This window comes from Delphinapterus leucas, chromosome X (assembly GCF_059928025.1).
Source record: "Delphinapterus leucas isolate spDelLeu-1000000601 "Yukka" chromosome X, BTC_Dleu_Yukka2, whole genome shotgun sequence".
Lineage (NCBI taxonomy): Eukaryota > Metazoa > Chordata > Mammalia > Artiodactyla > Monodontidae > Delphinapterus > Delphinapterus leucas.
The window spans coordinates 16,872,189-16,935,971 of NC_143150.1; the positions used below are offsets into that span (position 1 = coordinate 16,872,189).

Consider the following 63,783-nt stretch of genomic DNA (forward strand, 5'->3'; position numbering starts at 1 on the left):
GAGGGATCCTTAACTCCTCACTTGCCCACCATTTGGGCAAGAGCATTCCCTACTGGATCCCAGGAAGTCTTCTCCTATTCTCTAGCCTGGCTTGTGTGGGCCCTTATCCTTTCTCTTCTGGAAATCCCTGTCTCTTTCAGCCTCCCCCTCTTATCTCCAAAGCTGTCAAACACTGTGCAGGATCTGAGGTTACAAACCAACAAGTTAGCCTGTTACTGTTTCATGGATGCTGGCAGAAGACACAAGGCTACAGAATCAGAGACAAGGCACATTATTATTCACTGCAAAAGTAGTAGCCAGAGTGTTTGTGTGATGCTTGTACCAGCCCCTTACACCAAAGTCCTGCGGCGTGATGTAAAGGGCCCATCATGGGTGCCCGCCCACACAGTAGGCTGTGTAACTGGAGGAGATGCTGAGTTTGGTGGACTCACTGCTTTCATAACAAGCAGAAGCGAGCCTGCTCTTCGTTGGGGTGAGACAGCACAAACCTCAGGGCGAGAGATGGCTAGGGTAAAGCGCCGTTAAGGCCTCACCCAGTAAAGAACGTGCTGGGACACACAGGGCCTGTGGTAAATTGCCTCTCACAACAGATACAGACCAGGAGAAAATATTACAAATCACATATCTGGCAAAGGACTCATCTAGAATATTTATAAAGAACTCTCAAAACAACAGTACAATAATGCAATTTAAACATGAGCAAAAGACTCAGATGCTTGACAAAAGGGAATATATACAGATGGAAAATAAGCATGTGAAAAGATGTTCAACATCTTTCCATGAGATGTTGAACAATCTCCATGCAAATTTAGAGCACTATTAGACACCACTATGGAGGAGACGGTCATCTTCTCATTGTAGCCTCACATGGCAGAGAGCAGAGAGCAGAGAGGGAAAGCCAGTTCTCTCCTATCTTTTCTTATCAGCCCATCAAGAGAGCTCCACTCACATGAATTAATTACCCCCCAAAGGCCCCACCTCTTAATAACATACACAGGGGATTAGGGTTTCAACATGCACATTTTGGGGGGACACACACAGAGAAAAGTCCATAGCAGTACCTATTAGAGTGGCTAAAATTAAAAATACTGACACTACCAAATGCTGGTGAGGGTGTAGAACAACCAGAACTCTCATATATTGCTGGTGGGAATGCAAAATGGTACAGCCACTCTGGAAAGCAGTTCGACAGTTTCTTATAGAGTTAACCATATACTTACCACATGACCCAGCAATCCCACTTCTAGGTATTTACCCAAGTGAATTGAAAACTTATGTTCCCACAAAAACTTGTACGTAACACATATAGCAGCTCAGTTCGTAATTGCCAGAAACAAGAAACAACCCAAATATCATTCAACCAGTAAATGGATAAGCAAACACTGGTATATTCATACACTGAAATACTAGTTAGCAATAAAAAGAAACGAACTATTGACATACTTAACAAGTTGGATGAACCTCAAAGGTGTGCTGAGTGAAAGAAACTAGTCCCAAAGGTTGCATACTATATGATTCCATTTATATGACCTTCTTGAAAAGACAGAACTAGAGTTATGGAGAGATCAGTGGTTGCCAGAGTATAGTGGTGGGGGGAGGGTATCACTATAAAGGGATTGCAGAAGGGAGTTTTTTGTTTTTTGGTTTTTTTTAATTAATTAATTAATTAATTTATGGCTGTGTTGGGTCTTCGTTCCTGTGCGAGGGCTTTCTCTAGGTGTGGCAAGCGGGGGCCCCTCTTCATCGCGGTGCGCGGGCCTCTCACTATCGCGGCCTCTCTTGTTGCAGAGCACAGGCTCCAGACGCGCAGGCTCAGTAATTGTGGCTCACGGGCCTAGTTGCTCCACGGCATGTGGGATCTTCCCAGACTAGGGAGCAAACCCACGTTCCCTGCATTGGCAGGCAGACTCCCAACCACTGTGCCACCAGGAAAGCCCCAGAAGGGAGTGTTTTGGGGAGTAATGGAACAACTGTGTAACAAGACTATTAAAATCCATAGAAATTTATGCCCTCCTCCCCTTCTAAAGCCCCTACCTTTCCTAGCTTCCCTTGGTGCTAAGGCGTAGACATACAACTTAGCTTCTGCCAATCTGATGCCATTGTGTTCGGCTTTGATTGCTAAGTTGTCCCTTGCCTCTCCACCAGAGTTGGTCCAAGAAGACCAGCCTAGAGTCTGTTCCACTACCTTTTCCACAGATTTTCTAACATACCTAATACACCTATAATAAATTGTTGCTAATTTAAACTGGTTGAGTGGATTCTGTTGTGTAAAAGCAAGAATGCTAACTAACGTATCTGTGTGTGACTGACGGTGCTATTCAATTCCAGACCAAGGTCTGCTTCTCGAACATACCATGTAACCGTGATAATCAGTTACTAACCATGGCAAGCGACCATTTTCAGAGAGGAACAATTGGATGTCCTTTTAACATGGCCAAAGGAGGAGCTGTGAGTCCTTACATGGCCAAGTATTCAATAATAATTCCTTGGCACTTGAAGTGGTAAAATACTGATTCTAAGTAGATTAGTCAATTGATTGCAAAAAAGGTCCCAACAATTCCTCCCATCACTAGATGTGCAGCCCTTTGCACTGGGACTTTGCCAGTCTTTCCATCAAGAGGCGGAGTCTGTTTCTCCACCCTCTTGAGTCTGGGCTGGCCTGTGACTTGCTTTGACCTACAGAATGTGGTGGAGGGGATACTGTGGGATTTCTGAGCCTAGTCAAGGAGGCTCTTGGAACCTCGAGGCCTCCGTATCTGGAGGCCTGGTAGCCTAAATCTCCTGGGGAGCTCTGAAATATATAGACTCCTGAGCCACACTGCAACCAGAGCTACTGAGCACGAAGTGAGGACAAGCATGTCCGCCCCTACCCTTACCCCAAAAGTTAACCTGGAAAATATTGACTTGCTATCTGGATCTGACGCAAAGGACCAGTGGCCCTTGGCCCTGTGCTCTCCAGGGCCTCACGTTGCTGGCTGCGGGGCAGCGACTCAGAGTCTGCCCAGGAGGGAAGAGCGAAGTCCCTGAGTGCCATATCGGCATGTATTAGCAGTCCACAAGCCGTCCTCTGGACGGCAGGGTGCAGAGGTGGGTCTGGGCTCTCTCCAACACACATCTCACAGGCTGCCCACTGCCATTTTCTGAATTCTTGCTCCCTGTCAAAGCTGTCTTGCAGGTTCATTCTCACCAGAACTCTGTTTTGTATGCGTGAGTAGACAGAGCTGAGCGGAAAGAAAGAGTACACACGGTGAGCGGCCCGGGCCCTGCCCTCCCATCCCACAAGAGGCAGCACCTCCCATCTTGGTACACAAGATTCCCTCTGCTCTATCCTGTGGGCTTGTGATCGGCATCACAACCCACTGAAGCCTCATGGTCTACTGACAAATGTTCTCTTCTTGACCATACTCTAGCCAGCCTCCTCTCAGGCTTCAACCTTGGTCTATAAAGACGTGAACAAACACTAACATAGTTTCTGATAGCTCAAAGTCTCCTCCCAAGGATGACCTTAGTCCCCTTTAAAGTGTCTGTCTGAGAAAAGTCAAGGCTGCCAAAAGAATCTACTGTTTCTTCCAGGCAGCAACTGAGCACAGTTAATAAACCCAGATGGGTTTCACACAGACCGACTATCCTCCCCCAGCTTCCCACGTTTTACAATTTTTTCTCTTCCCTGACTCTACTGAGCCTTCACTTACTCCCTTCCCTACGCCCTCATTTTCCTTTTAAAGCACCCAGTCACCTCCATACAAATCAAAGTTCATGCTGGACTATCTTCTCTGTTGCAATAGTATGTTACGGATTAAAATCTGTGCTAACCACTTTAGTGTCTGGCTTTGTTTATCTTTGACACTACCACCAACAACTATACGTACACAAATCTTCTAGATGGTACTGTGTCATTCAGATGGCATGTCCCAAAGGAAAAGGAGGAAAAATGACTGCACTTGCTGTATGAGTGGGGTGGGATTGTGGCCTCGTTTTCACTCCTCACCTCATACAACTATTTCCCTTGATGCCGCTTTGAAGCTGCTTCGCAGCAAATTAAAAAAATATATAGGTGTGAGAAAGCATGTCCTTCTCCACCAATGCTTCCAGACCCAATACCCGTCTAGGATGACAGAGCCTGTCCTAAACATGGTGAATGTCGAAGGCGCTGTCTAGAAGATGGAGTTAACACTACAGAGCTCACCTTGTCTCCTGGCTACTCAGGAAGTCAGAGAAAGAGCAGTGACAGGAAAGGTTGTGGGCGAGGGATTTTGGAGGCCAAAGGCTTTCTCATTTTACGTTTTCCAAAATGAGACTGCGCACTGTCATTATAATTATAGGTTTTCAGGCTTGAAGCCTCCTCCCTGTGACTCTGTGTAAGGATGGTGGGAAGGTCCAGGGCTTCTGCTCAGGGACTTGGGATGATTGTTTCTGCCCTTATCATAAGCAATGGCTTACCTTGCTATACGTGCGCGCGCGCGCGCGCGTGTGTGTGTGTGTGTGTGTGTGTGTGTGTGTGTGTGTGTGTGAGCATGAGGGGGAGAGCATGTGCCCATACTGGGCCTGCTGCATTGGTATCTGCTTTTGTGGTGAGACAGGGAAGAGACAGGCCTCCTCCTAGTGCAAGGCTTCCTCAGCTTTTCACAGTTGCCAGTCCAGAGAGAATGGCGGACGCGTAGAGTTTGCTCTTTACAAGATGTAGGACATCGTCATATGGCAGCAAGGGAAGGCAAGGGTTTTATCATGCAGATGGCCTCTTCTTCCTCTGGGGGATAGAGCGAGCCTATGGGACAGATTACCTTATTGGTGCTTGACCAGAAAATTACAGACAGGTTGATTAAGATTATATTTCTGGGAGAGGTTAAAACTATGATTCGATCAGGTATTAAATGTAGGTTTGGTATCATGAGTTTTTGCATGAGTGATGCCGTTTGGGGCCTGTGGTTTTCTTTTTATCATCAGCTATCCTTTACCCCCAACCCCCCACCCCACCCCAGTTCACAAAAGAAGAAACAGTAGCTGATGAGCATTTAGGGGGGGAAATGTTTAATTTCATCAGTAGCCAAAGAACACGCCCCTTACTAGCTATTACACACTGCCCTGTTTCTTTCCTCTCTGTAACACGTCATCCAACGCAGAACTGCTAGTTTATCAGTTTACTTTGTTTCTGGCATGCCCCATCTCCCTAGAACATGAGACTAGGGAGAGTGGAATGGTATCTGTCTTACTCCCTCCTGGGCTCCTAATGTACGGAATATGACAATGAATCAACGCTCAATAAATATTTCTTTTACATTGGATTTTTGAAGAGGTACAATATAAAACAACTCTGAAGTAATATGTTGCCTGTCAAGCTGGCAAAGACTTCAAAAGATAGGAACGGTGTTGCAGATGACAAGTCCAAAGCAGCATTCTCTCACACTTCCAGAGAGAGCGGAGTTGTCTTTCTGGAAAGCAACTTGGCAATACGTGTCCAAAACCTAAAAGGATTACATTGCCTTTGAGCCAGCAATTCCTCTTCTGGTCACTGAGCCCCTAAACTAAAGGGCTTATCAATGATATTGAAGGGGAGCAGAGCTTGCCCCCCCAAAATACGCCTCTTTGGCTTACTGAGCATCTGGGGCTGATTATTTCTGAGAAGGTGCACAGAGGAGAAGCTCTGAAAACCAAGTAGAAGTTATTTTTTTATAAGATCCATTTACACTTCTAAGGGAAATCTCCATTTGTAAGGGTGTCTCCAGCTCTGTACCAGGAAGGGGGTGTGGTGAGGGGGGCGGGGATGACCTTATCCCCAGGAACTCTTATCAATGGAGAAAGCAGATTTAAATCTGCATCACAACCTTACCCTTGTTTACTGTGCTTTTCCTGGTCACTTCCCATAACTACCCCCGACCCCCTAACATCTCCTTTTGTCTTTAGCTGGAGATGGTATTTAACGTGATAGCTTGGGCCGTTTGGGGGAGTTACTCAGTTTTCCTGGGTCTCTCCCCTGTATACAGGAGGTATCCATGCTGTTGAACGTGTTTTACTCCTGTGTATTTGTCTTTTATTACGGGGTTGGGCGGGGGAGGTCTCAGCCAAGAACCTAGATGGGTAGAGGGAAAATTATTGTTCCTCCCCTCCTGTATGCACAGAAATTAAACCACAATGAAGTACACTGTCCATGTGTTTTGCAATATTTAAACATTAGAAAATAATGCCATAGAAGAATAAATAACACCTTGGAAAGATCTTTACAAGATTTTGTTACAAAGTAGAAACAAGATAGTATGTAGAGAAATACTACATTTAAAATTTATTTACATTTAGGTAGAGGGAAAAAATAATGTAAACAAAATGCCATGATGTTCTGAGGGATTATCTGATGTACAGGATATCAGATGATTTTTATTTTCTACTATTGGTTTATCTGTATTTTCCAAATGTTCCCCACTTTTGTAATGACGCAATTAGAATTTACTAGAGCATCTTTGCCCCCTGCTGGTTTATTCAGTAATGGCCCTCAGTCTGAGGGAGGAATGTCGTCCACTCAGATAGAAGAGCAGATACTACTGCAGGCTTTAATCCAAAGGCAGAGCTTTCAATATTCCCAAGTCCTTTGCTAGGACAAATGGCTGTGTCCTAGGGGAGCAATCTTGCGGAACTCTGCTACCTTTGACCATATGAAGACAATATGCTCTCTGCTGCCGTAAGAGAGAAACAGCAACAGCAGGAAGAGGAACGTAGTTTCTGGGATCAGCAGGGCCCTCGAGGCAGGGCCTCTGCCATCAGAGGGCTGAAGACGGGGCAGGCGATTGGAGTTGGGGCGGCGGCCTTGGGGTTGGAGGAAAGAGGACCCACTGAAGTGGGAGTCCGGGGCCAAATGGATTTGGTGACTGTCTGCAGCGGATCAGTAAGAGGGTGGGCACGAAGAGCACACGGGGTGAGCGGGGGACGGTGGTGCAACCCCCAAGGGGAAGAAAAGGAGCAGAATACAGGGAAGGTAAGGAGCTCCGGTCCAGGCCAGCGGCCGCTGAATCCAGCCAGGCAACAAAGCCTCCTCCTAAACATGTCTTACCTCATCATGTTGTCAAGGGCCACCCAACCCCGCTCCAAGTTCTTAGGGGCCCATGGTTTCCTCTTTGAGGATCTCTGAGAGGCCCTAGAATTTTCCATAAATAGTGGTTTCCCAGTTGACCTCTCCTTATTCACTGAGTGTAGCAGAGAATGGGCAGCATTGGGCCTGGGCTGGGCCTGGGGTTGAGACCGGGACTGCCCTTGCCTTAGGATGCTTGGATAGTTAGGGCTGTCAAGGGATAAATATAAGTGCGGAAGGGGAGAACCCACTGACATAGGACCACTTTCCCATGACTCAGGGTTTAATGTGGTTGTCTTCTGTAGACCAGGATTGACAATAGGAGATGCTGTGGTGGAACTGGGTGCCCCGGTATCAATGGAGATGATAGGATTTTGCGATGGCAGAAGCCAGTGATGACATTTAACTGACCTAGGCAAGATTGAAGTAATTACGATAATAGGCTGTGTTATCGTCTGAATTGTGTCCCCCACCCTCAAATTCATATGTTGAAGCCTTAACCCTCAGTGTGATAGTATTTGGAGGTGGGGCCTTGGGGAGGTAATTAGGGTTAGATTAGGTCATCAGGGTAATGCCCTTATTAAAAGAGGAAGAGACAGGAGATTCCCCAGCTCCCTCAACCAGGACCAAGAAAAGGCCATGGGAGGATATAAGGAGGGGGACAGCCCTCACCAAGAACTTGGTCATGCCAGCACTCTGGTCTTGAGCCTCCAGAACCATGAGAAATAAATGTTTGTTGCTTAAGTCACCCAGTCTTTGAGTTTGTTACAGCATCCCGGACTGACTAAGACATATGCCAAAGACAGAAAGGTCACCAAAAGTGAGTATCCAGAAGCCAGACGTCCAGGTGAGGCAGTGTGTCAAAGTCAGTTAATCCCCAGGAGAGTAGAAGCAGACATAATTCTGGTCAATTTTGCTACCTAATAGTTGAAGCTCAACTTTTTAAAAATATTGGCATGAATTCCTGGGTGCTAGGTAGAGTACTAAAGGAATCTCAAGAAACCTGGGGAATCCCCATCTTTTGGAGGCTGGTACCAAAGAGGGACATATCCTTTTCTATCACCCATCTCTTGGTTCCCATCAATAGCAGAGTCCTGGACTGTACATACTTGAGTGTTGACCCCATTTGCGTTCCTTCTATTTTTACATGTTTTGGAATGAGGCCGTGTTCTAAGGTGACCCAACTAGCTAGAAATCAGCATCATTTAATAAAACCACCTTGTTAATTTAAAATGCAAGGAGCTGGAGAAAACAGAGCACTTCAGAGGATTTGGATTGGCCAATATTTTCATCAAAGAAAAAGAGATGATAAATAGCGGCTATACCATTTTTGCAAATTCATATCAACCTAACAAGGCTTCATTGCATTTCCTAACACCCACCTTTCAACACAGAAAATCCTCAGGCCTAGTGAATCCTGAGGAGGCAATCTTAGCATTGCTTTAGCAGCACCTGTGAAACTGGGCTGGATTAGAGGATGGAGTTGCTCCTGGTTTAAAATCTTCATAAATGAATGCTGAATGTTTGCTGTTATTCATTACATGAATGCTCTTAAGAAAGGAATTTTAGTTTTGACATGAAGGCAATTCCTGTAGGTACCTTAGTAGGTCACAATCCATACAGCAAGTACTTAGTGAGAAGCTAGGGTGGAGATTTCTTTCCCTGCTGGGGCTCCGGTAACCATCTGTTTGAGATGATTGTTTTCTATCATTAAAGAAGAAGTTTTGTCCTGTACATAAACTGAGTAGCATATGATTGTTTTCAGCTGACCAGCTTATACTGAGTTATGCCCTCATACTGAGGCAGAAGCTTACTGGGAAGCATCTATGTCAGATCTCAGGGCAAGGTCCAGTTTCCCACAGTGGGACCACACCCACTGAGGGGCCGAGTAGTGGGGCTGGAGTCTTCCCACGAGGAGCAGGGCCAGGCCCGGAGGGATGGAGACAGCTGTGGAGCCCTAGATGAGGAGGCAGCTTTGTGTTTGGGTGTGTGGTCAGAGTAGGTTGAAGGGTTCCAACGTGAAGTGACAAGAAGAATATCGATAGACGCTTAGAGCAAGAAATGAACCAGAACCTCTGAAGGGTCGTTCTGAGGAACCAAGGCCCTGGTAGCTAAAGTGTGGAGGATGGAGGGAAGGTCACCAAGTGGGAAGAATACAGGGACCTAGCACTTATATCGGACACCCTGGAGTCTCCACTGGAATCTCACTACTACATGATGATGTGTCTCCTCCCTACCTGACACACACATAGAAGGAAGCCAGATGTAGAGCAAGGAACATAGGTTTTAGAGTCAAGCAGACCTGGGTTCAAATCATGATTCTATCATTTATTTACCTGCTGTGTGACCTCGGACACATCACTTGCTTCTCTGATCTTCAATTCCCTCATTTATAAAATAGGAATAATAAGACTAGTTATCATATAGGGTGTTTTTTTTATATATAGGGTGTTTTTAAGATTAATGGGGACAGTGAGGTGTCTCCACTAGTTAGGGGTATATACCTAAAATGGTTTCATTTTATTTCTTTCATATTTCCCAGTAAATATCTCTCAACTGCACTGTGGTCCTGATGGAGACATAAGACCACACTCCGCTGAGGTGTGAAAGTCTTTTCCCCCATAAGATGGTAGATTTTGGCAAGACCATGGACCCCAATCTTATCTACCATTTTAGGACAATTCCTGGGCTTGCAGACAAATGCCATATATATCTTACTCCTCAAGAATCAGTAAATTGAGGCTTTGGCCCCTTTTCCACCTGGCAGTGCCCCAGGTCTCCATCTCTCCTGAAGCCCCTTCCTGTATGCCCGGGCAGCATCAGGCACAGTGCCAGCATGGGAGCTTTGCAGTTTTCAGAGGAAGGATAGACACCCGTCTCCATCTTAGTAAGATGGTGGGTGACTTCCAATGACCCTTGTTTTTATGAGTGGACCTCTTAGACCTTCCCCTGTCTTGGCTTGGGGAAGGGAAACATTGCACAGTCCCTAACTAGACCTCTTCTATCAACTGGGCCCTGGGGCCTAAAGCTGGTTTTCCCACAGCCAGGTCTGTGGGCTGGTGGCTGGCCCTATTCATTGCTGTCCCTCTGAATTTAGAATGTGGGGTATTGAGTGTCTTTTGCTTTAAGTTTTAGGCCCTTAGCTATGATTCCAAGAGAACAGGCAAACTACAGAGACAGAAATCAGATTAGTGGTTGCCAGGAGCTCAGGGTAGGGGTTAGGGGATTGACTGTGAAGGGATTTGCAGAAACTTTGGGGGGTGATGGAAAGGTTCCACATCTTATTCTGGTGGTGACTGTGTGATAAAACCCATTGAACGGTGCACCTCAAAAGGGTGAATTTTACTGAATTTAAATTATACCTTAATAAAAGGGGGGAAAAAACAGGGAACAGGAAAAAAATCTCTTTGGGTAACTAAGAGTGTCATATCACAAGGTAAAGGGCCTGGCACACAGATTTCAATACCCCATAGCCACTGTTCCTGGCAAGGGCCAGAGCTCTATGGGAGCCCCGTCACCACTGCTGCTCACCAAGCTACGAGTCCAGTCACCTCACTGCTACCTCTCCTGGGCTGTCCTGTCACCTGTGGCTGCTACTTGGCACCAGTAATACCCACACTGGTGATATTCTTATTTCTGTGGGCCTCAGGCCTGCTTCAGCATTTCTGCTCTGGTTCTCTGAAGGGGTAGAGCTGGGGTGGAGGTGGAGAATCCTTCCAGATGGGACCGAGTTCCTGACCACCGAGAAAACCTGCCCAGGACCTCCCAGGAGACTGGCTGGACTGGTCCTTTGGACTCTGCTCTCAGCACGGCCTTTCCTGATGGCCCTGCAGAGAGGGACCTCACCCTGAGCCAGACTCACTTATTCTCCTTCCCAGGAGCCCTGGTGTGAGCACAGAGGAGACAGTGAGAGAAAGCAAGAGAAAGAGGCTTGTCTCTTGCTGGCTCCCGACCCAAGAGAGAAGCTGATAAGGCCTTACTTATGGAGGATGCCTCCTTTTTTCCATCAGCAACTTTAAAATATTTTAATTTAAATATCTCATGCTCTTGAGGCTTGACACTTTGGAAAAGGAGGCCTTGCCCCAGGCAGTCGAATAGCAGTTATGGAGTAAACGAGTGACCATCTGGGGTGGGCAGGGGGTGTCTGTGAAATCAGATGTCAACTGGGGTCACCCTGTCATTTGAGATTCCCATAGAATTAGCTTAGAACCCTGTCCGGCATCCATAGGAGCCACTGCATGTGTCTGCGCATTCTGAGGAGAACCTGCTTTTTTCCTAATCACACACCTCTGGCTCCGAGTTCTTGCTTGGGCTGAATCAGCTTAGTAAACAGAGGTTCTCACCATCTCACCCTCACTGACGCTGTTCCCCACACCGGAGACTGGAGACCGGGAATGTTGAACTGAATAGCCCAGCCCTGGCTGCAATTTGCATCACCTGGGGAGCTTTTAAAACTCCCAACGCTGGGACTTCCCTGGTGGCGCAGTGGTTAAGAATTCGCCTGCCAATGCAGGGGACATGTGTTTGAGCCCTGGTCTGGGAAGATCCCACATGCCACGGAGCAACTAAGCCCATGTGCCACAACTACTGAGCCTGTGCTCTAGAGCCCGCCAGCCACAACTACTGAGCCCGTGAGCCGCAACTACTGAAGCTTGCATGCCTAGAGCCCGTGCTCCGCAACAAGAGAAGCCACCGCAATGAGAAGCCTGCGCACTGCAGCGAAGAGTAGCCCCCGCTAGCCGTAACTAGAGAAAGCCCGCATGCAGCAACGAAGACCCAATGCAGCCAAAACTAACTAACTAACTAAATTTGTTTTCAAAAAAACCAAAACAAAGCTCCCAATGCCAAGGCCATAACCCATGCTGATTGCATCAGAATCTCTGGGGGTGTGGAACCCAGGCATCAGTATTTTTAAAGCCTGTGTTGTGCAGCCAAAGTTGAGAAACAGTGCTTTCGAAGTTCAGACAGACCTGGCCCTGCCACTTATGGGCTCATGGACCTTGAATAAATTACCTAAGCTTTATGAGTCTCAAGTTTCTTCATCTCTAAAAGAGTTTGTATGAAGAGGCCATGAGTTAATCCTGATAAAGCCTGGTGCCTTGTAGAGACTAAGCACCTAATAAATGGAAGCTGTTAGTATATTTTTTATAAGACAGTCTACTGCTGTTATTAATGGTGGATAAGAGCAATTTAACACCCTTAAAACCGCTAGCTTGGGAAACCGGTGCTCTGAATGGAGGAATAAGAGAAGATAAATTCTAGCCACAAATATTCATTGTGATTCTAACTCATGCTAAGCTTCGAGGGGACCCAGTGATGGTTTGATCTACGCTTTCCAGGGACTCACAAATCTAGTTGTGGGGAGAATAGATGTGTAGACAAAGAAGGAGGAAGTGAACTTTAACTTACGTTAGACAATGAATAGATTCAAACTCGGTGCTGGAATGGCCAGGAGAGTTTTCACTGAGAAGGATGTGGCTTTGAAATATGGGTAGGATGAGGGAGAGTGTGTCAGGGAGAGGAAATGGCTGAGTAGAGATTCAGTGGCTGGAATAAAGATGGGTGGACTGGTCTGAGTGAAGCAGAGGGTTTGTTACGGAAAGCCCTGGGGGATAAATGTAGAAAAGCAGGTTTGGGAAGAACATGAATCCCAGGTGAAAGGATGTGGACTTGATCCTATAGGTTCTTAAGGAGTGTGTGTGTGTGTGTGTGTGTGTGTGGTGTGATGGAATCCTCTGAGCATTCAACGAAAAGCTACGTATATGGTGGGGGAGATCAAGGATGGTAATGAATCACATCCCTCCCTTATGGGATCTGAACCAACAGAGAAACATACAAGTGAATCAGAATCAAAGTAGGAGCTCTGTTAACAATAAAGCCATGTTGGAGAACATAGCATGGCCTTAAGGCAAAAATGGACTTCTTACTCCTTCCTCTAAAATTAGATGAATTTAGCCATCTAGTCACAAGCAGAAGAAGCCCTGACCTGGTTGCAGAAGCAGGAAGCAGAGAGAATATTTGCCACTTGTACAGAGAAATGTAGCAAGAGGTCAGGTCATTTATTTGCAGTACCTTGACATATTAATCTCTGACCAGAATTGGAACCAATGGAAATCAGGCCATCATAAAATGGCAAATTTATAATTTCAGAAATTTTTATTGACTCTCTCGGAGTACATGGACCCCAGAATAAAGATCCCTGATATAGGCAATGATAAGTCACAGGTTTTTTTGTTTTTGTTTTTGGTAAGGAAATGTAGTAGCAGATTTATTCATCATAGCCCCAAATTGGAAGCACCCAAAATGTCCTTCAACTTTTAAATGGTTGAACAAACTATGGTACATCCATACCATGGAATACTTCTCAGCAGTAAGAAGGAATGAAAAATTGATACACAGCAGCCTGAATGAATCTCCAGAGAATGATGCTGAGTGAGAAAAGCCAATCTCAGAAGGTAACATACTGTATGATTCCATTTATATAATATTTCTGAAATGACAAAATTATAGAGTTGGAGAATAGAACTGTGGTTGCCAAGGCTTAGGGATGTCAGAGCAGGGAGCGAAATGGCTTTGGCTATAAAAGGGTAGCACAAGGGATCTCTGTGATGGAACTGTTCTATATCTTGACTGTGGTGGTGGTCACATGAATCTATACATGTGACAGCATTGCGTATAACTGTATACACACACACACACACACACACACGAGTGCATGTAAAACTGGTGAAATCTTAATAAGGTTCGTGGATTGTATCAATGTTAATTTCCTGGTTGTGACAGTATTCTATAGTTAAGATGTGACCGTTGGAGGAACTGGTGAAGGGTGTGTGGGATCCTGTTTTATTTCTTACCGCATGTGAATCTACAATTAACTCGAAGTGAAAAGTTTTTTTAAAAAAATCAAGTTTCACAGAACATTGAGTGTAGTATGATTCTGTCTGTATTCATGCCCTCAAAAGGATACATTCATATATATGTACTTATATAGGCATAAAAAAATTTTGAGAAGGCCACACAGGACAGTTAATAGTCATAGTTTTGTGGGCCTGTGGTTAATAAGGAGACCTACTTTTCACTGTACATCCTTTTATATGCTAAATTATTTTAACAATGTGCATATTTTCTTTTTAATTTTAAAGGAAAATTAGTTGAAGCAAATAAATTGTTGTAGTCACTGGAATCAGATATGCCACGTTATCATTGGAGTACTGACATCTGATTCGTCTTCCTTTGCTGCACTCTGCACGGGAATGAACACTTGCATATACATAAAATGTTTCCGGAAAAAACTGTTCCCAGTGGCCACCATTAAGGAATGGCGTGGTAAGGAAAATAATGTGGCCTCAAAGTTGTCCATGTCCTGGGCTTCCCTGGTGGCGCAGTGGTTGAGAGTCCGCCTGCCGATGCAGGGGACACGGGTTCGTGCCCCGGTCTGGGAAGATCCCACATGCCGCGGAGCGGCTGGGCCCGTGAACCATGGCCGCTGAGCCTGCGCGTCTGGAGCCTGTGCTCCGCAACGGGAGAGGTCGCAACAGTGAGAGGCCCGCGTACCGCAAAAAAAAAAAAAGTTGTCCATGTCGTAATCCCCAGAACCTATGGATATGCTTTGGCACATGGCAAAGGAGAATTAAGGTTGTAGATGGAATTACGGTTGCTTATCAGCTGACTTTAAGATGGGGAGATTATCCTGGATTATTCAGTCATGCCCAATGTAATCACAGGAGTCCTTATAAGTGAAAGAGGGAGGCAGGAGAGTAAGCGGTCAAGGTCAGAAGGAGACTTGAAGATGCTATACTGCTAGCTTTCAAGATGGAGGAAAAGACATGAACCAAGGAATGCAAGTGGCCTGGAGCAGCAGAAAAGGCAAGTGAACAGATTCTCCCCTGGGGCCTCCAGAAGGAATGCAGCCCTGGTCTCCTTGATTTTAGCCCAGTGAGATCCATTTTGGACTTCTGACCTACAACTGTAAGATGATAAATCTGTGTTGTTTGAAGCCACTAAATTTGTGGTAATTTGTGAGACCAGCAATAAGAGACTAATATAAATGGCTATGAAGGTAAGAGAATACGCTGAAATATTTTCACTTTTCAATTGACACCCCTCTTTAAGAGAAAAAGAAACAAATTCATCAAGTTTAAGAGCTAAGTGGTGACCCTAGATAAATGGTTTTCATCAAAACTCTGGAGCCCAGAGGGAGAGAGAGGCTCTGAATGGATGGGGCTCTAGGCCCACTCAACTCTGTCAGAGCTGAAGCTTTTTCACTTGTATCTGTTATTTATATTAGGCTTTGGTGGCTGTATTAGTCAGGATTCTCCAGGGCAACAGAGAGAAGGAGAGGGAGAGGGAGAGAAAGTGGATTTGAAAAACTCTCTTCTCATCTTGCGTCTTTCTTGACTATCACACAGAACCCTCATAACACTCTGATCACTCTAATACCAGATGTGTGGGGGTTCTTCCCTGCCAAGCCATTCTCTGTGACACTGGCTGGGCGACCTACACTTTAACTCAATTCCCACACTGTCTACCTGGAGAGAGCGTCAGATCCCACAAGTTAAGGGCTCAGTCCCACAAGACTGCCCACAGAAAGTGATATGATTTTCGAAACTTTAGGCATTCCCACAATTGAACAGTCTTTCACTAATAGCAAAAACAACAGCTACCTTACAAAATAATTTTTAAAAAAGAACCTATCCAAAGAGTTTTAGAGAAACATAAGCAATTTAGTCCAATTGCTGGCAGGGTGACAGGGAAGCCATTTTGGTCTTGACCAGGATTTAAATGCCTGTTCTCAAATAAATGTGCCCATTCCAAATGCCATTCGAGGGCTTTTAGACACAAGTTTCCATAGGGCTATGATGACCAATAAGAAATCACATCTCAGTGCCTTTCACATTTGATGAGTGATGTCTGTAGCCTCACTGAAGTGAGGTCAACATCTGGATCTGATGCTTGAGAGCTATTAAGACTTTGGACAAGTGACCTCTTTGAACTGTAAGATATTCAAGAAGTTGTAGCTATTTTTATTATTATTACTATTATTATAAATTCCCATTTTAAATGGGGATAATTAAGTACCTACTTCATAGAATTGTTACGGCAATTAAATGAAATAATGCACTTAGCACTTTGGCATATAGTAATTGCTCAGCAAATGGTAGTAGCTATTAATAGCAGTAGTAGTGTGACATCTAATGTGAAGGTGACATTATAAAGTCAAGTCGAAATCCCATTAAAATTATTCTCGAAAAGTCCTACTAATATCCTGAAGTACACTCTCCGTGCCTTTGCGTACATCCTGTCCAGCTGATTTCCTTCTGTCTCACGCTCATCCTGTTGCATCTACTCACTGAGTGGAACGGCAAGTGACTCGCTCTTTGTCTTTCTTTTATTTTCCTGTATTGGGTGGGGAGGGAGGAGCAGCACGCACACTCAGTTGAACTGGCACGAATTAAATGTGGTAGATGGGACATCACTGGTTTATTAGTCCTAGGAAGCTGGCTCTTTTCAGTGTTATCTCCTGTGAGGCCTACGCTTTGCTACTTTCTTGTTCTCTGAGCCGAAAAACATTAAAAGTTTTAAAAAGGCTGACCACGAGACTCCTTTCTATAGGAACTACAGAATTTTAGAGTTGCAAAGGATCTTGAGGGTGTTGGCCAATGCATTGGGTGGCAGAACGTGCCACCAGATGTGACTATGCTACTTACAAGCCGGGTGAGCCACTTAACCCCTCTGCCCTTCCATAAGCTCACAAGTGAAATGATGGCCTGCGCTGCCCGCCTCCCAAGGTTGTGAACAAGACTCCACAAGATAGTATTTATCCCAATAAAGATATTAATAATAGCTAGCACTTACTGAAGGCTAAGTTATCTCATTTAATTCTTACAATATCCTTGAATGAGGTAGTGCCCAATTAACTGGGCATTACCCGCCCCCCCCCGGGTAGTGCCCAGGATAATTAATTATCCCCCATTAACTCATGGAGAGCCTGAGACACCAGAAGGTGTGTCAAAACACTTTGAAAACTCTGAAGCGCTCTGCAAGCGTAGGGGATGATGGAGATGAGGATGTCGAGGGATAGAAGTACAAATGTGACCTTGGCAAGTCACATCTCCAAATGGGGCTGAGTTTTCTTACTGTAAAATGAGCAGGTTGAACTCTTTCAAGGTACATCCAAAACTTTAAGAGTCTAAATACAAAAGCTTGGAGCAAGGTCCATTGTCTACACACTAAAAGTAAATTATTTCAAGAACAAATTCTAATAAATTCACTTGTCATGCTCTCTATAGCAGCTCCATTCAGTTCACATGTTGAAGCCTGCATGACATTTCACCCACTGCCAAACTGCCCCTTTCTTTTATGTTTATTTGACAAGCATGAATGCTTTGAAATGTTCTGAATATTTTCTCCTTAGAGCACAATTAAAGGACCAAGGAACATTCCCAGTAAAGCCTGCTTAGCACCGGATTATAATTTAATAATACATTCGTGGCTCCTTTGGTGTGCCTTACTGAAATAGCTATGTGCATTTTTCTGTAAGGCCAACAGAATGCATTTATTTTCCCATGTTTTCATTGGAAATATAACATTATAGTTTTTCAGAGACAGAGAGAGAGAGAGAAGGAAGGAAGGAAGGAAAGAAGGACGGAAGGAAGGAAAGAAGGACGGAAGGAAGGATGGGAGGGTGGGAGAGAGAGACAGAGAGAGAGAGAGAGAGAGGGAGAGGGAAAACCTCTGCTCTAACCCAATCCCAATATTTTTCATTCCCATATGCTTCCTTCAGTCCTTGTTCACCTGCTTCCAGATGTTTCCACAGTTCATCGTTCATTCCACAGGTATTTATTATGCCATAGCATGTAGCAGGCACTCACTGTCCTAGGGACTGAGTTTACAGCAAAGACAAAGTCCCAGGCCTTGCTGCAAGCCTTGTGTACATGCACTTTGCACTTTTATTCCCCCTCACCTTTTTTTTTTTTTGGCTTAACATTATATCTTAAACATTTTTCCATGTGTCTGCCCTGAAAGAATGAGGACAGAGAGAATAAAATCGGCTCTGTAGGTCAGAGGGAATTTAAGCTCATAAAAGATTTGTGCAGTGCTTCTGGGGAAGAGATTTGAAGATTTGAGGAGATTTGAAAGCACTCTCTAGATGATACTCGTACATTATGTCATTTACTTCCATCTTTACGACAACTCTATGGGGTCAGAAATATTATTATCTTACTCCCATTTTATGTATAAGGAAACTGAGGCTCAGCGAGGTTCTTACTGGCTCCAGATCACATAGCTTATAAATTGCAAAGCTGGAGTTGGAGTCCCAGTCTGCATCACCCCGAACATCTCCCTTCACTTTTGGGATGGAATGGAGCCTTCCAGTTCTTCCTTAAGGAACTTTGATTTGCTTCTGTTTTTTTCTTTTTGAGGAAGGTAGGGAGTGGAAAATCATTCTGCACCACCTGTTGCTCAATTTCGTAACTACTTCCAGGTTTGCAAGAAGATAGAAGTAGAGAGAAAGGAGGTAACATGCAACTTAGAGGAACTGAAAGAAAACAGGAGCTCTTCCTTTCTTTTTCTCTTTTCTTGCCTCAAGTCCTGCCACTGCATCACTTTTGTTTGGAGAAACAACTGAGAAAACAGTATAAACAGTCTACTAGCAATGGCATAAAACACAAATGACTAAGATATAGTAGCTAGACTGAATACTCAAGGGATGCCAAAGACCCACAGCTTTACTGCATACATGCAACAAGTGGTTAAAGGGAGGCCAGGGTCACCTTGAACCTTTTAGATATCTCCAAGGTAATAACAGCAACAAAACCAAAATTCCAATAACAGGAATCCCTGGACAGTCATGCAGCTCTTTACCGTCTTCAACTCCCTGTACAGCAGTTTCTCAAATATGAGCAATGTGTGAACACTTTCTGTTGGAAAAGAAATTCCTTCAGACCTTCAGTGTTGATCTTTTATTATAATATTACTTAAATAGATGGTAACATAAAAGAAGACATAAGCTCCTTATGCTTATACTTAAACAACAGTAAACCAGATTGATTCTGCATATTAAATGCAAACAAAACTACAAATTCAAATTTGAACATTAATTTCAAAAATTCAAATCACAAACATTAATTTAATATGATGGTTGATGTTGTTTTGCTGAAACTAAATCACTTTCCCCAATGTGAATACTGGTATGAGCATTATTAAAACACTTCCTCTGAAGTAACTATGATATTATCCACCTTCATTTGGAACAAATACATCATTTATGCATTAGGTCTACCTCTGTTCTTTTCTCTTGGATCCAAAACAATTAAAAGAGTACTCTTTGTACTATTATGATTGTAAATAGAAATGCAAATTCTGATGCTGAAATTGCATGACAAGATTTGCTTATAAGGTGGTCATCCACTTAATACAATTCTGGGAGACATCTTAGGACCACACTTGGAAACACTAGAGATTAAGAGCATAAGCTTTGGAGTCCAACAGATCTCAGTTTGTATCCTGGCTCTGGCTTTGCCAGTTTCTAGTTGGGCAAGTTATTTAACCTCAGGTTTCCTCCTCTATAAAATGGGGATGATAATAATAGTACTTTAATTTTGCCAGCAGAAGCAGGCACCATGACTCACTTTCTAGACATGCGTGATGTTTAAGCCTGAAACTGTAGAGAAGCTTCAGAGCTCTTCTGTAACTTATTTCAGAGTTCCTCTGTAACTTGAGAACAACACAGAGTTGGGCAAGTTGAAAAAAACAAAAACATTTCTCTGGCCTCCCACCCTATCCTCCTAATATCTGCATGTGCTGTCCCAGGTTCATGTTTTAGAGTGGAAATGGAAAATATGATTGAGCCTAAAAAGGGAAACAACTGGCAATGCCAGTTAGACATTTGAGAATGAGTTGAACCCGTGCCACAAGACAGCTGTTTTTATCTGAAGCCCACCAATAAGGACTTGCTTTTTTGCTTCCTGGCCTGGCATGAATCCTTTGATTCCTGAGGCCCCCAAGGTTGAAAATAGCCTAGCCACCTGCCAATGGTTGGTATATTTTTAGGACCAGCAGGATTGGAAACAGGGCTCTGTATGCCTGGAACTTGAGCCAGGCTTCTGGGTGGGTCTCTTACCTCCATTGGGTTGCTAGGTCCTGAGTTGCTGAATCAGATCCAGAAGCCAGTCGTCGAACAGGAGAGAGAGTTCTGAGAGGAGCAGATTGCAATAGTAAAAGGGGGAAGAATACAGGAATAACGGGGCAAGTAGAAGGTCTTAGCTAGTGGATACTTGAATAAAGGATACAGGAAAATTGTGTAAATGCTAGGATCCCATAATAAGCAGAAATCACAGCACTAGACCCTTTCTTTATTAAAAGAAATGTAGATCAATTTAAAATTGATCTTATGGTCTCTTACCAATCTCTCAAACAAAAAGCCTAATACACTTGAAATTGTCACAAAATCGTGTATGCGTCAAATTATAACAGACGAATCCAAAGATTTTGTTCTCTCCACCCTCCTTATCCCCATCCCACTCAAGAGAAAAATCAGTTCTTCTTGTTCTTCTTGCCTCTCTGTGGGTCTCACTCTCCCGAGTGATTTATCAGAATCATTCTTCCAAACTAACACAACATTCCTCCTAAGCAAATACACACTTACAGAGAATGAGGAAATGAATGGGTGAGAGAGCAGAACAGAAGGACCTAACTTAATCCGGGAGATGGAAAACATTTCCCTGAGAAAAAAAATAGGAATGAAGCTGACTGTATACAAATGCTCATAGCAGCTTTATTTGTAATAGCTGCAAACTATAAACGTCACAAATGGCCATCAGCTGCTGAATGGCTAAGCAAACTGTGGTATATGCATACAATGGAATGCTACTCAGTAATAAAAGGGAATGAACCTTTGATACACATAACAATGCGGATGAATATCAAGATAATTATGCCGAGTCAAAAAAGCCGGACCAAAATTAAAAGGACATACTAAATGATTCCATTTATATAAAACTCTAAACATGCAAACTCTAGACATTAAATGTGTACAGCTTTTTTTTTTTTTTTTTTTTTTTTTTGCGGTACGCGGGCCTCTCCCGTTGCGGAGCACAGGCTCCGGACGCGCAGGCTCAGCGGCCATGGCTCATGGGCCCAGCCGCTCCACGGCATGTGGGATCTTCCCGGACCGGGGCACGAACCCGTGTCCCCTGCATCGGCAGGCGGACTCTCAACCACTGCGCCACCAGGGAAGCCCTGTGTGTACAGCTTTTCGTGTGTCAATCGTACCTCAATAAAGTGCCAAAAATGCAAATGAATCTGTAGTGACTAAAAGCAGATCAGTGGTTGACTGAAGAGCAGGCTAAGGCGGGGAGGCAGGGGTTAAACAAAGGCCATGAGAAAACTTTGGGGGGCGTGATATATCTATATATCTATGTATCTGTATATCTCTATATTATCTTGACTGGTGATGATTTCATGGGTGTACACATATGTCAAAACTTATCAAATTGTACATTTTAAATATGTGTAGTTTGTTGTATATCCATTCTACTTCAGTTAATCTATATGAAAACTATTTTTTAAAACTTAATTTGAGAACCGAAGAACGAATAGTGTGAAATTGTACTGTTGACATGGGGGCTGGGGAAGAGAGAACTCCAGGTAGAGAGAACAGTGCGCAGAGTTTCTGAGGGGGAAGGGTATGGCATGTTTGAGGAGTTCAGAAAAGTCCAGTTTGGAAGGAGTTGAGAGATCCAAGGGGAAAGGGGCAGGAGACGAGGTCAGAGAGGGCAGCAGAGGCCAGATCACGCTGGGCCTCACATTCATCTGTTCTTTCAGCAAATATTTGCTGTGTGCCAGGAGCTGTTCTAGGTGACTGGGATTATTTCAGTTCACTAGCGCTGCGATAGCAAAGCACCACCGACTCGGGGTGGGGGGCTTAAACAACAGAAATTTAATTTCTTACAGTTCTGGGGGCTGGAACTTGGAAGTCAAGGCATCAGCAGGGTTAGTTTCTTCTGAGGCCTCACTCCTTGGCTTGTAGATGGCCCTCTTCTCCCTGTGTCTTTACATCATCTTCCCTCTGTATGTGTCTGTGTCCTAATTTCCTGTTCTTTGAGGGCACCAGTCATATTGGATTAGGGTCCACCCACCTGACTTCATTTTACCTTAATTAGCTCTTTAAAGGTCCTCCCTCCAAATACAGCCACGATCTGTGGTACTGGAGGTTAGGATTTCAACACATGGATTTTAGGGAGGACACAGTTCAGCCCATAACAGATATAGCTGTGCACAAAACAAAGATGCATGGTCTCGTGGAGGGGGTCTCATTCTAGAGGGGGGAGACTGAGAATAAACAATAGTCATAATAAAGTATATCGACTGTAAGAGGTGGTAAGTGCTATCGGAAAAAAAAGTGGGGCAGGGTAAGGGGATTGGGAATATGAACTGTGTGACAGAAGGTGGGAGTCGGGATGAAAGGAAAGCGGGAGAGCTAAAAGTTTTGTTCTTTAGCCTGGGGGCAGTGAAAAGCTCTTGAAGGGTTTTTAACAGAAGTGTGACATGGTATTTGCTTTTGAAAAAGATCACTCTGTTTATGGAAAATAAAATAAAGGGTGGGGGAGGCAGGTAGGAGGATTTGGCAATAGTCCAGATACAAGGTCATACTGGCCTGAACTAAAGTGGTAGGTAGGGGGCTGGGATCATGTGGCTAGACTGAAGGTATGCTAAGGAAATTGAATCAATAGCATTTGGTGATTGAATGTAGAAGGTGAGGAAAATGGACAAAACAAGGATGACTCCTAGGCAAGATGGATGATGGATAAGGAAGACTAAAAGAGGACCTGGTTTGGGAGGGAAGATCACGAGTTTGATTTTGGATGCAGTGAGTGACATGCCCTGTGTGATTCCCAAGTGGAGTTATCCAGTGGTCAGTGAGATATGTGGGCCTGGAGGTTAGAGGAAGTGCATGGACTGGAGGTACAGATCTGGGAACCAGCAACATATAAATGGTAGAAGCAAGGGGTGTAGATGAGATCAACAATGCCTGCAAGACTATGTTGTTTCTCTGGTCTGCTTGCTCTCCCACTTTCTGCAATGACAATTTCATGCTTTCTCCACCCTTTTCAAAACTTCTATGACTCCTACTCAACCAACACACAAACGTACAGCACCACCTACCACCACCATCATCATCAACGGAGACCTAGATCCCAATCTCTCCCCTGAACCCTGCCCATTATTCCCCCTCCAGTTTCTTCTGTCACTCCTTTATTTTCTCCATCCCATCATCTCTTATACATGCTCAAGCCTTTCCCATCTTTAGAACAATTTTCCTTGATACCCCCTTCCCCTTCTAGCTATCCTTCTATCTTTCCCCCCCTCATTGTTAAACTTCTCCCAAGAGTTGTCTGTTCTCACCATCTCCATTTTTTAAATTTCCCACTCACTTCTCAACTTACCTCAATCTGTATTCCACCCTCACCACCCACTGAAATCTTTTGAGAAGGTTGGCAGGACATTCATGTTCCTAAACTTAATGGGCACTTTTTGATTTTCATCTTCCCTGACATCTCAGGAGCGTTTGTTACAGTTGACTGCAGTCGTAAACAAAGGTTGTTCTCTTTAAGTGCCAGGCACATTTCATTCATTTATGGAGAAAAAGATCTGCCAAATACTAAGTTTAAATAACCATAGTTTGCCCATCATTCTTTCAAATAAAAATGGAGTCCCGTGAAGAAAACAGGTAGTTCAGTTTGTAACTCACCTGGGCAAGTTAATGTTTTTTTTTTTCTCGGTACGCGGGCCTCTCACTGTTGTGGCCTCTCCCGTTGTGGATCACAGGCTCCGGACGCGCAGGCTCAGCGGCCATGGCTCACAGGCCTAGCCACTCCGCGGCATGTGGGATCTTCCCGGACCGGGGCACGAACCCGCGTCCCCTGCATCGGCAGGCGGACTCTCAACCACTGCGCCACCAGGGAAGCCCAAGTTAATGTTTTTGAGATGACCATCACACTTTTTTCTGCAGAAGTGCTTTATGCATACTTTCTATTTTGTCACACAGGATATTAAAAAGACCTATACCGAAGGGTTGAGATTGAATAAAATTAATACCTCTTACTGATTCTTCAGGTAAAATCAGATCTTACTTTGCCTCCTTCAAGCGTGTGGTGATGAGAAGTACAATGACTGTTAGTGCAGTCTGATACCACTGGCTTGATTCATGCCAGTGCACCAGCAGTTTTACCTACCACTGCTTTTGCACCATCGGTGAAAATGTCCACACAGTAAAAAAAAAAAAAAAAAAAAAAAAAAGGCTGCTGCTGTTGAGGAGGAGGATGCAAACAGTTTTGACCTTGCGGGACCTTGGAAAGGGACTTCCAGGGACCACAATTTGAAAAACATCCTTTTAGGTTAATCAGGATTTACCCTAAACTGGTGAATAGAGTCACATTCCCTGAGAGGTGGATAGTGGAAGAAAGTGGGGTTCTGGTAGCATGAAAGAGGAGCAGAATCAGTGTTGATACCAAATGTCTCTTCAATGAACAAAAACAACAACAAAAAACAGCTGTAGTAAAATCATTAAGTGAGAAATGGCATAATGGGAGGTGTGATCAGAAAGTAGAATTTTGAGTTAGGTTAAATTTCTGCTGATTACAAGGGTAATCTGAAGTGTAACTGCTGGAATGGGTGGCTGAGTGGAGGAGAGGGTCATTTGAAACAAGGAAGTCAAGGAATAAAATGGCCAGGGTAATGGGTAGGTTGGCCATGTGGACCCTGAAATCCCCCAGGATGATGTCAGCAGGGCTTGGGATAGAAAGGAAGAGCCAGTTGCTAAAGTCTCCAGTGAATACAGAAGAGTGGCCATAAGTTCAGTTGATAACAGGGACCAAGATGGGGAAGTGGTAGCACACCCAAACAGTATGGACCTCAAAGGAGGGAATAATGACTTGAAAGTGGCATTCCCCAATGTGGAGGACACCAACCTTACCTCCCAGACTACGGAATGTGGGGTGTTGAGAGATGAAGTAGGCGCCATTCAAGAGGGCTGCAAAGGAAATGGTGTCCTGAGAGGAAAATCAGATTTCCATTAAGGTAAGGAGGTGGGAAAAAAATGCTCGGAAAAGGCATTGAGGATATAAAGGAGTGTGATAGTTATGTAGCAGCCATTCCAGAAAAGGCATGATGGAGTGTTTGGTTGCTGAGAGAAGAGGGGAACTTTGGGTAATAGGAGAGGAAACAGTATTATGGTGAAAAGTATACTTGGGAGATGGGAGATAGGGCAATATATGACTAGAGGGGCTCAGAGTTGAGAAAACACCTCTGAATGTAAGCCCTTAAGCTACCCTAGATTTAGTCCTGCCGGCCTCTGGGAGGACCAGGCTTAGACTTTCAGAATTCAACTAAGGTTTGGAAAAAAAAAAAAAAGGCCATGAGGTTATCAAGTCCTGAGGATACTAGGGATGGGACGGAGTGGGGTGGATAGGACCTGATGGTCTTATATTTTGTTAGACTAAAGGACATTTCAGGTAGTTTTTTTCAGAACAAAAGAATGTCTGCCTCAAAGAAGTCTGCAAATCCATACCTCTTAAGATATGGAAAATGCTTGCAGCTTTGAAATAAACTTTTTCAGTTTCTAACCATCCCATTCAAGTTATTTAAAATTGTAGGGGCTTCTACCAGAGCATCTATTCAGTTACAAAGAATCATTATCAAGTGCTATAAACAGGACACAAATTTAGTTTAAAAAAAAGACTATATAATTACTATTATCAATGGGACCAAAAAGAGCCAGGATTGTTCTTGGTTTAAATATTTAAAGATACTGCTCCAAACAAAATAAAGGGGTTTGTTACCTACCTAAATAACCTCTACAGTTTTAATCTGGTCTCTTGGTTTGTTGTGATGTATTGAGGCAATATGACTACAGCTAGTCACTTCCATTGGGGTCAATTTTACCTAAAAGGCTGCAGCACGGGTAGATGACTAAAGGTAAGGAAGTGGTTTGAGTTACTGATGGGAAAATTGCCATAGCAGTTTTTTCTTGCCTGTTTTCAAAGGCTTGCTAATGTTGCCACCAAAGATTACCACTGGACCCCAAACTCCTTGGTTCTTTGCAGTCACGGGCACTCCATCCCTGCTGAGAATATATAGTTACGCAAGCTCCAGTATCCCAGCTTAAAAGTACTACTGGCCAATCAAAGTGTTTTTTTTTTTTTTTTTGCGGTAAGTGGGCCTCTCACTGTTGTGGCCTCTCCCGATGCGGAGCACAGGCTCCGGACGCGCAGGCTCAGCGGCCATGACTCACGGGCCCAGCCGCTCCGCGGCACGTGGGATCCTCCCGGACCAGGGCACGAACCCGTGTCCCCTGCATCGGCAGGCGGACTCTCAACCACTGCGCCACCAGGGAAGCCCCAAAGTGTATTTTGATGACACAATCATTTGTAACAGTTTTTATTGGTTAAACATGGTTTTATTTTGGGGGGTTTGCTTCAAATACTAGGAATTTGTTTGGGTGTGTATAACCAGATTAAACTAGAATTGGCTTCTTAAACATGGAGTTTGGGTGTTTTAAATGTTGTATTTCACTTATTTAGTAAAGTTACTGATTCCAAATATATATCTAGACTCTGATTTTACTCCAAATGTTAACATTAAAAATGCATTTTGTATAGCTATGTTGAGAACCTCAACGTTTATATAATCACTCCATTTTACAGGTAAGAAAACTGAAACTAAAAGAGACAAACTTGCCCAGGGTCACATACAGCTGGTAAGTGTCAAAGATGAGGTGTTTTTTTTTTTCCATTTGTAGTAATATCATTTTAATTCAGAAATTTAAATATACACATTCATAGCCAACTATTTAAAAAAGCATATGCCCTGTAAAAATAAAGTGGCATTTCCAAAAAAGGAGCTAGCCAAAAGCAATAGCAAAATTACATGATTACAGTAGGCTGAATTTGCACATAATATCCCCTAAACATCAGAAAGTAAAATAATTACACACCGACCCCTGTCATCAAATTATTTCAAAAAGGGCTTCCCTGGTGGCACAGTGGTTGAGAGTCCGCCTGCCGATGCAGGGCACACGGGTTCGTGCCCCGGTCTGGGAAGATCCCACATGCCGCGGAGCGGCTGGGCCCGTGAGCCATGGCCGCTGAACCTGCGCGTCCGGAGCCTGTGCTCCGTAACGGCAGAGGCCACAGCAGTGAGAGGCCCGCGTACCGCAAAAAAAACCCACAAAATTATTTCAAAAAATCTAATATTGGTATTCTAATGAACAAAAGTATAAACATCTCTTTATGACCAACTGCTCAGACAGCATAAACACTGCTTTCATTTCCTCAGCATCCTTTCCCTTGGCACTATTCTTTAGCTCTTACAGCAATTACTTTGTTGGGTCAGTTTAAGAAGTCTAAAAAGTAAGGCTTTATATGACTGGCCACTGGTTATTGATGTAAGCTCTTATTCTTTATAACAATAGAATATTTGTGTATATTGTTAAACTGGATGGCATTTGATATATGGCATGCCAGTCTTCAACATGTACTGAAGTTTATTAAGAAAGGTGTGAAATCAGATTATCTTAATATTTAAAGTATTAACAATGACATTCTTTTAGAAACAAAGAAAAACAAATAAAATGATATTATCATAAAATGGTTTTGCTCTAGCTCCTTTCACTGTTTCATACTTTTGCTCCCTATATTAACATGTAAATATTTAAGAACTTACCAGACACTGAACTTCCCAGTATGTTCGGGAAGATAAGATTTGAATGTGTTTGGTACAAAGCGATATAGGTACTTAAATGCTAAAAGAGCTCAGAAAGTAATTGCAAAGATGTGTTTTATACTACACTTGTCCTGCAGGTGTTTACATAACTCATTTCTCTACCTCACCCATTCTGTCCTACTCATTACAAACACTGACTCCTATGTGCTCACTGGGCTCATCTGACGCACAGAACACAGTAAATTATTTGAGTGATTATTTTCTCCATTCTCCTGAGGATGATACAAAATCAGTACCATTCTAGATGCCATAGGGAATTAGGGCTTAATTCTCTCCTGGAAACCTAATTGAGAAAAGCTTGTGATAGACACTAGCACACGTCCTTTTCTTCCCTAACCCTTCCTCCCCAAAATACTCTAGCCTCATGGTGCCTATTTACCTAATGGTAGACTTTGTCCTGTATTCCTATCCACAGAGGAAAGTTGTTTGAATAAACTCAACTTCCTATATTTAAATCTTAGGCTTCCTCTTAAGCTATATTTTTCTCTACAGTCCCTACCTTTGCCAAGTTTGGTATGTAACAAGTCATTTTTTTCGTGACTTTTTATTTATTTTCTATCCACAAACTACAAAAATCTTCATTTGTTTCTGGAGATGTAGAATACGCAGCTTTTTGGCATAATATTTTGTATAATATGAAGTAAATATAAAGTTTGAGTTATCCTATTCCTGTGAGCTGATGACGACAGTTGAATATTTTGCTCAAAAAGCTGGTGTGGATTTTGAAAACTTTGCTTGACTCTCCTAAGAGGATAAACAGCTGCTAAAAGATGGTAAGGTTTATATGCTAACTGGCAAATTCTTAAGGTTTATCTTACTGAGCCATAGCAAATAAGATCGTCTCATTCCACGGTATAGGGGTCAGTCTTTGCAGGCTATGCCTCTCTGTAGCAACTAGTCAACTCTGTCACTGTTGTACAAAAGCAGCCATAAACAATGAGTATGGCTGTGTTCCAATAAAACTTTACTTATGGACACTGAATTTCATATTAATTTTCATGTGTCTTGAAATATTCTTTTTTTTAACCATTTAAAATTGTAAACACAATTCTTAGCTCGCAAGGCCATGAAAAGCAGGCAGTGGGCTGGATTTGGCCAACAGGCCAGAGCTGGCTGTCCCTTATATAGGCTTTTATATGTTATGCAAAATGTTTAAAAACTACAGGTTCCAAGTCTAGAGACTTAGGAGACTTATGTTTTTTAGATCTCTCATTTTAAAACTTATACCAAATAAGTTCTCTACTTTCTAGATAAATATACTCACATAAGAGAAACAATAATTCAGAATACAAATTCCTACTTTAAAAAACAAACAAAAAACCAACCCCAGAAACCTGTAAAATGAATGTTTCACCTTAAAACATAATTAGGAAACACTTAAATTTTTATTCTATGCAATATAAAACAATATGCATAGATTTGGTACATAATTTTTTAGTTTTTAATTTAGGAAAAAAGATAATGGGGAAAAGGTTTATAAATCTCTCTATCCCTTTTATAAAAGCTGCAGCTGACACCAGAAATCCCTTGCATGTACAACGATCAACTCTGACTACAATATGAATTATACCTAGGATTTGTAATTTACCAACATGAGTTCTGGATGCTCTTTTAAAAATGCACAATTATATCATAGAACACTATGGCTTCTACAAACTTTGAGACACTTTTGAATAGGAAACTCCTGGCTCCATAATATAAGGAAACAAGAATATTCTTTCCATAGTCATAGAGTATAAAAAACTTCACAGCCTGATTTACCTTTATCAAAGGTAAAGTGATTCACTGCTACATTTCATGGATTATTTTGATGCTCAGTAGTTCCTAAAAACAAAATAAATTCCGCATGAACTCTTATCAGTTTGGGTTTTCCAAAGCAAGACACCAATACAAAATGTATTGAATTGGCTGGCAGAAGTCCATGGGCTACAGAAAAGGAATTAAATATAAACGTTTACCAACTTTATCCATTCTAATTTTACAACAGCTTTGGGTATTGAGACCTAATTGGTTTCTTGTGTCTACCCATTACAAACGTAACTCAGTCTTCTATTTTAATACTTCTCAGGGTCATTTTTTGCTGGGTATTTCATTGAGCATCGTATAAGATCATCTCTTCCAACTTCAACAACTTGTTCTTAAGATTTCATTTCGTTACAATAACGAACTTTTTCATCTTTAGCAAGCTGGGTATATACTTGCTTTTGAGAACCAGAGAGATTTTTCCGGTTTTCACTTACAGTTTTCAGCTTTACTTGTGATGTACCATCCTTAGCTTCCTGAAAGCGTTCAGCTATAAAAATGTTATAAGCTGAGCGAGGTTTTTTCGGTTTTCCAAGCATTGTTAACTCTCTCTTTTTTATTAACGCTTTCTTTTTTAAACGTTTCTGCATGATTTCTTTTTCCAAAGATACCATTTGACTTGGAGGTAGTTGTTCTTGAATTCTGTTTATCTCTTCTTTGTATGCCTGCCATTCTGCCCTGTAAACATCTTTGTATATCTTTTCCTCTGAATCAGGATGTTCCCTCCTTAGCTCGGCAATTTTTAAAATTAGTTCTGAATTTTTCGCATCTGGGTTCTGAGCTTTAAATATGGGTAGCTGTTCTTTAGAAAATCGAATGTATGAAGTCATAGGCTTCTTTGGATAACCACTCATGTTGGCTGAAAAGCAACTTGGTACATTCGCAAAACTGAAGAGAGAGCGCAGTCGACGGCCACAGCCCTCGCAGAGGTCCGCTCCTGGCTTTCCCAGAGCACTCAGCACGCCCCACTGGCGCAATAGAACAACCCCAGCAATGACGACTTGAACCCTCGAGCAACCTTTCCGAATTTGCTGTCATGCCCGCCACTCAAAGATGAGGTTTTAACCCGCATCGGAATGTTTTTTATCCATGCTCTTAAGCCACTGCGCTGCAGTACGGTACAACTGTCTTCTGCAGTGGACGTTTGGAAAATACTTAAAACTGGATTATAGGGTTGGTCACTTTGAAGTACAAAATCACATGGGCTGTTGTGAAGTATAATTATATACAAGCTACATCTTAAGTATGTGTTACTGCGGGATCTCCCTGCCATGGCTTATCCATCCCAGTCATTGAAATCATCCGTGCTTCTGTGATGACGTGTTCTCAGATGTGCTGTGGTGTGCGTGCTTACCTTAACATTGTTTTCAGTGTTAGTTCAGTCTGCTTTCCAAGTTTGCCCATGAAGTGAGTAGATAAGTAGGTGAGTGTGACAAGTTATACATCTTGGATGCTTAATGAAATTTTAGTGCTGCCCTTTGGCATGTTCCCTCAACAGGGTGGCCCAAAAGTTTTAGTGCAGTTTTAAGCTTTAAATATAAATACATTTTCATTGAGCACCCACCAGATTACTAGGTAGAAAATCCCAGATCACTCTACCATTTATGAGACAAGTCGAGGAGCTAAGCATTAAGGGTTGGGTCACGGGGAGTACAGGCTTTGGGATGGAACAGAGTGAAAGGGTGTAGACAAGAAAGCAGTCAGCTCCCCAGGACACGATGTAGGAGCTCCCTGACAACCTTGAGTATTTTCAGTCAAGTTACCAAATTTAGAAAATGCTGAGTATCTGGATTTCTTGTAGGAAATGGCAAAGGTTCTCTGGGTTGGACACAGGACAGCCAAAATGGCAGGCACAAGTGTCCGAGAGCATGGAGGCATTGAAGTATGAGGATGTAAAAGCATGGAAATCTTCTGAAGAGTGCAGAGACATGGGCTGGAATTGGGGATGCCCCAAGCCAGTATCTGGGCTACACCATCATTAGTATGGACTCCCCTTGAATTTGTATAACAAAGTTGACCAGTCTCAGTGGCTCATGGCTTTTCTTTCTTTATCGGGTCTCAGATTCTTCATAGTAATAACTAACATGTACTGAGTGCCTTCCTTCTACGTTCTAGGCTCTTTACAAACATGCATTATTTCCTCTATCCAGGCTATCATCTGAAAGAAGGCTTCATAGCTGATGCATCTGACCTCAGAGAAGTTAAGCAACTTACCCCAGTTTCCATAGCTCATGACTCCATGCTTCTTCTCGTAAAGCACTCAGCATCACATGTCTCATTCCACAGCTGCCTTCTATTTTCAAAAGGAATTCCTGACTTGTACCTCTTTCCCCTTAATACTATGCCTAAGACCATCTCCTTATCTTGGTCAATTTTTTCTGGCATAGTGAATAGAGAGTCTTGTGCAACTGTTGTAACCCAACAGATGCAAAGAGTACAGGTAGCCTGGTTGCCACAACAGAAGGTACAAACCATCCTTAGCTCTGCCCACAGGCTCACTAAGTCATAGGTTTCTCTTGGTGTCACTGAGACCATCTCAAGCTCCTGGAGCATGGAAAATGCTCCTACTATTTAAAGAATAAAACAAAATCATTCGTACGTAGTATTGACATCTAGTAGGTAATTCAATAAATGGTCTTGAGTAATCAGTAATTTAGTAACTTTTATTTTTATAATGTGGGTTGTGAGGTGGAGGGGAGGAGAAATACAGAACAGTTTTTCTGTGGTTGATTCTATAAGTTTGGGTGGGGAATCAGGGCAGGAGAAAAATCTATTTCCTGGACCTTGAACAAAGATTTCTGGCCAGGCCTGCCGCAGACTCATTTTAGTCCAGCCACCTTATTGTACAAATGGGTGAGTTTTGAGGCCCAGGCTGAAGAAAGGATTGGCCTGAGTTCATACAGCCAGTTAGTGGGACAACGAAGTCAGTCCCTACTTTTGCAAAAAGTACTCTAGGCAGTTAAAATTCTCTTTCTACCCTGCTACCGAATGCCTGCAATTGTGATTTTTATTGCTTAATTTTTTTCCGAAATGAGCTATGGCAAGAACAGGAGAGGAGCTCTGGGCAAAGGTTTCCAAAATGGAATAGCAATGCAATGTAGCTGAACATGGCTGAACGATCTAGGGTGAACGGTATGGCCTTTAATGCCTTTGTGTGCCTGGATTTGCCACGTGTCTGGATGGTCAGCAGAAGAGAATGCAGCCGAAACCTTGTTGGTATTCAATCCTGTTTTAGCCACACCTTCCAGTCCCAGCACTTGCCTCAAGGTATTGGGAGAACTAGGCCATATTCCCCACTCTTTTCAAAAGGTCCCTCTCGAACTCAGCTCAGGTCAAAAGGAGCACACGTACATCAAGGCTATGAGCAATAGGCTCTCCCTGAATCCTAGTCTCAAGACTACCAGTGCCAGTGCCTAGCAGCCTGCATCTCTCCTGAAGTAGCTAACGTAGGCGCTACCAAAAGGGAGACCATTTGGTCTTCAACAAACATTTGCTGACCCATGACCCTGTGCACGTCTCCAGGCTAGGACATGAGGATACGGAGTTGAACTGTGGCTCCCCTCGGTGAGCTCCCAGTCAAGCAGGTGAAGCAGACGTTAAACAATTTCATAGGTCGGCACAACAGAAGCACCGACAATACATCAGGCACAGTGCCACACCCCAGGGGGTGCGAAGGTGTTTAAGACCCAGTCCAGCTCTCACCACCGGAGAGACAAACAGGAAAACAGTGACAATACCGTGTTTAACTGCTGGGAAAGAGGTCTGCTTGGGAAGATGGGGGAACACTGAGGAGAGCGGTCTAAAGGGAGTTTTGGTCACAGAGCACTGAGAAAGTCCTGGAAAATCACCAACTGGATGGAGACAGTAACAGCTCCTGTTTTTGGCTTCCACTGGGAAATCAGCTTAGCTGCCAGCCACAGAGCCTCAAGCCAGTTTCTGGGCTCCTGGAGCAAGGACAAGGAAACCCAGGGGAAGGTTTTGCTTTACTAGTTGTGGGCACAATTGTGACGCAAACTGAAGTTTTTCTGCCCTTCTGGAGCCTCCTCTCAGGATCTGTTCCAGTTTTGATTTCTCCTTATCTGAGAGGCCTTTCCCAGAAAGAGTCCTAAATGAATTCATTCTGATCTGTGAATAACTGGTAAGAGCAGTGTCTCCCAGGTTTCTCTGAGGATTACAATCACCTGGTGTCATTCCTAATTATACTGTTGATCTTGTTTTTCTCCTGGTGTGATATTGTGATTTATAATAAGAAATATATATTTGGTTTTCTTCCCCATTTCTGGCACAGAGCTCCTAAAACTCTTGAAATATCCAAAGTGATGAGAGCGATAAAGGCGTCTGGATATTCGTAACAAACCCCTTTCAACCACGTCTGAGTTTATGTTAATGCAGTGACTACTGGAAAACCCCTAAGGATGGGGACCTCCAGAGGGGAGAGGGGCTGGAGGTTGAATCAGTCACCAGTGGCCAATAATTTAGTCAATCATGCCTATGTAACGAAGCCTCTATAAAGACCCAAAAGGACAGGGTTTGGAGGGCCCTCAGGTTGGTGAACCAGAATGCTTCCGTGTGCCACCATGCCGGGCCCCAAACTCCACAAGGACAGAAGCTCTTTTGTTCAAGACCTCGCCCTATGTATCTCCTCATCTGGCCATTGGTTCATATTCTTTAATATCCTTTGTAATAAATCAGTAATCTAGTGAGGAAACTGGTGTCCTGAGTTCTGTGAGCTGCTCTAGCAAATTGATTGAACCCAAAGGAGGGGGTCATGGGGACCCCTGATTTACAGCCAATTGGTCCGAAGTACAGGTGATAACCTGGACTTGTGATTGATATCTGAAGTGGAGGGCAATCTTGTGGGACTGAGCCCTTAACCTGTGGGATATGACACTATCTCCAGGTAGATAGTGTCAGAGTGGAGCTGAATTGTGGGTAGACAGTGCGAGAGTGGAGTTGAATTATAGGACACCCAGCCTGTGTCAGACAGTTGGTCAGTGGTGTAGAAAAGCCCACACTTTAGAATTGTTGGAGCAGAATCTTACCTGGAAATTTTTATTCAATAAGTCTGGGTAGGTTCTGGAAATCTGTTTTTTTTTTTTTTAGGTACAAATAATATATGAAAGCAGGGACTATTTATTCTCTGAAAATGGGCAACTCTCCTTAAAATTCTCTGCTCGTTTTCTACACCTTCATGACGTTGCAGGCTTTGTAAAATGAAGAGGCTAATGCAGCTGGGCTCACAAATCAGACATACATGTGCTGAAGCCCCAGCGAGGTCTGAACTAGAAGAAAAGATACTTCCTGAAGCGCATAGCAAAGGGGATCAGAAAATCGTCCAAGCTCTGAATATCAGAATAGTTCTGAATTCGTGGCTTTCTTTTGTGGACATCATGGAAATCTGTTTTTAACAAGGGCTCTGTGAACAAAGAAGAACAAAGAGCGTTGCTCACCACCCAGTTCTACAAGGGTTAAGTTGTAACCCACTGCATTTGCTGATGGACAGTGTACTCTGAGTGGAATTCAGGATGAAAAACAGGAGGAGGCACTCTGTGCTTTGGACAAGCAGGCCCCGTGCATAGTTAGATGCATATCTCAGGAAGAATTTCAATGACCCCAGATTCTTGCATCTTCTAATACATAGGAAAGCACAGTTAAAATCATTGACTTGAGGTATCTGTTCTTTGTGAATAGCAATAATCTTTTACCAAGAATGTATGCTTGACTGTGCATATTTCCTAGCCGAAAGTGGATAAACTGGCTTCTCCCCTACCTCTTTGGAGCAGTTTCCTCAGAGCTAGCTGAATGGCTGCCTCCTGGGCTATAGTCCTCAGCAAGACCCCAAATAAAACTTAAACTCACACCTCTTATATTGTGTGTCTTTCTTTAAGTCAACAGTTACAGGTAATTCTTCAGGCAAATTTGGGAAACCATGATTTAAAGCATTATCCCCAGGGATTCACAATAAAGGCTTTGATTTCTAATGTGGAATCTCAAACACACATACCTAAGTGGTAGAGTGTAAAGGTTTTAAAAACATAATAATAAAACAGACCTTACACTGGAAAAGCATCCTACAGTTACATTTTCACCTATACTATAAATATTACTACATCAGAACCTCCTAACAGCCCAGTAAACTGGGTAGGACAAGGATTCTTGTCCCCATTTTATGGATGAGGAAACTGCGCCAGAGTGTATCTTGTAATTGGAGAGCAAACAATATGCATTAAATGGTGCGAGAACCACACAAAGCAAGATGCCTACTTTTGTAAAAGGATACCTTATAACACAGTTTACAAGGTCTGAAGGGATGTGGATGGAGCCCAAGGGCAGCCTGAAGCAAATAGAAGTCTGAAGCTTCCCAAAAGCAGGAGATACAACTGCATTTGGAAACTCAGTTATTTTCTATGGCACCGTGAAATCTTTCTACACTGGATTGTCATGTGAACTATACCAGTAATATCTTCCACAACCACATATCGTACCACAAACCAGTCTGACTTGCAAGGGAAGTACAAGCTTTGGTCCTTTTGCAATGCTCTGCTGACTAACCACTTTGTGTTTCATGCGGCTGGGTCAAGATGGAGATGTCCTAGTGAAGGGAAGGTGGTGATTATATGAGGTTTTGCCTAGGATTCTTTCTGGGCCTACTTAGGGCTTCAGATGCAGTGAAGTTGAAGGATTTCATTCATTTCATCCAATTGTATGTCTCTTCTGGATCAGGCATTCTGCTGCCAGCTATGGATGGGTTTTGAGAAATTCTTAGCCTAGGCAGGAGAGAAAGGAAGACATATACATGACTAGTGATTACCTAAGTCAGGAAGAATTGCAAAGCAGAAAAAGTAACATTCTGTGATGGTGGTGCAGGAGTTAATGGTTCTCATGGACGATCCTGGAGGGTTTACCGGAGGAAGTGACATTTCTACTGGGCCTTGAAAGACAGAAGGGCATTATAAACTGTGAGAATCTGTGAGCAAAGGCATCCGAAGCCTGAGCCCATGGGAGATCTACTGGCAGCCCATTGCTCAGGTGGGACAACTGGGGGAAATTCTTTGGGCCTTATACTTGTGGGGAGGGGACCTGGAGTGGCTGTACCTTACTCTCCTTAATGGACATGATTAAAATTTAATTCTGAAAATTCTCTTTAATGGTACTCAAGGGGCCTATGAGCATTACTGACAGTGTGGCCTCCTCTCAAGGGGGAGTATTTTGGGCAGCCAGTGCTGGTTGAGTTGTCCCAGGCCCCACTGTCTTCCATGGATGGCCAGTTGATGGGCTCAGGTGTTGGGTTATCAGAAAAGGGTTGCAGAGGACCTCATATAAAATGCTAAGGGGTTGTAGATACTGCTGAGACAGTGAAAGGTTTTAAGCAGAAGAGTAACTTGTCACGTATACATCTTAAATCTCTCTGATTGCTGTCTGGGAGATGGTTTAGACAAAGACAAGAGTGGAAGGAGAGAGTCCAATCGGGAGGCTACTGCAAGAGTCCAAGCAAAAAATCATGGGGCCTAAACAGAGCCTGTAGCACTGAGGATGGCGTGGAGAAAGAGGGGGTTAATAAGACATCTCAGAGGCAGAATCAACTAGCCACTGTCCTCATTCTGTGTGTGTGTGTGTGTGTGTGTGTGTGTGTGTGTGTGTGTGTGTGTGTAGGGGAATAGGACGAGGGAGGAGTCAAGGGTCACTTCCTAACAAGTGCAATGAGAGATGGCCCTCTGTAAGAGTCCCCTTTCTCTTCAAGGGGCGGCAGGAAGGGAGAGGAGGGGCAGGTCAGAGACAGCAGGGAGAAATCCAGAGGCCAGGTGGCAGTAAGGAAGCCCCGCCCCCGGATCCGGCCCCGCCTCCGACTCCACCTCTTCTCCCTCTTCCCACCCACCCCGCAACCGCAGCTCATCCTCCAGGGCGGAGAGAGGTGGCATTTGAGTCCTCCGGTATCCCAGCAGGCAGTGCAGCCTAGAGATGCTGACAAAGGACTGGAGGGAGCAGTCGCAGCTGCTTTCCGAGGAACCGGTGTTGCCGAGGTGAGAGTCCCCCACCGTCCCGTCACCCACTTCCTCCGACTTCGGGAAGACGTGGAAGTTGCGTTGCCAAGAGACCCCGCGGAAAGAATGAGCTGTACCTAAACCCCGAGCTTGGCTCTGTGACTGACAGCCGGGCTCCGTGGCGCTGGGACGCGGGTGGGAGGTGGGGGGAAGGCAGATGGAGTCCTTTCTGCCCCATCTCTGACTGTCAGTTGCCCCGCCGCCCGCGGATCTCCGCCCCCGGATGGGGCTGGCGCGTGTGTGTTTCGCTTTTGCCCGGGCGGAGGCAGCTGGCGCTGGATCCTCCCGGTGCCTGCCCGACAGAGTTCGGTTGCCCCGGGGATGCGACTCCAGGGACAACTCTTTGGCGGATGTTTCGAGGAGGGCTGGGGGAGGGAGGTCGACTCCCTGTTCGGGATGACACTGTCCTCGTCCTTCCTCCAGTCCAGCCGGTCCCCGCGGCGAGCAATTGGAAGGAAACCGGCGGGGCTGGAGCGAGGCGTCCCGGGATGGCTGGAGGGCAATGAAAGCGGGGTGGAGAGGCTGGGAGTGAGAGCAAATGCCTTCTTAAAATGATTGGCGGGGGATGTAAGGGGTACGTGGCCTGTGTCTTCCCCCTTCCTGGACCTCCGTACGGATCCTGATGGTTGCACCAGCTGCTGGGCTGTAAACAGGCTCACATGACCGGTTTCACATGGAGCCGGCCGGTGTGGGGACGAGGGCTGGAAAGGCTGGGCCCCAGCCTGGTGGAGCTGAAGTCCTAGGATGGATCGTTTGATACTCCCTCCTCAGCCTTCCAGCCCTTCGTCAGTGCTCTGTGGTGTCCCCCCTGGGTAAAGTAACTGACATCTGTCCTCTCCGGATTGAAATAGCATTTCTGCCCCAGTAGACTCGAAAAGACCTCACTTCGGGGAGCGAGAGGGAAAATGTTAAGTGAAAAAGGTCCCGGATTTTTTTTTTACCTTTGAGGGAACTAAGAGAAGGACGGAAACCTGAAACATTGGGTCCTTTGGATCTTGCCTAAAAAGCAGTCCTGTACTTTTGGAATGCATTGTGTTCTTAATGTGAATTCCAGACAAAAAGGGGAAAATCTACTTCTTCAGGCAGGGCGCACATGGGATTTAATATATTCTTGATGGTGAAAATCTTGTCCACTTGTTTCCTCTAAGTGCTGGGAAATCTCTGCCGAGAAAATATCATATACAGGATATTAAATAGGGAGTGGACACCAACTTTTAGATTACACGTATATTTGGTTATAAAGCAGTGGGAAGTTTGGAAAACAGGAAACGGGGCCAAATGTGCCTTTCAAGTTGTTCACGTCTACATATCCAAACAGGATTCGAGATTAAACTGGATTCTGAAGCATTTCTAGAACTCTCAAAATAAGAGGTTTACTCAAATACCAGGATATTTGAAAATTTGGAATTCCCTTTATTTGGATTTCCTTTATTTATAGAATATAATTAAATGTAATGGACAATATTCAGTACAGAGTTACCATGTTATAGGCAAAGATAGAAAATAGAACAACTAGTTTATAACAATGCATGTTTCTCCCCTTAAATTGTTCATGCACATTTTCTTCCAAAATTTTTTATTTTCAATTTTTTTTCTCATGGACTTTTTACATATAAGTCCAATTTCTGAAAAGCAGAAAACAAGAAACTGCAAGAAGAGCTTCCCATTCCTCTAATAGCCCAATGAAGTAATTTGTTATTCTTTTTCTGATTTTAAAAAGTTTAACACGGAAAATAATTTAAAATCTTGTCTGAAACTTAGATTATTAGTGTTCTGAATCTTGTTTTACCACCTTGTAGCATTCTGGAGAATCTTGCCCTACAATAAATAGATTAAGTGATTTACTCTTTGAGGCCCTCCATTTCCTCATGTGTAATATGAGAGTTTTGTTTTAATCTCCAGAGCCCCTAATAGCTCTCAGATTCCATAAAGTGGTGCAGTTTTTGATTGGGCACTATTCTTGGATAAAATAAGCTGGTCAAATAAGGCAAGATGTTGGTATCAACTAAAAGGAACATGCAGCAAGTAACAAGAAGTACCCAGAATCCTAATAGAAATAGGAACTGCATTCTGCAAAATTCTTATTAGGTAAATTAACCGTATAGGTTGACCTGTACCTGTCTCTCCTCTCTATCAGGGAATTGAAGATTGCCCCTGCTAAACATTATAAATAACAGTTCCATCTGACTTTCTTGATCTTCAGGGCATAGTACAAAGTCTGATTCTTTCACTCATTCCAGCTTCTTCCTGAATTAAGTGGGCTATGTGATCAGTGATGAAATTTGAATAAAAAGACAGCTCTAGCAGGGCCTCACCTTGGCAGTACCTTGATTAGATCACCAGAACCAGTATCTGTTTTTCAGCTTTTCAGGGTTCAAAATTACATTTTGCCAGCACATCTAGAAACTATCAGTCAGTCTCAGGGATTGATCCATACTAACCAAACTCACAAGAGATTTCTATGTTAATATGAATACCAGTTTATTAATAAAGGGAGACGTAGAACTGCCAAGCAGACCAGAGATTCATGTACAAGCCAGGGCACCCTTTGGTCTTGACACTGTGGGAACACATAGAAATTGCTCTTGACCTCCCCTTTTTTCTAGGGTCTGTGTGGACCACTTCTTAAAACACTTAGTAGCTGATACAGTTGACAAAATTATAGCTTGCTTTTATATAAAAACCATTTTGGTTATACATTTGTATGGATATACCCTAGTCACCTGATTGAACTTGAGCCACCTGAAAAACATCTCTGAAATCTGTTTCCTCTCCATTCCTCCTGCCTTAGTGTAGGCCCTCATCTCTCCATGCCACATTCATTCAATATTTATTTATTTTTTACTGTAACTACTTTGGGGTAAGGCCCTTTGCTTGACTAGTCAATGGCAACCAGTTTCCTACTTCAGATCATATCCAGTCAATTCCCTGCTTCAAATCCTTCCGAGGTTTCCCTTGGCCTGCAGCAGTGCTTCTCAAAGCATGGTGTGCATCAGAATCATTTGCAGGGCTTATTAAAACACAGATGGCTGGGCCCCAACCCCAGAATTTCTGATTCAGTAGGTCTGGGGGGAACCCAGGAATCTGCATTTCTAGCAAGTTTCCAGGTGAAGCTGCTGCTGCTAGTCTGGTACGACATTTTGAGAAACACTCTCAAACTTGGCTTACAAGATTTTCACCATCTGCCTCCAGCTTACCTTTCCAGCCTTCTCTCGCCGCTCCCCATACGTGCTATTTTTTAACCGTAAGCAGTGCCAAAGCTCATTTTAAGAGTCCCTTTCATGCCTCCACACATACTCTTCCTTGGAATTCACCCCCGTCTCCCTCCACTCCTACTGCAAAGCCCTATTTAAGGCAGACTGTCACTTTCTTTATGCTCCCAGAGCGTTTTGTATCTATCAGCATTTTAACACTTGTCACATCTTATCCTAATTACTATGTATATCCGTTTTTCCTGCTAGACTCATTTTGGAGGACTGAGACCATGATTTCATCTTTTCTCCATATTCTTTAGCACAGTGCCTGGTATATAATAAGTGCTCAGTAAATGTTTGTTGAAATAATTTGTTATTTTATAACTTCTGAGAGTGCTCTATGTAGCAACATATGTATTTCATATAATGAGTTAATATAGATTTTGAGAATTGCACATACATCATGAAATAACTGAAGACATTGGGATAGTATAAAACAAGGGTTGGAAAGAACTAGTTTGAAAGAAATGTTTTAAAAAAGGCATTATTGGAGAGCATCCTTATTTCTTTTATTTCTTTATTTATTGGTCGCGCTGCGTGGCATGCGGGATCTTAGTTCCCCAACCAGGTATTAAACCCGTGTCCCCTGCTGTAGAAGCTCAGAGTCCTAACCACTGGACTGCCAGGGAATGCCCCATCCTTATTTCTTTTAAATCTTAAAAGGTACACTACTTAAGTTTTACATCTTAAATATGTAATAGCCTAGCACTACATATCATTTATAGCAGTCAATCTCATTAGTAAGATATCAAATTATACAAAAACCCCTCGAGATTGTATAAAAACAAAATTGCCTAATATTGAGCAGTGAACCATTTAAAAATATTGCGTGAACATTAGAACATCGCTTGTGAAAGAGCTGATTTTAGGAACAGACCAGCCATTAAAAAGCCTATTAGACGATACTGGAAACTCAGAGATGAGGAGAGCTGACTTTATGAAATGGGAAGGAAAGAGAGGTTTTAATACCAGTGAGAGTAAAGCAAAAGAACATATTGCTCTTCACTGTTTACTATCCAGTTGGCCATTGGCAAGGACTGCACCAAGTATGGAGGAAAGAGATAGCCCCTGTGCCCAGATAAAAGGGAGCTGGGCCTGAAGGTGGAGCTGGGAACCCTAATCAGTAAACACAAGAGCCAGGCACAGGTAGTAAGTAGCTGGTGCACTGTAGCCAAGCAGATGGGTCCCTAGTGTCTGCGAGAGGCTGTACTTCAAATCATCCTTAACTGTTTCAAACTTTGAACCACTTCTGTACAAGAATCCCCAAGGATCACTTATTTCATTTTTCTTGCAGGCTCCTCTCCCCCAGATAAGGGCGGGGCGGGGGTGGGGGGCAAATGACTATATGGTTTGCAAGGGGTTTCTATGCTCTTTAAGTCTCCAGGTTTTGAATCTTTGGGGATAAAAGATCTCGAAACTCCCCTGTTTATCTCAGAGCCTTATCTTTCCCTTCCTCTGGTCCATCCAAAGTGAGGAAGACAGAGAAAATAATCACACTTGGGGTATTGGTCTCTCTGGACTGATGGTGGAAAGTGTGGGTGAGGATTTCAGTGTGTTGAGGCTTTTTTTTTGGTGGGAGAGTAGTTTGCAGACTGGTCACAAGGTGGTGTGCACACATAAAGTTTTCGCTCAGATTTCATTCATGTTTGCATTTCTGTGCTTTGGGATCGAGGAAAAGGATGAGGCAGTCTCCTGTACCACCAGCTCCCAGCGGTTCTGTCTCCCTGTAAAGTCAGGGGTATGTCAGAGCCTCAGATTTCTAAACCCTGCTGGCCCAGTTGGGCACCGGGAGGCAGTGGAGATGAAGAGAGGGAAATGGGAGGGAGGGAGGAGGGGAGAGGCAGCTGGGAGTGTCGATGCTCTCCGTTGTCTTACTGCAGCCCATGGCAAGCAGCCACCATAGAGTTACTGTTCCTCTAATTGGGATCGGTTGCCTGTCTTTTGTGGATGAAGCGTGTTCAGCTATGGGGAAGGGGAATGTTTCTTGATGGAGGAGACATTTATTAGTGGATACCTGTAGGTTAACTGCTAAGTTCAGTATCTTCCAAGTGCCTAACGCTGAGCTTAAGTCTTTGGATGCAAAAAAACAAAACAAACAAAACAAAACAAACAAAAACCCCACAGAAAAACAATACGGCATTATGACTGAAATCTGGGGAGTCACAATTAGTCCACACAAAACAAATGTCAATGTATTCACTCTATCCAGTAAGTATATTAAAAAATAATGTAATAAAATTAGTGAAATGCTTGTAGATCAGAGCAGTAGCAGAAGGCCATAAAGAGGGGACATTTGTACTAGGCTTTGAAGAATGTGTAAAATTTTGGTGTCCAGAGAGGAAGAATAAAATAAACCTTGGTTATTATCGCCCTAATGAATAGTTACCTGCAGCCATAGCTCTGCTTTCACAATCAGGAAAAGAAAGTGTGCGCAACTTAGTAAGTGAAATTGTCTCTCAGTTTTTTTTTCTTGATAAAACTGAAAAGGAAACACATGCATCAAGACTTGAATTTTGGATCATCCTTTGAGAACTCTTCTCTTCTGGAAAAGCAGGGGAATTTCCTAGAGATGAGGGCATGTGTTGCCATCAGCATTAGGGAAGCAGGGTTTTTGAACTGAGACGCAGAGGAGAGGATTATTGTATAGGGAAGTGCGACTCTGGAGACCAGAGTTCTGCCACCAATATCCTGTGCAACCTTGCGTAAGACCCTTAACCATCCTGGGCCTGTTTTCCTTGTTGGTAAAATAAGGGTTAGGAGATGACATCCTTTGACTCTGTGTGTGCTTGACTTTTGGAAAGCAACCTTATTAACTGATTTACAGTGAGGTTTTACCGGCTTAGTGTATAATCTCTCCCCAGAATTTTTGCACTCTATCATTTTGCAATATTGACTAGAGCAAAGAGAAAGTGTTAGTCTCCGGAAAACCATCAATTAAAGGCAGGTATCATGGTCCATCATGTTTGTTGGCAGAGTCTGTAATATTGCACTGGTGACCTACTGCTAATTTCTCCCTAATCTCCTCTGGTTGGAGTTTGGGAGGCAATTTATATCTTAGCCAAGATAAGTGAGAAATGGGAACACAAATTCGAAAAGAGATAGTAAACTGCTCAAAAATGATTCAGCACTTTTAAGATGGTGACTAGGGGACAGACAGCCTATTCACAATTCATGGGAAAATATCCAACTCATAAAGAGAAAGCTTCAAAATTCAAAAATAAGAATTTCTACTAAGCCATCATTTAAAGCTAGTAAAAGTTCTACTCTGACCTATGCCAACTAACTTCCTGAGGTTAGAAGCAAGAGTTTAGCACTTGTTCTGTGTGTTTAATTTTGACTCCCCAGCCAGATTTATAAACCATCTCATACTCCTTTGTAAGAAAGTGTTACATTTTCCTAAGTTTTCAAGTCATCTTAAATAAATTTTGGTTCTTCCCATTGTAATGAGTTTCTGTTGCATATAAAATTATTTTAAATAATTAAAAAATAATTCTATTTAACACATAGTTTAAGGTTTTCAATGTTATTAAAAGATCATAAATGGAAAATGCAATCAACAGATTTTTCACACATTGTTTCTAAATTCCTTCTTATGTTTCAAAACTGGCACCTTTTTGGAACTTCCCTGGCGGTCCAGTGGTTAACACTCTGTGCTTCCACTGCAGGGGGCATGGGTTCGACCCCTGGTCAGGGAACTAAGATCCTGCATGCCATGTGGCACAGCCAAAAAAATAAAATAAAAGTTAAAAAAAAACCTGAGACCCTTTTCAAATTAGCCTCTAGTAGAGTTGTTGTTTGAGTCAACTTTTTTTTTTTTTTAGTTTTGAATTAGGTCTTCATGGGGTTCAGAACTCAAAAGATTTAAAAGGGTATCAGGAGAAAACTCCCCTCTCACCCCTGTCCCCAGCCATTCAGTTTGTCTTTCCAGGGGCAGTCCTGGCTGTCCTTCCAAAGATATTTTACCCATACCCAAGAAAATAGGTTTACATAGTCTTTTATCTTCCTTTTCTACACAAATGGTAGCATACCCTACTCTCTGCATCGCACCTTGCTTTTCTCACTTAATACTGCATTTGAAGATCAGTCCATATCCACACCACACAAAGAGCTTCCTCTTTCTTCTTGACAGAGAGCTGGTATCCCAACGAATGGCTATATCGTACTTTACTTAATGAATCCCCTATTAATGGCCAGTTGGGCCGTTTCCAATCTTTTGCTATTGACAACAACTAGCTCTTACTGCATGCCACGCTTCATTCTATGTGCCTCACATAAATTATTTTGTTAATCCTCAGTGCTGAAAAAAAAAAAAAAGCCCTGTCACATATATGATTTCACACAAGGGGAATATTTATGCCTGAGAAATTCCTAGAAGTAGAATGTCTAGATCTGAGGGTTAGGTGCATTCAATTTTGGCAGGTATAGTGGTTGTACCAACTTATATTTATATCCCCGCCAGCAATGTAAGAACATGCCTGATTGCTCCCACCATGTACTATCAAATTTTTGATTTTTGCCAATCTGACAGGTAAAAACATGTATTTCAAGTATAGCTTTAGTTTGTATTTCTCTTGTGAGTGAGCTTACACATCCTTTTGTAAGTTTAAAAATGATTTGTATGTCCTTTTCTATAAAATATTATAGTGTTTGCTTATTTTTATATTGAGTTGTCTTTTTTTAATGATTTGGAGGTCCTCTATATATAGTAGGGCAGTTAGACATTGCCTATGATATGATTAAAAATGTTTTTTTGGCTTTACTTATAAAACTTTTTGCCATGCAGAACTTTAAAAGTTTTTATATGGTTGAATTTACTAATAGTTTTTGGTTCCTGGTTGTTAGAAAGCCTAAAATTATTAAAATGATTTTCCATGATTTCTAGTGCTTTTATGCTTTTGTTTTTTTTATACATTTAAAGCTTTGATCCATTTGGAATTTACCATAATAAAATTCTGGAATTTTATAAGGAGTGAGGGATAAACTCAATTGTGTTTCTAGATGGATACCTGGTTTTATCAACATTTATTGACTGAACTATCTTCCATGAATTAGAGATGGCACCTTTTTAAAAAAAATCTTTTTTAAATTTATTTTTGGCTGCGTTGGGTCTTCGTTGCTGCGCACGGGCTTTCTCTAGTTGTGGCGAGCGGGGGCTACTCGTCGGTGCAGTGCGTGGGCTTCTCATTGCGGTGGCTTCTCTTGTTGCGGAGCATGGGCTCTAGGTGCGCGGGCTTCAGTAGTTGTGGCACGTGGGCTCAGTAGTTGTGGCTCACGGGGTCTAGAGCACAGGCTCAGTAGTTGTGGAGCACGGGCTTAGCTGCTCCGCGGCGTGTGGGATCTTCCCGGACCAGGGATCAAACCCGTGTCCCCTGTATTGGCAGGCGGATTTTTAACCACTGTGCCACCAGGGAAGCCTGAGATGTCACCTTTTATCATAAGCTAAATTCTCACCCTAACTGAGTTTTAGAGTAAGATGTTGAATATTATTTAGTGATGCCAAATTTGGATGTTCTATTCCTGGCAGCCAAGCTTACTAAGAAAGTAATTGTAGAGCTTATCATTTTCTATTGAAAAAAATAACATGCCAGACTTCTGAGAGGACATTATCCAAATAGAAATATGTATGGCTCTTAGGAAAGAAAAGAAATTCATGGCAAATAAAAACTCAGAATTAAAATGATTTAATCAGATGCTTTTTAGAATAACCTTAGTTTTATTTTATTGAAATGGCCAGTTAGTTTGGTATAGTGGAAAGAATACTGGACTAGGAGAGGCCTGCTGGCATTTTTTTATCAACCTTGGTCTCTTCCTAATTTAGTAATGGCAACAAATACTTAGAACAGCGCCTTGCCTATAACAAATGCTAAAGGCTTTACATAGATCAGTTCATTCAGTATATGTAATTAATAAAGAATTTGTAATCTGTTATGAATTAAACAAAAATAAAATATTATTACTAAAAAATATGTCTATAGGTGCTTTCAGCTTAGTCATAAAAACCCAAAAACCAAAAAACAACCTAACACTGTTATGGGCTACATGCATGCTATAAAGTATACAAATAGAAAGTGGAACCTGGGGCAGCTTGTGGATGATGACCTTACCAAGGTTCTCCCTTACCTTCACATTCCTGTGTCTTCCCTTATGCTGATCCCCAGGTCTCAATGCCCTCCCTACCTACTTCCCCCAACACAGAAGCTCGTATCCTTCTTTTCTTTAAGGGCCACCCCAAATGTTGTCTCCTGGCCTCTCTTCCAGGTAGAATTATTCATGCAGTCTTCTAATTCCCTAGCGCTTTATATACAACGGTATGCGTTATAATAAAGGTAGCTTAAATATTTATTTTGTCTCCTCAATTATACTTGAGTTTCTGGAGGGCAGAGTTTCTGGAGGGCAGAGTTTCTGGAGGGCAGGGCCTGTGCATTATTCATTTTTGTATCTCTGTGCAGCTCTTGACATAGTTCCTGGCCTATAATGTTCAGCTGAGAGAAAAGAATAAAAATTTGCATACATGATTATACAGTATCCTATTTGATAAAAGTGGGCAAGGCCTCAATCAGAATCTGAGCCCCGATAGCTGGTAAAAACCAAACGATGGGGTTTCCCTGGTGGCGCAGTGGTTGAGAGGCCACCTGCCGAGGCAGGGGACACAGGTTCGTGCCCCGGTCCGGGAAGATCCCACATGCCGCGGAGCGGCTGGGCCCATGAGCCATGGCCGCTGAGCCTGTGCGTCCGGAGCCTGTGCTCCGCAACGGGAGAGGCCACAGCAGTGAGAGGCCCGCGAACCGCAAAAAAACCAAAACAAACAAACAAAAAAAAACCAAACAGTGGTACAGCAGAAACTAACACAACATTGCAAAGCAGTCATACCACAATAATAATAATAAAAAACAACCAAACTATGTAATCATTCGTTATATTTCTCTCTGAGTGTATGAGAACCTGAGTGCAAAGTATTAAATGGATTTTGGCCTACTGTATTTTATAGGTGTGATCTACAGGGTGAAAATCAGACTTTTTCTATGACTGTATGTTTTAGCTTTCTCATTTTATTTTAAAAAGCCACACTTAGGGCGCTAGCTAAATAAGAATGTTGTTGATCAAAATTAGATTAGGAGACAAATACAGAAACATTACTTATCACACAGGCTACAACTCTCTGGAACATATTCAACAACCCCAGAAGGAATCCAAAAAGGTCTCTGAAGTTGGAAGAAAATAGCTCTCATGAAGTCTGTGTACTTGATGTAGGAGGGGAGGCACGGTGCCACTTGCATGCCAAGGCCTGCTTACTGACTTTGAATTTTCATGGAAAACTCCAAGGACTGCTTAGCAAGTTTGGATATGCGTCTTCTTTTCAAGACACTTTTCCTTGTCTTGGGTTTTGGTAGAAAAAACGATTAAGAGAACTCTTCCACCCATGCTGCCAGAAGGCACTAACTAAAGCATTGTTGAAATAAATGTTAAAAAAGTGAGTCTCGTGTTTTTCCTTTGTAAATCATGGAAGCTTACTTTGTTTTATTTATTTTTTTCATCTTTAAGAATTCTGATTGGCTCACATAAAATCAGTTGTGACAAAACTTTTTTTTTTAATCTGAGGTTTTAAATGAGTGACATCCTTTTCTATTGGTTTCTTTTTTTTTTATTGCGTTATGTGGGCCTCTCACCGTTGTAGTCTCTCCCGTTGCGGAGCGCAGGCTCCGGACGCGCAGGCTCAGCGGCCATGGCTCACGGGCCCAGCCGCTCCGCGGCATGTGGGATATTCCCGGACCGGGGCACGAACCCGTGTCCCCTGCATCGGCAGGCGGACTCTCAACCACTGCGCCACCAGGGAAGGCCCGAGTGACATCCTTTTGATCTCACCTTTTTGAGGGTGATTAATTTTAAGTAGGAAGCCTTCTTTATCATAGGTTGATATCCTGAATGTGAAAAGGAGCAAGTGTAAGTTTCTTTGCATAGTTTGGTAGAAGCTGTATAAGTAAGCCAAGCGGAAGAGTCAAAAGGCATGTTTAAATGATTTGGGGACTGTTATAATGCATGCTAACCATGCTAGTCAGAGCTGGCTCATGATTACAGGTATCACTCAGCTTGCTTTTTCTCTTCTCTTTCCAGATTGCCAAAATGCTTTGGAGTTTTTAACTGATTTTAAGAAAAGCCCCAAATAGATTTGAGACTGTAAAAACTGAAGCCGCAGCAAGGGGGATTCAGTGCCAATGCATCAACAAAAAAGGCAGCCAGAGTTAGTGGAAGGAAATCTTCCTGTCTTTGTGTTTCCCACAGAGCTGCTATTTTACGCAGATGACCAGTCAACACATAAGCAAGTGTTGACGCTGTATAATCCCTATGAGTTTGCCTTAAAGTTCAAAGGTGAGTCTCCTAGGTGTATTTTCTGGATTTTAACTACTCCCTACTAATTTTTGACTTGTAGAAACTAATTTTTTAAAAAACACTAATGGCCATTGTGACTTTTTCTTTCAGTTTTGTGTACTACTCCAAATAAGTATGTTGTCGCTGACGCTGCAGGTGCAGTAAAGCCTCAGTGTTGTGTGGATATGTAAGTCACAACCACTTCCTGGTAACATGTTTTCAGTGTGTTAATATTTATGTGTTTAACTTGGAAAAGATCTTTTCTTGAAGCTGCTCCCACATAGGCCTTCATTATATTTTGAATTTTTGCTGAGAGTTTGTCCCGCAACATACTTTTTAAGAAGTTTCTAAGAAATTCTAAACAGGTTGGCCAAATAATAATTCATTATGTTGGAGCTGATGTGTGTGTTAATATTTCCACGAGCACTTCCTCATTGTTGTGCTTTTATTCATAGCAGGGAGATTTATGGAGGCAAAGTTCTAACTTATTCCTTTAAATTTCTCTAGCTATAAGAGGGAATTTAGCCCTCTTTGGAACATCTTGCTGTTATAGTGTCATTTGTGGAACTAATAATACTATGCTCTCAGAACAATGGTCATATAAATTCATCTGAAATGATTCAGCTAATAAAACTGAAAGTTAGTCTATACAAACAGGAAGCGAGTGTATAACTACTCATCTGTAAAAGGTTATCTGAGCTCTTCCAGATAACTTCGTCTTAGAGTGTCAGATAAATGATTGTTTGTTCAAGCTGTTCATATTTAATTTTCACTTTAGAACTAGTGGTGACCAGATGGATCCAATGACCAGCCCTTAATTTAAGCTACCAAGTAAACTGTATTTGTTTAAATCTTCCGTTGAGAATGAGAAGCAGAAGTCTTTTCTCTTGCATACATTTTCATCATCTCAGAGCCATAAAATGATGTATCTTTGAGGACGCGTTTTTGCACATTTTTTTTGATTTTCGTTCAGTACGTAATAAGCACGGACTATTGCAAAGAAATATAGTCTCTTGCCTAATCAATGTTTTATCTTTGACTCAGTTGTTCTGTGTTCTCTATTAAGAACGAAGTAAAATAAATGGCACTGCAGATAACTTGCATAAAATTTATAGTACTTTATATACTCTTTTCAGAGAAACACAGAAATGCATTGTAAGCCTTCTGTTGCATTGGTCTTACTGTGTTACCTACTTATTCAATTGCTTATTTTTGCCTTTGTGCATGGACTTCAATTTTAAGTGTAGGGTGAGGTTCGTTATTTTGTTACTTGAACAATAAATAAGTGGCAATAGGAATTTATGAGACTTTTGTGGGGAAGAAACAATTTCACATATCCTGTTTAGTGAACATTGCTGTACACAGATAGCCAGGAAAAAAATGTCATTGCTAAAAGGAATTTTCTTTACCTATCATTCTTTTTTTTTACTTTTCTTTATTTATTATTCTTAAGATGACTCTTATTCATCAAATATTTCAGAATTACCCATTTCTTTTTGGGTTATACTGTAATTTTTTTTAAAGTATCACTAGCAAATTTCTGTATTTGAGTATTTGGTTATAGTCAGTTAATATGTATGAAATCTCTTGCTGAATTCCGCTTGACAGGCCCCCAGAAACCTAAACAGCATTTGTTCTTTTTTAATGTTTCCAGTGTGATTCGTCATAGAGATGTTCGATCCTGTCACTATGGTGTAATAGACAAATTCCGTCTCCAAGTTTCCGAGCAAAGCCAGAGGAAGGCCTTAGGAAGGAAAGAGGTCGTGGCTACTCTTCTCCCGTCGGCAAAAGAACAACAAAAGGAAGAAGAGGAAAAAAGAATAAAGGAACATTTAACTGAAAGTTTATTTTTTGAGCAGTCGTTTCAACCAGGTAGTCTGGATTGTTTTTAAAGCCCTTTTGAGGTCTTACACATTTCTTACTTTAAGAGAATCAGGGAGCAAAGAATAATTACTAGAACAATAACCTGCTGCTCTAAACCTAGTCGACTACTTCAAAAGTGAATGAAGAGATCAGGTACCTAGAATCGAACAAGAGGCCTAGAGCTGGCCTTTCAGCGGAGAGAAGAGCTCCCGCTAGATGAGGTTATAAGGAGAGGGCAGTCGTTGCCAGAGCCTTTTCAATCTATAAAACCTGAGACTGCAGGCCTTGTGCTTTATAATGCTAGCACAATTTGGCAATTCTATACTTTTGTTTCTGTGACTTTCCTATATCCTTTCTCATTTAATTAATTCGAAGAAGGAGAGAGATTGTGTTTGGCAATAGGCCAAGTTTGGTGCACTGTTCATATTATTTTGAAAAAAAAATCTCATTAAAGTTGAAGTTAATTAAACTAAGTAGATTATAATATCCCCTGTGGGCTATTAATTGAATCCCTCTCCATTCCTCATTTCCTTCCAGCTTAGATATTCAGGAGTGTTATGATATATTCTTTCAACATCGACACGATCCTCATAGTCAACTCTTGGACGTCATTCCGCCTCCCTCTGAACTTCTCATTATCTCCCTACAACCCTATTATAAGGGGAGGAAGATAAAATTTTCCATAGAAAAGCATGGAAACTTTTTGACCGTGATATATGAATGTGATAACAGCTGTCCTTGAAATTGCAACATTATATATGAGGGATTAAAAACCATCTAGTTGTCATTACATTAATTCATAGATCCCTATCAGTTTGTTCATCTTAGAACGTTTATCTCGACAAGACAGGGAGTAATGCCCCTTTGATTTACTGGAGCCAAGTGTCTTCTCATTCCGTGCAAGGAGTGCCCAGATTTTCTGGTGATACCAAGACTAGGAACTAGGTAGTAACTAGTAGATTGTTTTCTTCTCAGCAACTATTATTAACTGACAGGACCAGTTTTTCATGTTTCGAAGCTGAAAGAGAATCTCTGTCAAATGTCACTTCGATGTCCAATCAATACTGTGAAGTTGACTTATAAATAGATATGAAATGCAAGATTCCTCTTTTAAAATGCCTCCTGTAGAACAAGAAAGGCCATTTGAGCATTTGGTTTTGGGTGTTAATTTTATAATTTAAAGTAAAGTGGTCGTTACAGATCATTTTGGTATTTAACAGACTGATTTAATGCCGAAGAATAATAAGGGTTAAAAGTTTACTGTTTCATATATATATATTTTTTTTCTTTTATTTTTAAATTGTTAGAATTCAAGCGAAAATCATCCTAAAATACAAATGTGTATTAATTATTTTATTATTTTATTTTTATAATGAACCTTTGTATCTGAAGTACATTAGAGAATTCTTCAAATGGTAAAATTGGAGTAGGTAGATGAATAGAATAGGTGATATTGGCATAGCACATGGTGGTCTCTGTTTTGGGAAAAAAAAACAAACAAACCACACACCTCTCTAAGCCATCCCGGTCAGGAAGCTCAAGGAAAGCAGACATCTTATTTGTCTTGTTCATCAAGTTCATCACTTGTTCAGCACAGTGCCTGGCATACACAGTAGTTACACAGGAAATATGTGCACGGGCCTCACTAGGAAGGCTGGACTTCTCAGCTGGTAGGGGCAGCTGGGCTGGTTTTCTTTGTCTTACAAGGTTTCCACGGCTGCTGCCCTCTAGAGCAAGGGCGGCAGCACACACTAGAGCTCCCCGCTCCCCGCAGGTACCGCAAGATTGTGAGGGTCTCTCTGTGAGTTTAGCTGGAAAAATCGTTGGCGGCTGTATCGTGAAAGATTTGGATTTTAAAATGTGGTGAAAGGCAGTACAAATGAGAAATTTCTTCTCAAGTTATGTATTATATAAAGAGACATATAGTAGTAACAAATTTAAAAAAGTAACCAGCACCTATAATCCCACACACTTGACAGATCTGCTTACATGTGTTCCATGTTACTTTCTAGACCTCGTCTATGTGCATAAATACAATTATATATATATATATATACTCTTTTTTTTAACAGAAAAAAATATATATGTATATATTCTTTTTTTTCATTTAACAGAAATTGAAGAGAAACCCACAAAGCATACTTTCACAAAATACCAAAGCCCAGGTCATTAAAAAGTTATTTTAAAAAGATTCAGCTGAATCTTAGAGGGTTCGTCTTAATTACATTATTAATGAACTGCTATGTCTATGCCAGGTTTGAGCCAGTGCTCTCTGGCTTAAGAAAACTGCGTTCTTTATTATGGTTTATAATAATAAAGAATTGAAAATGACCTAAAAGTCATTTAGGGGATTGATTAAATTACGAATATTCATAAGATGGAATGTCAGGCAGACATTTACAAGGATTTGATAGAATGGTAGATAGTTATATATGGACATAGAAAGAGGTTCGAATATATTTCCAAGTGAGAGAAAAAAAGTTATAGAACAGTATGTATAGTATGGTCTCATTTAAGTAAAAAAATCATTTTACATGTTTATATGGGCATTTATAAAATCTGAAAGGATCTATACCAAGCTGTTAACAGTGTTATCTCTAGGAGGATGGGATTACAGAGGAACCTTTATGTTTTCTATATCTCTAAAATTTTTACAACCCTGTAGTATCAGAAAAACTTTCCACTTTGAAAAATGTCAAGCATTTATGTGAATGTTTTTGGAATTTCTCTAAATAGTAAAAATTCCTTGAAATAATCTTTACTGTGGGTTTGCATTGAACAGTGTAGTCGTGATAAATATTTTCCTTGAAAACTTACCTTTGCAATAAATATAAAGTACTACATTCGTTAGCAAAAGATAGACTTGTTTTTAGGCATTTATGCTATTGTTTCATCTCAAGCAATAATCACTATAAAATTTGAATTTGTTTTCACCTGTCTGTCTTTGGTGAGGCTCAATTAAACTTCACACAACAGCTATGGTATTAATAATTTAGAAAAGCTGCATCTAATAATAAAATGAACAGCATTATTTCATTAATAAAACACAAAGATTGTGTTGCTGTTGGCTATTCCTTTTAATGAAAGGAAGGGTAGTGGGAAAAGCCGTAAGACAGAAAATGCTGGTGGGTTTCTTAAAAATATGGGTATGAATATTGTACACATACAACCAGAACTGTAGAATAGCAGGCCAATAATAAATATTTTTTAATTTTATTTTATTGCGGTAAGAATACAACAAGATATCTGCTCTTTTAACAAATGTTCGTGTACAGTATAATATTGGTAACTATAGGCACAATGCCGTACAGCTGATCTCTAGAACTTATTCATCTTGTATAATTGAGATTTTTACGCCCATTGATTAGCAACCCAGCCCCTGGCAACCACCATTCTGCTCTCTGATTCTATGACTTTGACTATTTTAGATTCCTCATATAAACGGAATCATGCAGCATTTGTCCTTCTGTGATGGATTTATTTCATTTAGCATAATATTTGCCTGACATTGTTTCTGCTGCTTTCTTACTTCTATGCTATAAATGGGGGTAGAGTGGAGGGCAAGAATTTTCATAGGCAGCTTTAATAACATTAAAGTAGAACGTTTTGCCGCCTTAACACCTTCAAAAATGATAGCAGGATGCTGCAGGTATTAGGACCAAACCTGTCTCGAGACCTACCAGAGATACTCCCAGAAGGTAGTGGAGCTCTACTGCAGTGGGCTCCAAAATGGAGTACACACAAGCAGTGCATTGGGGGTATGGGAAGAAAATGCCAGAACTTCAATTTCTATCTATTTTTAGCCCATTCTCTGCACAGATAATACATGCTTGAACACTTTCTACGAATTCCGGTGGGGTAGTGGGGAAAGGATGATGACCACTGTCCTCTTCGGTAGGAACTCACTACCTCACATTCCATCCTGTAATGGGCTTCCAGATAAGTCCAACAGATCAGGCCCCACGAAATGGGAATGATGGGGAAAGAATCAGAAAAGTTAGGCAAAACCAGAATCCTGGTGAGTGATGGCCAGTCTGTGTGAATGAACTTTTGTCTTAAGTTGTTTTTAGAAGCAAGCTCAGGGGGCTTCCCTGGTGGCGCAGAGGTTGAGTTCGCCTGCCGATGCAGGGGACACGGGTTCGTGCCCGGGTCCGGGAAGATCTCACATGCCGCGGAGCAACTAAGCCCGTGTGCCATGGCCGCTGAGCCTGCGTGTCCGGAGCCTGTGCTCCGCAACGGGCGAGGCCACAACAGTGAGAGGCCCGTGTACCGCAAAAAAAAAAAAAGAAATAGAAGCAAGCTCAGGGATTTTTATCTTTTTACAGAAAACAGAACTGTCTCCTCAGGACCTAGTTTACTAACTGTCTTCCTGGGAGTTGTGTGTATTGCAGCTCTGATGCTTCCCACGCTGGGGGATGTGGAATCGCTGGTGCCGCTCTACCTCCACTTAAGTGTCAATCAAAAATTAGTGGCTGCTTATATCTTAGGTAAGTGTTTTAAAGGTGCATTGGGGCATATGTGTAGGCAATTTGTTTTCTTGAAAAGAATAATACATTGTTCTTTTCTTTATTCCATTCTTTCTTCAAAAAATCTCTTCTGGACTAAACTGTGTCCTAAATACCTGCAAAATACATTTGTAAAAACATGAGAATTATGGAAACACTCACATTAAACTTCAGTAGTCCAAGGATTCCTAACCTGAATCAAGGCCCAGAATCTTTAAATGGCTTGCCCGAGGTGTATTGATTACAGTTGATTCTCTTTTTAAAAAAGTTATTTAAAATTTTAATACAGTTTTTAAAGGTTACTTTCCATTTACAGTTATTACAAAATATTGGCTCTATTCCCTGTGTTGTACAATACATCCTTGAGCCTATCTTACACCCAATAGTTTGTACTTCCCACTGCCCCACCCCTATTCTGTCCCTCCCTGTGTAGGCAGTTTTTATGGCCTGGAGGTGGTAGTGGCGGTCTTTATGTGTGTGTGGGATGATGGTGGTGGCTTGATTTTTTTTTTAAAAGAAAAACAGATTGCTTCAAAAGCACGTTGAGATAAAGTGCGTTTTAAGATTTAATTGTTGGCTCACATTTAGTTCTTTTCAGCTTGTTTATCTAGTACCTAATACTGTATTTTTCAGTTATTTTCCTTTTGCTGATTTACAGTGGTATAAAACATGTATAAAATGTAAAATGCATACATTCCATGATACAGCATTTTTACTTCTAGGAATTGATCCTAGGGAAACATACAAAGCGCATGCAGTGATAAAGATGAACAGGGAAGCCTTGTTTAATGTTGTGACCCTTTCTCTTTAAACCAGTTCCCTTGTTGCCTGTTGAATCATTCTTTCAGTCATCCTGGCTTGAAACCTTATAGTTAATTAGTTCAAATGAACAAACATTCATTCAGTACCTACCATGTGTCAAGGATTAGGGTTCTGGTGATGAATGACTCTCCTCATCGTCTCCTCTCACCTCTTCTGAGGTGCCAACTCTTTTCAGTATTCTCTCTCAGAATTCCTTGGTGTGCTCCCTTTTATAAAATTTCTAAATTGTCTTCTAAGTTGTCTCCGACTTCTGTCTGTGTCCCTCCTATTCCTATTCCTCCCCTTTACCCCCATTATCTCCCCCCGCAAATCATCCATCACGTTACTGTCAGGTTGATTTCCATCCTGTGTTGATTTCACCACCACCACTCCCTACTCAACAACCTTCAGTGATTCCCCATAATCCGTAGAATGAAGTATAACTCCATAGTTCGGCATTGAAGACTCCACACTCTGAGTCCTCTCTGAGCTACTCTTGTCTAGCTGCTTCCCTATGTAACTTCTTGATTAGAGTGCGTTAGGTTATTTATTGATCCCCACAAAGCTCATCTGTAGCCCCGGTCCTACCTCCATGCCCTTGCTCTTGCCATTCGCTCACCTGAAGTGCCTGCGCATCATACTGTTCTGTATCTTTCCTGTCCATCTTTTAGGCTTACTTCAGCTTGACCTTTTGGGGCATCTTCTCGGACTGCTCCAGTCCTATGTGATTATTTTCCTTCTCTGTACTTTATCACTCACTTTTTAAAAACCACTCATTTAGGACTGAGGATATTCTTATATTATTAAATTTTTTATGGTTTTATGTATGGAGTCTCTTCAAAAGAAACAAGCTAAGCAGAAATACTATGCTTCTGTCTCTTTGTGGCCCTAGGGCCCTGGGATACAAACAGGCTTGCATTGTTTTTGTTGATGAAATTAGCAGGCTTTACTGACACTTTAAAATGCCATGTCTGCTATTATTATAGTTGTCGTGACTGGATAAAGCGAGAGATATATTTGATGGTTAAAAAATTAGCTACGGCCAGACATTAGTGATTGCATTAAATCTATCCAATGACTGCCTATTGCTGTAAATTGGATTTCTTCTGTATAGTATCAGCTAAATTCAAGTTGATTTTGAGTTCTTGGTAGAGTCCCTGCCTATGTGCTGTGTTTTATTTGCTCACTGAGGTGTAAACAATTATTTATTGAATGGAAGATTTTGTAAAATGCATGTCCTTAACTATTCTCCAATTTTTTCTTTCAGGTCTTATCACAATGGCTATACTTAGAACATGAGCAAGGAATTCACTTGACTTCTGAAGTAGATTTATCTTGAAAATATGAATGTGGACTGCCTTTTATCTTTATTTCACCCCATTAACATGCTACAAACTATTGATTGATTTACAATCATTGCAAATGTATAATATATATTTTAAATTACTCTATAATTTTATTCCAAGGACTCCAGCACATTATGTTACAGGCAGCAAGGAAGCTTCTGAGTGACACTTAGGAAATTTTTTGAAGAAATCCTTTTTATATCTAAGCCAACCATGCAAAAGACTTTAATTAAGACATTTGTTATTTTCTCATCTTTTTTCTAATTCACTTTGATTGTTGAGGTCATGTATCCTTCAAAGTTAAAGGCCTAAAAGAGCGAACTGACCAGCCTGAAAATAAAATTACATTTATTTCCTAGCTACGAACATCAATGTTACTATATAAATTATGCCTTGTCCTCTATCATTATATACAGTCGCCATGGTGTTTCTAAAAATAAGAGTTTTACAGTTAATGTGTAGAAGGTACAAAAATGAAAAAGCATAAAGTACTGAGGGATCATGTTTATCTTAGGGTCTCACAGAAGACAGGACATATTTAATTCATCTGGTGAACTACAGGATAGGTTGTGGTCCAGCCACCAAGAAGTAGGGTGACCATTCTGTTTGGTCTAAGAATTGTGAAGGAAGGTAGGCATAATGCCTTATGTTAATAGGAGGAAAAATCACTTTATCTTTTCTCCCCAGCCCTTTGCCTGACTGTAAGCTACTGGCCCAGATGGGGACTACCAATGCCAGGTGGTTTATGTGGAGATGATTTTTCACCTTTAAACTCTAAGCCAAGTACAAAAACTCCTTAATATCTGTGTCTATTTTTTATCAGTCACTGAGACAATTTTTAAGTTTGTATTTATTATTAAAACAACTTTACCAAAAAACGTCCCCAAAGCACAACTATGTACATTTATTTATAGCCTCTTCTGATCTCTAACATATATATGCAGTTTTAACTGTTATTGTTATAGTATCTGATCTTTTGACTTAAGATTTTTATCTGAGAGCACAATGCATTGAGTCTCTTGAAAATCATCTTCCAGATCTTTTTACAGAATGAACTTATGCACTGCTACTGTAGTATTCTTAAGGAATATATGTAAACACGAGATGTATGCCTGAGGTTGGGTTTTGCAGGAAACAGTACTTTGCTTCTAAAGTAAAAGCTTTTACATATACTCTTTCATAGAAAATCCTCATTGTTTAACCATTTGGGGAGCATAAATCATTAAATGGATCATGTCTGTACGTTGTATAATGACTAAAAGCACATAAATGTAATCTATTTTGAACTTTGTAAAAAAAAACCCTTGTGTTTGAAGGTTATCCTTCTTTCTCTGTCCATCTCAAGTCGCGTGTGTGTGTGCACGCGCGTGTGTGTGCGTGCGCGCGCGTGTGTGTGCGTGTGCAGGTGCACGCACATGTGTGTGTGCATGTGATAACACATTGTAAAGAACAGAAATTACTTTAAAAAAATAAAAGAAAATGGAGACCTAAGTTTCACAACGATTGACACATTTTGTTTCGGTATATCTCTGAGGAACTCAAAGTCTCCTGTTTCCCAAAGCTGTCTCCTATTCCTGTGAGTTAAATAAGCAAAAATAAGAAGTGAAATATGTGAGCTAAAATGTCTTAAGTTTTTAAATTTACCAAAGGAGTTCATTTGTTTTTACAGTTTTTGAATAGGTAACAGTTACGTGCTTCAAAAATCAAAAACTGTAAAAAGGTATACAGTGAAAAATCTCTCCTCACCATCCCTGTTCACCCCGTTCCCTGTCCACACAGCTCCTTACAAGTGACCACTTTTTTTTTTCTTTTCTGCGGTACGCGGGCCTCTCACTGCTGTGGCCTCTCCCGTTGCGGAGCACAGGCTCCGGACGCGCAGGCTCAGCAGCCACGGCTCACGGGCCCAGCTGCTCCGTGGCATGTGGGATCTTCCCGGACCGGGGCACGAACCTGCGTCCCCTGCATCGGCAGGTGGACTCTCAACCACTGCGCCACCAGGGAAGCCCACAAGTGACCACTTTTATGAGTTTATATATACTTCGTTTGTTTCTCCAAATATATATTCTTATTTTAATGCTTTTATATATAAATGGTAACATGTTCTACATACTGTACTGCACCTAGCTTTTTTCTACTTAACGCTATATCCAGGAAGAACTTTCTATATCAGTAAACAGTATCCTCCTTCTTATTACAGCTGCATAATTCATTTTACCAGTTCCTGACTAGTTCTACCAGTAACGCATGAGAGTGCATTCCACAGTCTCATTAGCTATGTGTTTTGCCTGATAGCTGAGAAATGGTATATCCGTGTAGTTTTAATTTTTATTAACTTAAAAGTGAGGTTGACCATCTTTTCATAGAGCTTATTCACATCTTTGGTCCCACACCCCCTGCTTTCTGGTGGGTGGGTGGTTTTTTTCCTTATTGGCTGTAGGAGCTCTTTGTGATATGAGTTGCAAATATTTCCTTTCAGTTTATCATTTTTCTTTGACTTTGCTTATGGTGTCTTTACCATGCAAAACTTATTCTGGAGTCGTTGAATTTATGAATCTTTTATGACTTCTGGATTTTGAATCATAGTTAGAAAACCCCACTCCAAGGTAACAAATCATAGATACGCACATGCATACAAACACCAGTTAGAAGATATAGAGAATAGTCCATTTACAATAGCAAAAAAATTAAATTAAAAAAACCTAGGTTTAAACTTAAAGTCCCGAAACGTTTATAAGGGAAACTAAAACACTCCTGGGAAACACGAAACTAGACCTGAACAAATGGAAAGACATCTGGGATGTTCTTGGATGTGTAGTCTTAACATCATAAAGATTTCCTATCTTTCTAAGTTATGTAAATTTAACATGATCCCAAAAAGAATACCACAAAGTTTTGGTATTTTTGTTTTTCACCTAGACAGGTTGACTCTAGAGTTCATATGAAGAAATAGCATAGCCAGGAAAACTTGAAGAGTAAAGGGAGAAATTTTTCCAGAAATTAAAACTTCTATATAACTCCAATAATTTCAATAATGTGCCATTGGCCTGTGAACAAACCAATGGAAAAGAATTGGAGTACAGAAATAGACCCAAATATACCCAGGAATTTAGATAAAGGTGTCATCTGCAAACAGTGGAGAAAAAAATATACTGGTCAATAAATGGCATGAAAACTGGATGGCCATCTAGAAAAAAAAATTGAAGTTGGATTGATGCATTCCACCGGGATAACTCCAAATGGATCAAAAATTTAAATGTAAAAAGATGAAACCATCAAGGTGCTAGACAACAGAAAGGGAGAATTAATTCCTTTAAATCTTGGAAGGGGTTAATTCTTGATGACTCAGTAACAGTATTTCATATGAAAGACTAAACTCATAACCAACGTCTCCCCTGGGCAGTAGTTATACTCCCCTCCTCAGCGTGTAACTTCCCAGTTTTGTAAAAGGACCGCCCCCAAATGAGTTTTCAAAGTAGATCCCCAGAATCATAAAACGGTTGGATTTTTCCCTTTTAGAGATTACTCTATTCAACTCACTTAAGTTCTCCCCTTTAATTCAAACCTGCCGCATTTTGACACGATATAATCAACAAGAACTGGGTGACCGGCAAGTGATCATACACTGTGTGTCTGCACTGTGTGGATTTACAGTCCACATTTGAGTGTGTGGTGGCACCTCAAATAGCCTTTGATCCAATTCAGTGCTGAAGTGCCTGGCACACCCCACAAATTCTGTAGGAGCTGGAGAGGCCTGAACTGGTCTTAGACGGTGGGCTGATTCACACACAAAGAGTAGCGGGGTTCACAAGAAAAGGCGAGGATAAATGTGCCACGAGGTGAGGTGAGTTGTTCTGAAACGATTTCCAGGGAGATATTTGAGACTGTGATTGTGTGTGCCGTTATTTCCTGTCTACCGTGAAGAAAACTTTTTTTCTGCCATGATTAAAGGGGCTGAACACCGGCTAGTGAGGAAAGAGCCAAGCTTGCCAAGGGGCCACCGGCATTACAGAATTTGATCAGGGACATGGTAAAGAAGTTGTCATCGTGCAAGTGAATATGATTCATCTCGAAGGCAGCTAGCAGACAGGAAACGCACAGCAAGAGGCATGGCAATAGTTGTAATTATCTGTCACTGTAGGTGTTTCTGCTGCCTCGAAATCGTTAGGCATGCACAGTTCTGCCACCCGAATTCACTTCAGAAGGAGTTGTACAAAGTCAGCGTGTAAAGCTCCAGGTTTCTAGTAGGGATTCTGGAAACGAGTGTCTCCTCGACGTTTTCATTCACCGAACTATTAAGTAGAAAGACTAAACAGCAACAGCTGAGGAGACACCTACAGGGTTTCAACGTGAACATGGAAACAGAACTCTGAGGTTTCAAAACTTTGTTATTACAAAAGAGATTGAAGATTTCAAGTAGCACCTAAAGCCCTGACATTTTGAGAGAACAGGCCTAAAAGGAACAATTTAAAATAGACCTAAAGGAAATTGCAGGTAGGGGAGTGCTTGGGACCGTGTAGCTGCTCTAGGAGATTCAAGTGGAGGGAGTGTCACTGTATTATCCCAGCAGCAGAATGTCAAGTTACGGATTATTTCATTAGGAAAATATTTGCTACACCTGTAATCTTGAAGCGATTAAACAACATACCAGAGCAGAACATTACTCTCCAGGATTAAATACCAAACAAAATAACAAAGAGTTGACCCAGCTACGGGCCACTGGGATGAGACCTTGTCCGGTTACCACATCAAAGACCCTTGAAGTAAGCCATAGGCAGAAAAAAAGAAGAATCAATTAGGATATTGGACTAAACTCAAGCTGGTTGTTTCCTTTATTTTGTTCATTTAGTTTCTAATTTGCCCCTGTCACTTAGTTAATCTAAATATGTCCAAAAAATTAAAGTGGCACCCACCCTGAGCTATGTCAGCTCAGTACCTAATAAAAATGGGGCCCAGTTCAAGGAAGATGATGATGGGGAACGTCCAGCTCACTAAATGCATTTTCCAATTAGCTGGGAGATTGCTTTGTGAATCACTGACTTTAATGAACACGCAAGCTGGGCCGTTCAGGATGGGGGAAAGCCCTCATTCAATACAGTGAAAAGAATAAATGAAACGATTTCACGAGAATATAGACAGATTTTAGTCCACCAAGGCAGAGAAAAACAATGCAAAACCTCTCTTGACAAAATGAAGTGTGAACTGTGATAATGTTAAGGGGAAAAAACGTGCTAAACCCTGGGGTGGATGGGTAAATTACTTTTGCACAATCACAAGTCATGGCAGACGAGGTTAGGAATGGATTTATTTGGGGAAATTGAAACAAAAGCTCCCTCTCTCCCCTAATGAACATGTTTTTGGAGCTAATCACTGTACTAGGTTACCTGTGTCTTCTACTCTTTGCAGGCTGTTTGTTTATGGGCTTTTCTTAATAGACTTTATTATTTAGAGCAGTTTTGGGTTCACAGCAAAATTGAGCAAAAATTACGGAGACTTCTCATATACCCCTGTCCTAACCTCCAACACGTGCATAGCCTCCTGCACCATCCACATCCCACAGAGGTGCATTTGTTATAATGGAGGAACCTACACTGACACATTATTATCAAGCAAAGTCCATAGCTTACAATAGGATTCACTCTTGTCGTATGTTCTGTGGGTTTGGACAAATGCATAATGCCATGTATCAACCATTTTAGTATCACATAGATAGTATCATATAGAATAGTATCACTGCCCTAAAAATCCTTTTTAACTTAAAAACCTTGTTATGGATAATGATAAACATGTACAGAAGCAGAGAGAATAGTATAATGAACCCCTCCCATTTACCCATCGCCTGCTTTCAGAAATGACCAACCATGGCCAATCCCAATGAGGTATTTTGCAAAGGCTATGAGAATGGAGCTATAGGCGGACTGGTATTACTTTTGTGGAAAAAGGATTTCTTCTCAGTTAAGTGAG

General features: G+C 41.8%; 1 protein-coding gene across 1 annotated transcript; it reads left to right on the top strand.

The window, feature by feature from the left end:
* Window positions 1-37,527: 37,527 nt before the first annotated feature.
* MOSPD1 (motile sperm domain containing 1) lies at window positions 37,528-59,341 on the top strand. Its single transcript, XM_022554276.2, has 6 exons — window positions 37,528-37,665; window positions 49,053-49,307; window positions 49,419-49,494; window positions 50,962-51,179; window positions 55,496-55,657; window positions 57,744-59,341. The coding sequence occupies exons 2-6, from the start codon at window positions 49,154-49,156 to the stop codon at window positions 57,773-57,775; spliced, it is 642 nt and encodes a 213-aa protein (XP_022409984.1). The 5' UTR covers window positions 37,528-37,665; window positions 49,053-49,153; the 3' UTR covers window positions 57,776-59,341.
* The last annotated feature ends 4,442 nt before the right edge of the window (window positions 59,342-63,783 follow it).

Coding starts and splice junctions, on each gene's coding strand:
- MOSPD1 (XM_022554276.2), top strand. CDS start 49,154: ATGCATCAACAAAAAAGGCAGCCAGAGTTAGTGGAAGGAAATCTTCCT. Junction 49,308..49,418: donor GTTTGCCTTAAAGTTCAAAG/GTGAGTCTCCTA, acceptor TTTTTCTTTCAG/TTTTGTGTACTACTCCAAAT. Junction 55,658..57,743: donor AGTGGCTGCTTATATCTTAG/GTAAGTGTTTTA, acceptor TTTTTCTTTCAG/GTCTTATCACAATGGCTATA.